This window comes from Takifugu rubripes, chromosome 18 (genome assembly GCF_901000725.2).
Source record: "Takifugu rubripes chromosome 18, fTakRub1.2, whole genome shotgun sequence".
Lineage (NCBI taxonomy): Eukaryota > Metazoa > Chordata > Actinopteri > Tetraodontiformes > Tetraodontidae > Takifugu > Takifugu rubripes.
Window position 1 is genome coordinate 1,448,567 of NC_042302.1, and position 57,371 is coordinate 1,505,937.

Sequence of the window (57,371 nt, forward strand, 5' to 3'; positions counted from 1 at the left end):
TTTCTGGTTCTTCCGCATACGGAATTCCACTATTTTTCCGGAACACATCTTTCATTCTCATGCTATAGTCTTCAAAACTTTCGTCAGTCTTTTGTCTCGTGGCCGTAATGGCGCTGTAGTCAGCTCGTCTAGTAAAAGTAGTTCGCATGCGCTCGTACAGTCTGTCAAGTCTGTCATTTAGTTCTTGGCTGCCAGGCTGCCATGGTTGTTGAGTGGCTGGATCCACTGGGACCCAATCTCCTCTAACAGTGCCCCATTTTTTGCCATTAACGCACATGAGGACTTGCTGGGTTTCAGTACCGTTAGTATGGTAACTTCTTAGTAACTGTCTTATGTCTTGGATGCACGACTCTACGTCCATTTGGGGCGAGGTTATGTCATCACAAGCTTTTTTACAGTCTTCTGGAGTCCAGGTTCTATACACCAAGATAGTAGGATCTTGACCCTGCACACCGGCTTGTGGATTTGCAACCTGGATCAATGGGTACATCTGCACAGTGTTGTCCTGCATGTGGTAATTTCTGTACTGGGCTCCCGATGGAGAGGGGCCCAAAAAAGGATTAGTGTTTGGAGCAAGGGGGGCTAAGGCTACGGGCGGGTCCAATGGGACCGCCTGAGGGGGAGCTAGTGGAACAGGAGGTGGAGGAATATACGGGGGAGGCACGTTTATCAATTGACTCCTGCATCCTGTTTCGTTGTCCTCCGCCCTCACTTACGCACTCAGCGATGGGTATAAGGAGTTCTTATTATTCTCTTCTTTCTCTATTTTTCGTTTCTCTTTTTCTCGATTTTGTTTTTCTCTTCTATATTTTGATTCAGTGAGCCAGAGATGACATTGTGTCAACCCAACATTTACTTTTGGATGTTTCTTTCCATATTCTATTAAATCTTCTTTTAATTTTATAATATTGCCTGGCCTGTCTAAGTTACCATCCCAATCGAACTTAGTCATCCACAGCTGAACATATGAGCATGAACCTGGATATTTGTCTTCCATGTGTTTACATGATGCTGGGATTTCGAATTCAGCACCTTTTGTGGAATGTTGGTTGCCCATGTTTGCACTTTATTTTATCAGTTTTTATGTATTTGAGTGGAGACGCCTGATCTCCCGACTGAACAACCCTCAATCCCTACAGGATATCTAGTTCAGTCCCTCCGCCGTGGCCTTATAACCCCTCTTTTTTAATCAGGAGAGTATACACCAAGCTTCTACCTCCGAGGAGGCGGGTGTATCTTGCCTCTGCTTCTCTCCCGATGACCAGGCAGGTAATACCGCGGTATTTTCTGTGTAGCGCTTTTCGTGTCTTATACTCACTCCGTTGTCTCTATGGTTTCTCTCTGAGTTGTTTTGGTGCCTTCTTCCCGTCACTGGAGATGGTCGCCCTGGGAGGGACGAAGACCGGCCTTCCGTCAACTCGTGATGAAAGGTCTTTCACTTCGGATGTCTTTTTGACTCCGGCTGCGCAGACTTCGGCGTTCGGTCGTCCCACGGCGCTCCTCTCCAGGTCTTGGGATCCGGCTCGAAGGACCAAATTTTGTGAGGGTGAAGTTTTGGTCACCCGCGCTGTTCGTTCACTAGACTCAGAGTAACCACGCAAACAACAGGAGTTCCTTGCAAGGGAGAGTCGAGCAGCAGTTCAAGCTTCCTCTGTCAACTCTGTTCGTCTGCTGCTCGCTCACCTCTTTTATTGGTGCAAACAGAATCTTGTCCAAACAAGATCTCATATCTCATTGCCTTCTGACATCTCCACCCATTTTAACGAACTTCTCTAATTTTGACCAACCATCTGGATGCTGGGCTTGGTTGTAAGCAGCATCAGTACTTTTGCATTCTCATGTTCTTCTTCTCCTGTCAACATTCCTCAACACTCAAAATCTACATACTATAGCATTTAAAGATAATACTAATAACAACAATAACAATAATTCTTCTCACAGTTCATAATATAGAAGGAAATGACCTTGGCAGATGTCTGTGCTCTCCATGTACATTTTATTCTGTAGTTTGACATTTTATCACTGAACATAAAAATATCAAAGCTTTCTTGGTCCTTAAAAGATAGAGCTACTGGCTGCTGGGTCAGTCAGGTTGACCATGTGACCAAATTTCTGTCATTAAAGAGACCTTAATAATAACCCCTCCTTAATAGTAAAATTGTTGTTTGATTTGGGTCGGTATCAACAGCTCCAGTTGTGGAATATGGACATATATACACATATGGGCATAGGAGCAACTTGTAAATGTATCCTTGTTGAATTATATGTTCATCCACTACGGACTTTTCACTGGCTCCGAGGGACTCACGGTTACGCCCACAGGACAACAGCGCTCACCAATTCAGTGATTTTAAAGCGTATCTTAATGCAGATGCTCTGATTTTTAGTTTTGTGAACACATCATATAACATTTGAATAGAATTAATGGAATGCGTTAGTGCATGTCGTATGTGTAGAGATCAAACGCAATCTGATTCATGGTGTTGCAAACCTTACAACATTAAAAATGTGTGAATTTTTAAGCACCAGAGAGAAAAAACCTCAGCGTTGATGATCAGGGGCAAACTTTTCATCCCTCGCTTCATCAGGTACTGGATGGTCCTCGTGTTGAGACACAATCTCATCCTTCTTTTTCCAAGCCACAGCCATTTATCGGCAAGGTATCACAGTCAATTACTGCATATCCACAATATGCAGTAATTGACCTCGAAATGTACCTCGAAATATTTTTGCATCTACTCATATATTATCTAAGAATAGGAAAGGATTATTCCTTTCCAGTTTTTCATTAACAGATGCATTCAAGTCTTCATTATAAACATGAAGCAGACACCATTGTTTAAACAAGGAGTGGTGCTCACACAACTGGAAACCAGATCATATGCAAACTAGCCACTCACCAGTTAGTGAGAATGGAACTGAGCATCTTCTCCGTCTGAGCGAGCCTTTGTTCCAGCTCGTTCAACTGGTTTTCTGCACACGAAGATGATAATTATTTGTCGCCCATATTCAAAAAAATATGTTTGAATACAGAAAGCACTGATATGCAAAGCACAAAACCAGAGGCGTGACTGACTGCCACACACACCTGCCTCCACGGACGTTTTGGCCTCTTTTACGAGTTTTACGTGTAGGAGGACAAAATGATTCCCTACGTTGATAATCTGTCAGAAACTCTCTTCATTGTCATGTTTTATACTTGCTTCACCTTTAAAAACTTGTATGCTGCAAACATGCCCACCCCGATGGCGTACAGAGGCATCAGAGTGAACACATAGCCTTTGTTACTGTTGGCTTTGTACTTGTCGCTCTTCAGCTCTTGCTCCATGAGCTTTTTCATCTGTTGCAGGTTCTCAGCGCTCTGAGATGGACCTGGTGTGTTCATGCTAACTGGCTGTCCTCTCATCGAACCTGGACCAGGTCCTGTTGTTTGTCACAAACCAGACGAGAACCCAAATGCTACACCAGAGTTTGACTGAACACAGCAGGAACAGACAATAGACCGGATTCACCAGCAGGATAGAATAGTCGGGTACAGGCAGAGTCGAGACTGGGCAGAAAGCAGACAGAATTTACTGGGGAGCAGACAGAATAGAATGGTTAGGAGCAGGCCAGGTCGGAACCGGGCAGGCAGGCAAACAGGAAAACGCTGGAAAGTCATCAGAAGCACAATCAACGATCTGACAGGGAGATGGCGTAACTCCGGGTACTAAGAAGGGAGCGCTCCAGTCAGTTAATAATCTCATACCCGCAATATGTATCTCAAAATATTTTTATTATCATTTCATATATTATCCCAGAATAAGAAAGGATTATTATAATGCTTTCATTAACCAATGTGCTCTTTTTTTTTTAATAAACACCCTGTCAGGCAGTAATCTACGTGAACAGCTAAACAAGCCATGTAAATAGAAAGGACAACCACTGTGCGCACATGCGGGCGAGCGTGTGTGTGGGAAGGGGGGGGGGGGGCAGTAGTAATACAAGGTTGCATAATATGTTACTGGTTGAAACAGTATTCTTCCTATTGAATTTCATGTTCACAATTGTGTTATCCTTATCTTCCATCTTTCGCATACCGCCATTAGGAGTCCATTATGTAATGATTTGATATTGGATGGAATTTGAGATTAGTGCAATTTTTGTGTCTTTAGGAAGTGATTAATTTCCAACAGAATCACGTAGACAAAATCCTGTCGCTATCAAGAAAATGGTGTTTTTGCTAGTTTTAAAAGCTGACTTTTTAAAATAGTTTTTTTTTTTTACTTTGTCATTAACTTCCAATATATTTAAAATAAGAAAATTACATTAAAAAAAAAATAAAACCACAGGAAGTTGGTTATTTTTCTGCCTTGACTGATAGCTAAAAAATCAGGATCCTTCAAATTTTCAATAGTTAACTAAGAGAATGAAAAAAATGCAGTATTATTGCAGTTATCAGTACCATTTATACTATTATAGTAACGTATCATATCTTTAACCATGAGCTCCAGGGACACTGCCAGGCTTTCGGTGGCCATAGGCATAATTGGTTAAACCCAAAATGCTTATTTTTACCACTTAGAAATGACAGATATTGTTGTGGTACTGTTTGTTTTAGGTGGCCAAACATTAAACTGTATTTGTGACTAATCGTGAGATTTGGTGAAAGACAAAGTGTAGGAGAACAGTGTTGAAAAGAGCTACAATTGTCACAGCCCCTTTTCCCCAGTTCCCTCCTGTCCCAGTACTTTTCCACTGCCCTGCTCACACCACACCCTCTGATCACCACACCTGCTCTCAGTCACTGATCACACACCTGCTCTCAGTCACTGATCACACACCTGCCCTCACTCATCAATCAGCTCACCTACCAGTATATATTCTCCAGCCTCACACTCACTCAGTGCCAGATTGTTCTTCTGCTTTCATGCGAGACTTTCCAGCGTTGTTTCCCTGCCGGATTACCCGTTACCGACGCTGCCTGTCTTCGTTCTGCCTGCCTTGCCTGTTCCCCAGACAACCTACCTGCTTTCTGACTACGACTTCTGCCTCAGCGTCTCTGGTTCCTGTCTGCTCACCTGGTTTTGACTTCTCTGCTCGTCCCACTCCCCGAGCCTGCAACCCATAGACTTTGTGTGGGCCCGGAGCCTGAAGAACGGACTATTTCCTGTGTTTCCTTGTCTGCCTGAGTTCCTGTTTGCCCGTGTGTTAATAAAAGGCATTACAGTACTACGGTCCAGCTTTCCAGAGTGCTGCATTTGGGTCCAAACTGCACCCGTCACAACAATACACTCAAACATATAAATGAGCTGCGCAGACCTAATCAAGCCTGTCTAATGTTTAATTTTCAATTTAAATACATAAAAATGAAAATCGAAATACTGAGTTAAATTTCATATTTTGGTTTGTTTGTAAGTGAAAGATTTATTTATTTTAAATCGATCGAGGAAACATATATACGTTGTCACGAATACTTGGCTCAAGGTAGCCATGACATAAAATGGGGAGACTAAAGATGAGGATTTCGAACCCAAAATAATATTTATTAAAGAACCAAGTGGAATATAAAACAGGAAAGTCCAAGTAATCACAAAGAGGGAAAACCCCAAACTCCTGCGGCCGTCAGGCTACGGAACGTGACAAGCTCCACTGCAGCACACCAGATAGGACGAGAGGCTCCTCTTTTGACGCTCTCCAGATAGGTGTTTATACCTGAACCCGTCAGGCAGCCAATCCCAGCAGATAAGCCACAGGTGAGCAGGTGAATATGCTGGGTCGACTGGAAACGCTTGGCACTCCCCCTGCAGGTCAGCCAGGAAATCGCCCCTCCAGCCAGCCAGTGAGGCACAACAGAGCCGTCACAAGGTACATATACCATACTATATATGTGTATATCCATTGAAGAGAATTGTGTTTATTTTATTATCATGTGTTGTACCATATGTTTCTGTTTTCTGTTAGAAGCACTTTAGAAGTTAGGAATGGTAGAATGTTTAGTAAGTGTAATAAAGGTCAGTTGACCCTTCCTTGACACAATTGTTGTTTAGATAGTTGCAATCAGCAGGAGACACTCAGACGGGCAGTGTTAAACCACATCCTAAAACTTGACAGCATAGTTTACTGGTGTTGATAAGTTCCTCTGGAAGAAGGTGAACTTTGAACTGGCCATTTGTTAGACAACGGAGAACAAGGACTGTGTCAGCATCCAATGGGACGGGAAGAAGAAGACGAGGTCATCCAAGAAGAAGGACTGGATTGGACTGAATGAGCATCAATAATTTACATATGTGTTTCTATAAAAGACTGGGTCAAGGGATAGTTAGGTTGTCAGACTTCATGCCCTGGCAATGGACTCTGTTATTGTAGGGTTATGAACTGGCCCGGAGCTCTGTAATATTTGTATCTTGAATTGGTTCTATTGCTAAATACATTTTGAAATTGGCATTTTTCTTCTTGAAGTCTTTATTCAAAGAACATGCGGATGAGCAGTGACACACGAGAGGTACTGCAATCCAACACTGTGGAGAAATATCATCGACCAATCATAGCTTCACCTGCACAGTTCTGCCTTCTGCTGAATCTATGTGCAGAATAACAGCCTTATTCTGCAATAAAACAATCCTTATGGTTGGTGTGTTTGTCATAGACTTGTGTATTTTGTGCTGTTTGTTTTCTTTGTTTCTCTCTAGGCAGTGTGGTGGATTCACTTTTGTGCCATGTTCGCTGATGACCTTTACACCTGCGGCTGGATACAAATCGCCAGTCTTTCATAAGCTGCTGCCTTCTGTTCTGATCATTTTGTCTGATTTGATCATAGTGGTAAACCTGGTTCGGTAGCGTCTTTTGTGACTTGAATCTTGTAGTATTTTTCTCACTCCCCTTTTGTTCTCAACTTCCCTTGCTAGGTCACCACATACCTCTCATTCAGAGAAACAACCTGCACTTTACGAACCTCACCTTTTCACCACACTGTAACTATTATCTTTCTTTTGCTTATTAAAGCCTAGTTTGAATTCCATCAGCTGTTGTTTGTTTTTGTTTTTTTTGGGTAGAGTCGGAAGTGCATGCGTAACATTACGATCAGACCATTATGGACCTGGTGGACAATGACACTGTTTGGCAAACTTAATTTGCACAGGTCATGCTTATGTGGCAGCACAAGAAGCTTTTCTCTGATTTATGGTGCTTCCCTCAGAGACTTTCGTGTCGTCACGTGAGTCTCCTAGGGTGTGAAAATCCAGCCCCTCCTGAGCAGCTTCCTGCCGCTTTAGCGCTGTCCGGAGCTTCCACCCTCTGCATTCGGCATCTCATTTTTGGCCTCACAGCGCGAGCCATATGTCTCCGTTCCTGTTACTCAGGTGAATAGGGCAGATGCTATAGTTTTTTGTTGCAATGCTCCTTCACTTACCCTACTGACAGGGCTAAAAAAGGTTTAATTATTAATTTAGCATGATGGAGGGCTGCGCAGTGGGCCACTGCAGTAATTAAGAACCAGACTCCCACCTCCATGCATTTTGACTCGTTTCAGGCGTGTGCTTGAGCACCCGGTCCAGGGCGGGGAGGCAGCGGCTAAGTTTCTCTCCTTACGTCATCAACTGCGGTCAGTCCGCTTGAACCTATGCCTACCCCATCACTGTCAGCTGCAGCAGATGACCCCATGCAGCTGGTCAGGGACAGACTCACCTGCTCTCAGAGGCAGATGAGATTTTCTGAGAGAAGCAGCTTGGATTGTGGGCAACCAGGCCATTTCATCGCCGGATGTCCAGTCTGGCTTAAAGACTAAACTTCTTGTTAAATGTCCTCTCACCTCACAGTTCTTGGTACATTCCTCTGCCTTCACATCTCCATCACTCTCTCTTTCTTAATTGATGCTGATGTCAATATAATCGACCAGGATAAGGCCGAGCAAGCCAACAACCCCGTCAAGACCCTATCCGAGACAAAGATCATCCTGGGTTTGGATGGTAAGGTAACCCATCGTACAGCACCCATGACCCATCACGTCAGGTAATCACAGGGAGACTATCCAATTTTTTTTTATTCATTTGTCTTCCTCCCCAGAAGTTCTGGGTGTCCCATGGCTAGCCCCATGGTCGACTGGGAGTCTCACTACCTGTCATTTAAACTGTCTCCCTTCAGCTCTCTCCTCCTCCCCGAGCAGCTCGGAGGCACTACCTGAGGTCCCAGATCTCTCCACTGTACCTGTCGAATACCACAACCTTGGTGATGTATTCAGCAAGCAGCATGCTATCTCTCTACCCCCTCATCGACCCTACAACCAGGCATCAACCTGCTTCTCTTGGCTCCCTTGCCATCCAGCCAACTGTACAACCTATCTCAACCGGGGTGGGAGTCCATGGAGAAATACATTGGAAAATCACTGGAGGCTTGGGTGATTGAACCAACTTCATCCCCGTGGGGGGCAAGTTTCTTCTTTGTCCAGAAGAAGAATGACCCTCTCATCTAGGCCTCAATGACATCACCTCCAAAAATAAATACCCTTCACCCCTTCTCGACTCGCTTTTGGTCCACTCCATCGAGCCCGGATCTTCTACAACCCGACCCTCCAAAAGCTTACCATCTGGTCCGGATTTGTCAAGGTGATGAGTGGAAGACCGCTTTCAACAACCCATTGGGGCATTATAAATATCTGGTTATATCCTTTGGTCTAACCAACACCCCTATGGTGTTCCAGTCATTGGAAAACTATATTCTTCTTGACATGATTAATCAGTTTGTCTTTGACATCCTCAACTTCTCTGTGACAAGGGAGGAACACGTTCAGTGTGTTTGCCTTCTTCAGAACAAGCTCTTTGTTATATGAAAGAGAAATCTGTCTGTTCGTCTCCTTATTGCTCTTTGGCTTCTTACAACATTCCGGATGTGAGTTCCCCACCTGTTGCAGGTGAGTACAATGGCTCCACTGTTTAGTGATTCACCTAGTCTTATGTCTGTTTGACACGCTTCTCGTTGTTTATAGGCTCCTGTGTGTGAGTTCCCCACCTGTTACAAGTGATTGTAGTGCTGCAGTGTTTGTGCTTCACTTAATGTGCACCCCGTTTGACAGGTTTATTGCTGTTTATAGGCTCAAAGCTGACTATTGGGCAATCCACTGTGTGCATGTTATTTTGGAGATGTAGCCATCCCCACCATTGAAAGTTTTCTTGAACTGGGCAAACCACTCATTTCTGTTTAGGAAGGCTTGCCAGCTAGGTGGCTAATGGGACTGGGTGGACGTTACCGATCCGATAGCAAAATGCCACCAGAATCAACAAAGTCTTGTGGGGCTAAAACAAGTCTTGATGAGACAAAGGAGTGAGATGACAAGCATAAAGGTGTGAGACGGGCAAAGGTTTTATAAGGATAAGGATAAAAGACTTTATTGATCCCACATCGGGGAAATTGCACGTTACAGCGGTAGCCCGTGGTGTACAATACAGAAACGTACTAAAGGAAAAAATAAAAACACTCTTATGTTATGTACATTGTACAGTATATACAGAATATTTTTTTTTAAATGACACATTTAATTAATCATTGCAGTAAATAGTTCTTATTTCTAAATCCTATATATAATAACTCTGGTCAGCCCCTCTCAGTATTGCCATAGAAGGTAAGAGGACCACTACATCAGCACCATCCACTTAGCTATTCTGGTTTTAGCAATCATAGTAACTGGACTGTTTCAGTTTCATGAAGACATCTCTCTTCTCATTCAAGAGGCTTGATTAGTTCTAGCTGACTGTTTGGGAGTTCCAGATAATTATATGCTTCTGAAGCCAATTACTTTTTTGAAGTTTCGGTCACCTGGTTGTTGGTTGCTCCACCACTCATTATGCAGGTCGTTCAAACTTCCCTTGAAAAAAAGACTTTACGAAAAAAGGTTTGTTGTCTCAGACTAAAACCAGAAGAGACCATGGTATGGCTATGACGTCAACTCACTCTTCACGTGCATCCCTACCACCGACGCAATAGACACCATCCATAAGCGCCTTCTATTCAACAAGAACAGTCCAGAAAGAACAGCCTTAACACTGGCCCAAATCTGCACAATGCTGGACCTGTGTTTGAACACCACCTATTTCCAGTCCAGAGAAGGCTTCTACAGGCAGAAACATGACTAAGTCATGGGTTCACCAGTATCCCCTATAGTTGCCAACTCCCATAGTTGTCTATATGTGGAGATCCCAGGCCCTTCACAGGAACCTCACAAAACCATTGGCTCAGATATGTGGATGACATCTATGTCAAAATTCGAACACAGGAATTGGAAGTGTTCTCAAATCACCTCAACAAAGCAGATGAGCATGTAAAATTCACATTGGAAGATGTATAAGGAAACAGTCTAGTCTTTCTGGACTGTGCAGTCAAGATCACTGAGGACAGAAACCTCACTATTGAAGTCTACAGAAAGCCAACACATACCAATCAGTACCTTCAGTATGACTCCCACCACCCACTGGAACACAATTTCAGAGTGATCAAAACCCTCCAACACTGGGCCAAAGAAATACCCACCACATCCCAAGGCAGGAAGAAGGAACAGGATCATACTAAGACAGCTCTCAAAATATGTGGTTACCCAGACTGGGCCTTCACCAGGACCTCAAAAAAACAAGACCCCAGCAAAGAAGAGGAGGAGAGAAACAAATGCTACATATAATACCATTCTCCATCAGGAAACCAGCCAATCTCCTTTTTTCCCAATATGTGGGCAAGACCCCATGCTCCCAGTTGACTTTCTGTTGGGTCAGGTTAAAAAAGCTATTGGAGGAGATTTCCATTAGTGGATTCAGAAGAATCAGCTCTGGTTGCAGATAGCTTTTTAGGGAGCTCGGGAGAAGGTTGCTGTAGAGCACAGAAGAAAAATTATGACCTATGTTCGAGGCGTTCCACTAAAGGATGGTCAGTTGTTGTTCTTGTAAAACTGTTGTGCTAAAGGGTGTCTTAAGATTCAACATCTATGGAGCTCAGTGGTATATCAGAATCTTAAAGCACCAAGGGATTGAGGTTAGTTTACACCATTGAACCCATTGATAATCGTACCGCTGTAGCTCGATTGACCCCACAACAGTTATTTCCAGAATCTATAGTTGCTTACGCTAGGTTAGACCTGTCACGGAGCCCATTGTTAGGGAGTTGACCATGGACATTGGCCCAAGGACCATCGTTACCATCGGTCCTCACCAATACCAGAGAAGACACCCTGTGATAAACAACAGGCAAACAAAGGTCAGGATTCCACATTCATTGAGCTTTGAGACCAGTGGTTGAACCTTCTCATAGGTCATGTTGTTGCTGACCTTTTTTGGCACTTGGACTAGTTTTGTACACCTATCATTAGGGTGATGATGTCAAAGATGGTGGTAGACTGTAGCTGGGAAAACAGTCTTCACTTTCCTATCATTATTGCAGTTTCTGGACTGGAGAGCATCTTATGGAAGAGAAATCTGTCTGTTTGTTTCCTTATTGCTCTTCGGCTTCTTGCCACATTCCGGATGTGAGTTCCCCACCTGTTGCAGGTGAGTACAATGGCTCCAGTGTTTAGTAATTCACCTAGTCTTATGTCTGTTTGACATGCTTCTCGTTGTTTATAGGCTCCTGTGTGTGAGTTCCCCACCTGTTACAAGTGATTGTAGTGGCTGCAGTGTTTGTGCTTCACTTAATGTGCACCCTATTTGACAGGTTTATTGCTGTTTATAGGCTCAAAGCTGACTATTGGGCAATCCACTGTGTGCATGTTATTTTGGAGATGTAGCCATTTTAGTTTGACCTTGTCCCTCACTCATGTCTTACTGTCTTCAGGTGACTCTGTGTAGTTTCTCTGGGCTACTACCCACCCCAGGTGGAGAGGAACAGTTTGACCACAAGAAGGGGCATGTATTGATTTCATGTGGTTCATTTACCTGATTTGGGATGAGATGCAAAACTCACTGAGGGTCAAAGGACACAAAATAAAAAAAGAAACAAGGACAGGAAGATAGAAGAGAGAGAGAAGGTGGATGTTAAGTTGGACAGAAAAATATAGATTGTATTAAACTAACAAGTTCAGTTAATTCACTGAAACTGGTAAAACAGAGCAGTGTAGATGTTAGCATTGAAAGTTTTCTTGAACTGGGCAAACCACTCATTTCTGTTTAGGAAGGCTTGCCAGCTAGGTGGCTAATGGGACTGGGTGGACGTTACCGATCCGATAGCAAAATGCCACCAGAATCAACAAAGTCTTGTGGAGCTAAAACAAGTCTTGATGAGACAAAGGAGTGAGATGACAAGCATAAAGGTGTGAGACGGGCAAAGGTTTTATAAGGATAAGGATAAAAGACTTTATTGATCCCACATCGGGGAAATTGCACGTTACAGCGGTAGCCCGTGGTGTACAATACAGAAACGTACTAAAGGAAAAAATAAAGAGACTCTTATGTTATGTACATTGCTATGTACGTTGTACAGTATATACAGAAATTTTATTTATTTTTAAAAAATGACACATTTAATTAATCATTGCAGTAAATAGTTCTTATTTCTAAATCCTATATATAATAACTCTGGTCAGCCCCTCCCAGTATTGCCACAGAAGGTAAGAGGACCACTACATCAGCACCATCCACCTAGCTATTCTGGTTTTAGCAATCATAGTAACTGGACTGTTTCAGTTTCATGAAGACATCTCTCTTCTCATTCAAGAGGCTTGATCAGTACTAGCTGACTGTTTGGGAGTTCCAGATAATTATACGCTTCTGAAGCCAATTACTTTTTTGAAGTTTCGGTCACCTGGTTGTTGGTTGCTCCACCACTCATTATGCAGGTCGTTCAAACTTTCCTTGAAAAAATCATGTTTAATCGTTGCCATGTGTGATTGGCCTCTTCTCCTCCAGAGTGTGGTTTTCAATACCATATTGTAAACAGGTGACAGGTAGTGTCTAAGACCCTTACCTCTGTTTAATGATGGTCTTTCCAGTTTGGCATAGATGGCTTCTTTCCCTCCTCTCTGAAACCACCTGGCTAAAACCTGTACATTATTATCCTCAAAGAAGTGATTTAGAATCACCAGAATTACCATGACCTGAGACCTGTGAACCTTCACAGACATTTCCATCTAGCTAGCACTAAGCTGCTGAGAAGATACACCAAAGGAGCAACCAGTTTACCTGATACCCCAGGACCACACACCAAAGACTGCTTTCGAACTGGAATTCCATTTTCTAGCTTGGCTCCTCCACCAGGATCACCAGTTAAAAGAGCAACACACCAGAGGAAGCCTCTTCCCCTACAGGACTGGTAACTCCAACAGGGTTGAGTCAAGCTAAGATCAGCATAAATTTGACTTCAATGTTGTATTTTTGTTGTAGAGAGTTGTGTCATGGAAGATTTTGACCAAAAAATGCTCTGGATGTGTTTTAAAATGAAAAGCCACAAAACACTGATCAGGAAGTAAGTTTATATTGTGTAATATGGAGACAACAAAACTCCAATACAGGTGTACTGTATATCAGAAAAGTGCCTCCCCGAAGGGAAAGTTCAGACAGCTTATATACTAGAGCAGAGGTGTCTAAACCTTTTGCAAAGGGGGCCAGATTTGGTGTGTTAAAAATGTAGGGGGGCCGACCTTGGCGGACGTTCTTTACATAGAACAGCAATAATTTCAAACAAATTTCAGCAAGCCATTCTGTGTTTCACATTTGCTTTTTTATTTTAATTTCAGCGATCTTAAGCATGTCTTTTGGTTGATTTAAAACATGCATATCATATGAAATTGAATATTCACTTAACTTCACTTTTTTAACACTTTTTTCAGAAGTAATTGTACTCTTGAGTGCAAATTACTTTTGAAACATAAAAAAATATCTCACCATGGCAGTTCAATATTCACAGAATTTTTAAATAAAATAACAGAGAAATGAACAAGTAAATGTTGATTGGATTTTTAAATGTTTATTATTCTGGAGTGAAAACTGAAAACTTATATAAGTTATAAACTGAATTTATAACTGATTTTGATCTTAAAAAAACAAAACTTATTCAGACTTATTGTAAATGACAAATGACTTGTCTGCATTAGTGTGATGGGTGATACTGAGATCTGGACTGCAGCACATAGGCCAGGTCTGGCTCAAAGGCAGTGGTATTGATGCGCAAGATGTCTTGTAAGTTAGAGTCCGTTAGCTGTGTCCTCACACGGCTCTTATTTAAGTTCATAACCGAGAATGTCTTCTCACACAAATACGTCGACCCAAACAAGCTTAGCATTTTCTTACCAAATGCTCGAATCTCTCGAAACCTGTCCTTATCCAGCTGTCGGTAAAAGTTGGCGAGAGAAAGCTGCTGGTGCCGACCGCGGCTCTCTGCGTCACACTGCAGCTCAATGAGCTCCAGCTGCAAATGGTCTGGAACATCATCCGTGTCCACGGAGAAAGGTGAGGGAAAAAAGTGCGATCTCCTTCTCGATGGCTGCAAAATCCTGAGAGCTTTGTTTAAACTCTTCAGCCAGAGATGACATGCTTTGTCATGTAAATATACTTGGCTTATGACTGCGTCTGGTCCCTGGAGACTGGTGTTGAGGACATTAAGGTGCTTTGTAATATCAACTAGAAACCCCAAATCAGCCAGCCACATAGGGCCACTTAGTTCTCCCATAGGTTGTCCTTTTTCAGCCAAAACTCACCGATTTCTTGCCTAAGTAAGTAGAAGCGTGACAGTGCAGAACCCCGACTGAGCCATCTCATGTCAGTGTGATAGACAACAAGAAAAGCCCAGAGGAATCTGGGAAACTGTTGGAACTGACGGTGGTATAGCGCTCTGGAGCGGATATAGTTAATCGCCTTTATCACCGGTCCCATAACATGTTCGTATCGAAGATGTTTAGCACACAGAACTTGCTGTGTTACCTGTCATCCACGGCAGCGCAGAAGAGAATAAATCTGTTCCTCTTGTTTCGTTTTTCTCTGAAGGTCAAGTAGTTCTTCAGTAACATTCATTTCGTTGTCCACTCCTCTCAAAAAAATAAGTAACTGAGCAGTGTCAGAGGCGTCTGTGCTTTCATCGCAAGCTAGCGAAAAAAAAGTCAAACAACTTTCCTCTGACTCCCAATTGTCTTTTGATGTCTGATGACACTTCTTCAATCCTGCGTGCCACAGTGTTACGTGCCAGGCAGACTTTGGCAAACTCCTGCTGCTTCTCAGGACAGATTTTCTTCACCAATCAGCGCTGCTACCTCATAACTAGCCTTTGTAGCATTCTCATTTGACTCTCGAGCTCTTGCAAAATATTGCTGCTGTGAGATTAAACTAGCTTCAAGTTGCTTCGGTTTCTCGCTGCGTTCCTTACCTGTGATCTTGTTGTATACGTCAGCATGTTTTGTTTGGTAATGTCGCTTCACATTGAACTCTTTAAAAACAGCCACTGTCTCTTTACAAATGAGGCAAACACAGTTGTTGCGCATTTCACTGAATAAATAGTCCAATTTCCACCCATCCTTGAACTGTCGGCCCTCGCAGTCAACTTTCCTTTTTTGTTGATTGTCGCCATTTTAGAAAATTGGGGGCTCATTTAGTCACTCACTCATTTACTCATTTGCGGTTCCTCATTTACCTACTAAATGGCAGCATTTAGTACGCGCAGGTAACTACTGCTGCCCAATGTATTAATTCTATGTGTTGAAGAGAATTCTTTTATCTTGTGTTATACTATATGTTTTTGTTTTCTGTTACAGTTAGTTTAGAAGTTAGGGATAATTCTGATATGTATATTGTATTCACCCTCTGTACTATGTACAAGTACACAGAGGCCGAGTATCCATTTATCTGGATTATTGTAAATATACATCCTCTTTGTATATTCCAAATCCTGTTCTATTTGATTTTATCTTATTTTTCTCTGCGTGCTCTTGCTGTTGTTGCACTGTAAATTTCCCCGTGTGGGACAATAAAGGATCTGAATCTGAATCTGAATCTAATATATAATCTTCAGTACGAATAAAGATAAGCAAGTCAGTTGACCCTTCCTTTATGAATGTACTTTAGGCAGTTGGAGGCAGGATGAGATAGTCAGACGGAAAGTGTTAAACCCCCATTATAAAATGCAATATAATAATTTATTGGTGTTGATAAGCATCCAATGGGACGGGAAGAAGAAGACGAGGTCATCCAAGAAGAAGGACTGGATTGGACTGAATTAGCATCAATAATTTACATATGTGTTTCTATAAAAGACTGGGTCAAGGGATAGTTAGGTTGTCAGACTTCATGCCCTGGCAATGGACTCTGTTATTGTAGGGTTATGAACTGGCCCGGAGCTCTGTAATATTTTATATCTTGAGTTGGTTCTATTGCTAAATACATTTTGAAATTGGCATAATTTGTCTTGAAGTCTTCATTTAAAGAACACGCGGATTGGCAGTGACAGACGAGAGGTATTGCAATCCAACAATTTGGTGACCCCGACGTGATGAAGACAGAAAAGTCATCTGAGGCAAAGAATTAAACAACGGTCACTTCGGAGGACAACTGACGACAAAGGGATCCCTAATAAAAAGGTAAGCATACACCTGTTTAATCAAAAGTTCTGCACATTGGCAATTTCTAAAAATTTGTCGTCACTGTCAAGTGTCCTAGTTATAAATTCCAGATACAAATATTGCAAATATTGAAACGACTGCAGGAATTACGCTTAGAGTCCGTAAGGACGTTTAGAGTCTATAAAGTTTAACGGTTAGAGGCCGGAAGTACTATTGAAAAACAAAAAAACAGGGAATAGACGGTTAGAGTAAACCGGAAATAATACAGTGCTGTATATGAAAAAGAATTGGGTTTGGACTGAGCGCAGTTGACGGGACGGACACTCCCGATGCCCGAGATTTGTGTTTGTGTGTGGGTTGGAAAAGTGACAGAGTGAACGTGAATTAAAAGGCTCCTTGGGAATTAACCCCCAGAGTGAAACCGGACCAACGAAGTTTGGTCTAGACCAGGCATGGGCAAACTAAGGCCACACGCGGCCCGTTAAATGTTTTAATCTGGCCCGCCAAACTTGAAAAATTAAATGAATAAACCTTGTTAATGTTAAATTTTCACTGCAATTCTGGTGTTTTCCCACTAGAAAAAAGACAGTCAGGAGGAGAGTGATGGTGATATCCTGAAGGATAACAGAACTTTCAGTGCTTTAAAATAGAAATGGTTATTAATTTTTTTTAAAAAGGCACATTTTATTCATTTGATTTTAAGTGTTTTAAGACTCATTCCAAAGTCAGATATTTTGTTGTAATGCTTCTCTTCATTTTCATTTCAAATTAAAGCACATGTTTTCTCCATATCCCAAGATGTGTATTTTTTCTCCAATGAGGTGAGGTTACCAAAGCACTCCATCCATCCATCTGCTCCTGGTCCGGCCCCTTTGTCAAATGTTAGAACCCATTGTGGCCCACGAATCAAAATGTTTGCCCACCCCTGGTCTAGAAGCTTGTTTCACTGAGGCATTGAGCTGACCGTTGGAGTCATTCACATTCAGTCTCACTTGGGAGCATAGTTAAAGATGGAACTAGAATGTGGCAAAGCGTGTTGGGATCAGGGAGAATGTTCTCCCTATCCTCGGTCTGTGGAAGAACAGTGGAAGTGGACTCTTGATCAGGTGGTGAGTGGCATGAAAGAAGAGGACAGGGAGAGAGAATTGGATGCAATAAAAAAGTTGTGGAAGAAAACTCGGAAGCAAAAGATACTTCCCCCTCCAGAGGTGAAGGTTAATTTAGCTGAAGCATTGTGTAAGTGGGAGTCAGAAATTCACACCATATTACAGGATCATTTGGATAATCCTAAGGTTTTATAGCAGGACTTTGGACATGTCTGTACTACAGTGTGCTAAAAAGGTGACATTCCCAGTCTGATTGGGAAACTATTCCTGTCTGGCTGCCAAACATGCAGTGTCCATTTTCAGATGTCGTCACAGGCTCTCAGCTCCTGCTGAACATTGCATGTTTCTCAGTAACTGAACCTTTGACATCAACAATCTTTTTAAATAGCTGGGCACTTGTTGTCTATATGGTAAACTCAACATGGTCCTGGAAGCCGGAGAATTCCTTATCAGTTGTCATGGTCAGTTGATAGATAGGTTCTGGTTTAGTTTGCTTTGCCACATTAAGTTGAAGTTAAGTATGGTTTAATGGAAGTACATACATGTGTACAAAGCTGATTTTTCGGCAGGAATTTAAGAGACATAGACATTTGCTAACAAAAATTTGGAAAATACTCCTTTGCTTATTAGCCTAATCAATCTATCAATCAATCTTTATTTATATAGCGTCTTTTACAATCAAAATTGTTTCTAGGCGCTTTACAGAATCCCAGGGCCTAACCCCAGACAAGCAACAGTGGCAAGGAAAAACTCCTCTTCAACAGGAAGAAACCTTGAGCAGGACCAGGCTCATGTAGGGGGACCCTCCTGCTGATGGCTGGCTGGGTAGAGAGAGCGGAGAAGGGGAGGACAGATAGAGGATATAATAGGGAGGAGAGGAGAGGTAGAGGAGAGAATAGGCATAGAAAATAATTAGTGGAGCAATAAATTAGTCAAGATGTCATCCATTACAATCTTTCCAGATTAGCCAATTCCAACAGCCTTTGCTAAATTAAAACTTTGACATTGTTCAATCTGCACTGAGCAGACAAAATGACAAATTACCAAATAACGCTGACCATTGGCTGAATTAGCTCGGTTTTCCGGCACAAGTAAATGGGCAATGACGTGTGCAATGACGAACTTCCCTCTCAGTGGGAGATACTGCTGGCAATATGAAAATGCCCAGTGAGCAAAGCTATGTCAACCCGCGGTACAAAATCCCCTATCAGCGCGCTAATGTCAGTGTTAAAGCAGTATTGGTTGACATTAATTCATCTTTATTCCCGCAGCCCTATTTACACATCTACACGCGCGCGCACACACACACGGCTCTATAGAAGTACACTAGATAGACTGTATGTGTACCTTTATTCTTGTTAGTGTCTTTAAAACATACCTGCTGTCTGTTTAATGTGAATTCTAGAGTGAATTATCCTAACCTTTACACTCAAATTGTAAATTCCTTCAACTTAAACTTTCTTTAATGTAGTTAATTTTGGTTCTAACTAATTATTATCAGAATGCTATATTGACAACTTTGTATATCAGAGACTGTTAGGAGCGGCAGACACACACAAAACTGAGTCTGTCTCTGTCCCATTAAAATGCGCAGCGCTTCAATTAATAATGGTAAATTTATCTTCATGACCAAAAAAATACACGCAGTTCTGCTCAGCAGGTTACACACTGCGCTTCCTCCTGGCGACGCCTCCTCGCTTTCGATGCATCGGAGAAAGTAAACATATCTTCATCTGCAGAGAAACCTCATCGACCGCTAAGAGTTTGTCTTGCAAAAGTCCGACGCCATTTTTTCAGGTAATTCGTTAGTAATTATTATTATTGTTGTCGTTGTTTGTGTTTTTATTGTTGTTATTATTATTATATGGTGTAATATAAAGGTTGATAGAAAAATGACTTGAGGAAACAGCTATTGATGTACTTTCGTTTATTTTGTTACACTCAAAGTTACTATTGATCTAATGTGCATGGCTTAATAAGTACAGTTAACATTTTGAGTCCCACAACAATCCTGTTTTGTGTTGGGTGATTCATGGTTTTTAAAACGGGCCAAATAATCTTTCCTTTAAAAAGACAAATTTACAGTTTAATTTCAAGGTGGAAATTAATCAAAGGAATTACTGGGAAAAAACAGGAGCTGGCAGATGCAACAAAGCATGCACAGAAACATATCTATAAATGATTAAACTACATAATTTCCCACTAGAAATCAATAGTCTTTCTGATTATTACCAGACTCCTATTATGTTTTAGAAAAGATTTATGTTTTACAGGCAAACACACGCACAAGGTCATCAAGATTAATAGCCTTAGCCCTTACATGCTTAAATGTATTTTATTTTATTTTTTCAAGTTCCTTGCATTTCATCTTAGGTAAATGACAAACCTCTTTTATGCCTATGTTGAGTTCAGTCTTTTTTTAATTAAAGCAATATGATCTGCATTTCTTACAGGAAAGGTGCTATACAAAAAATGTTAGTTACAATTCTAAAAACATATCTATTTAGATGCTTACCGCAATAAAAAGTAAATTAAAATGTCAGGTGTTATAACTCTGAAATTGGGTAAATCATTCATTGACTAAATTGATAAAATGATACCGTTCTAATGCTAACGAGTGCCAACCTGAGAAATCTTATATATATGCTGTCTTTATTGTGTTTTTATTCCACTCACCTGCAGGCTGAATAATTTCTAATTAAATATTCGGATGAAGAGGGTAGAGGTCTAAAGGTCAGATAGAATGCAATTAGAGAGGTGACTTAACGTAACTTGGTTTTAAATTCTGGTTTATATGCTGTTAAAAATAACAGAAATCGATGTATCTACTAGGGAGTGAGGTACAATATATGCATCTTATCTTTTCAACTGGTTGAGCCGTTTTGTAGTAACGGGGAGGGCACACAATGGGCACAGGTTGAGTATACAACAGGGTGAGTTGCCAGCTTATTGCAGGGCCATATATGAGCATTTGTCAGTTCAGTACCTTGCTCAAGGGTAACTGGGGAAGGCTCTGAAGGTGCTTTAGTGCCTCCCCCCCTTACTACCAGGATACCTTCCATGTATTGTCTGCCCTAGGGCTCAAACCAAGAACCCTTTGCTTCTCAACCTATTTCCCAACAGACTGAGCTACTACTTCCAATGCATCTACATCTAAAATATTGGACAGAGGGCATGAGTCGAGAAGATACAGCACAAAACCAAGCTGATGTAACCTGTCTGTCTGCTCTGTCTGTCTGTGAACATGTCTAAGACATTTGTATTTTGGCATAATAATTCAAAACTTTGATCTTTAATCTTTCAAGGATCTCAGTGTAATGGCCAAACAGCAACACTATGTGAGCAAATGAGCTGCTTGGCATAGGTTTGTTCTCTCCTAGGGTTCCTGTAAACTCTTGAACATAAGGCAAGCAATATACAGTGGCAGACTGAAAGTATTCCAAATACCGTATTTTTATAAATATAAGGTGCACCTAAAACACTGAGATTTTCTCAAAAATCAACAGTGCGCCTTATAATATGCTGTGCCTTGTGTGTAGACTGAGTTCCAAAATCTGCTGTGTGCCGTTGGTAGGTGCACTACAGTAAATGCTCCACCCATCGATTAGCGGCACACCTACGCGTAAGGACCCCCTAAAATTCCGCCGGTCAAGCGACACGCGTATGAGGCCTACTTTAAACTGCAGGATATCGAATATGCGGCTGAAAATGGCAATCGAGCAGCAGCAAGACATTTTAATGTAAATGAGTCCATGGTCAGAAAGTGGAGAAAACAAGAAAGTGAACGAAAGTGAGGAAGACGAAGCTGAGTTTCTGTGGGAACAAAGCAAGGTGGCCTGAGCTGGAAGACCGAGTGGAACAGTTGGTTGTGGAACAGCGAACAACTGGAAGGGGCGTCTCTACTGTCACCAAAGGCCAAAGCGATTGCTGAAGAAATGGACATTGAGCACTTCCAAGGAGGTCCGTCTTGGTGTTTTCGCTTTATGAGGAGGCGGCATCTCTCCATACACGCAAGGACAACTGTTGCACAGCGGCTGCTCGCGGATTATCAGGAGAGGGCAGCCATCTTCCGCACCTACTGCCGCGACAAGATAACCGCGCCCAGCCATATCTATGAGGCAGTGGCGGGCGAGTTATGCCACCATATGCTTCATTTTGTTCAATAAATGTGTCGAAACTCACTGTTTTACTTCCGTTGTCATTTTTTACTGTATGTTTTAACATGAGCCGAATAATACGGTGCACCTTATGTGTGTTTTAAATACAGAAATAGCACCCGTAACTGAGACTGCGCCTTTTATTACAGTGCACCTTATGGTCTTGAAAATACGGTAATTGGAGTGCATTTGAGTGTAACTCAAAATGTGGGGAATCCACCTGCTTGGCAGAGGTCTGCACTCTTCACGTGCTTTCTTTTTAGTTAGTATGGTTTCCTCCATCCTTTGACAGCCTCCATAGGTGGTGCAATAACCAGCGTTTGTTAGCAAATGATAATAGGCCAAGGAATGATTCAATTTAGAATTTTGGTGATGTTAAGCATTCCAGAGACTTTGAGCTTTGGTCGTCAAAGCTTCTAACCAACAGGCATTGATCAGGATATGTAATCTCGCAGTACTTCTGTCTATACCCCATATGTTTTATTTTATCAGGATACAGGAATTTTTTTTTTTAATTTGTTATCATCATACAGGTCTGCTCTCTTCAAGTGCTTCTCTCTTTTTTCTTTTCATTTAAATCTTTATAATTCTCAGGTTCAGGGGGAGGGTGCTGAAGCCTATCCCTGCTGCATATGGGAAAAGGAAGGGTACACCCTTGAATGAGTCTCATTACAGGTCCTTTAATGAGAATTTGGGGGTTCGGTACCTTTCTCAAGGGTACCTTGGCAGTGGGCACCCCCCCACTACCAGAACACCTCCCACATTTTGTCTGGCCTGAGGCATGAACTGAGAACCCTCTGCTTCTCAGTCCATTACACTACAGACTGAGATACCACTGAACCAAGAGTTCCTTTCTAGTTATTATTGTCAATATTATCATTAGGATAAAGTTTAAACACATGGTTACAATTATACAACAAAAGAACTCTGTCTACGTATTAAGTAAACGTTTTAACCATGACCAAAAAAACGAACATTCCCAACAGCAAAACTAGAACTGTGTTTCAAGTCAAGCGACAATTATAACAAACATTTTTTTTATATTTTATTTATAATAATAATAATATTTATTCATATAATGTAACACAAACAAGGCAATTTTAGATGCCAAACCCTTATTGTTGTAAACTGTTCTAATGCTTTAACTCCTCAATAAACTGAAGTTTAATTTGACCTTAATTCATTTTCAGAAAAATGATATCCCAGAAAGCACAGGTAGTACTTCTGCTGGATGCTGAAGTGGTGAACTCACTCCAAGTGGGAATCAATTTCAAGAAAAGCCCAGAGGATGGCAAAAGTTACATTTTATATAAGAGCAAGAGTGGCCTTAAAGCATGCAAAAACCAATGCAAACACCAGGGTGGCTTATTTATAAAAGATATTGAAGACCTTGATGGCAGGTAAGCAAGATAACATCAGTCAAGAGGAAATGTTTTCATCAGAACTGTGAGGCTTTCTCTTCTCACACAGGACAGTAAAATGCACTAAACACAACTGGAAGTTAAACATGTTAACAATGAAATATATGAATCCACCAGACAGCTTCATGCAGGATGAACTGGGTAAGTTCCTCTACATTGAGGAGTTTTTTTTTCAAGGCTGTCACTCGAGGCTGCCATTTACTCCAGGCTATCACTTGTAACTTGGCTTGTTAATTAACCAGCAAGATATCTCGTAGGCAAATAATTATGGCTGCTAATTATGGTGGCAGAGCTGTTCCAGAAGTTATTGTTATCCAGAGCGGGCAGCATCAATCGCAAAGTTGGCCAAATTCTTCTAAATGTTCATAGCATGCGTCACAGTATATTCACAAAATGTACCGTATTGTTTGGCAAGTTACCATGATTTTGTTTTTCTCAGTTTCTTAGGAATGAAAGCACTATTATGGAAGGATAACATTTGTAAAAAAAATAAATACATTTTTCTAATGTTCAAACACAGAGGTTGAGTACTTGGGCGATGGGGGACTTCAGTTGGTGGAGTTAAACCCCCCTGATCCCTGGTTGGCCAACCCTCGGGAACGTCTGGTGCTCAAAGAAGGAGAAGTCAAAGTATGTGCATTCTGCTGTCCTCAAAATATTTTTACACCGTAATCCCCAAATATACTGAAACATATACTAACTATTAACTAATTTTTTTCAATTTTAGCTATGGTATTGCAAGCGCCATTATAGATTATGTTGGCAAGAGTTGTCAAGTATAGAAAGGAAACTGCTTGTTGTGTGTAGATCTAGAAAATACCAAGTGATTAATGAAGACAGTAAAGATAAACAATAATCAGCTAAACTAAATAAAAACTGCCACTGCGCATTAGTTGGTGGAAAGCAGTAATGTGACCCGAGACACTACTGAAATTACATACATCCTTTTTAGGTGACTTACTTGACGCATGCCTGCATGGAGCTACAGCTTGGAGAGCGGCGGTTCATGTTTGACCCTTGGCTAAAAGGCCCTGCATTTGCTAGAGGCTGGTGGCTTCTCCATGAACCTCCAGCTGATGCTCTGGACAGACTTTGTGCGGCTGACCTAATTTACATTAGCCACATACACTCTGACCACCTGAGGTAAACATGCTGACAGGTTAAATCTTAATGCAAGAGATAGTGCTGGGTTAAAGGATTTAAATTTAGAGTACTATTGTGTTCAGTTCAAGACCAAAACTTGTGATTGGAAACACAACACATGCTGACATTTACATCTTGGTGACCAAGAACCCAAAGGTATGGAATAGGGCCATGATGTAGTTGGGAGAAGAGCCACTAAGTGTTTTAAGATTCAAGATTTGTAGCACATTCTGAGGAACAGAAAGAAGGATTGTAGGTATTTTGGCTTTGATGTGTTTTTGTCAATATTATCAGCTTGAAAATAAAACCCCCCAAAACCACACCCAACACACTTTCAGACTGTATCAAACAGGAACATAAGGGTTGTGAGAAGCATAGGGGAAAACACAAGAGGTCGCAGACAGAACAAAAGACCCAGGGAACGCCTCACGCCAGGATATCTGATCTTGAACATATGACATATGACGATCAGACTCAGATGAAAGCAGCAGAACATGTTTTTAATATGAGTGGGAGAGACAGGTAGAAACTGGTGTCAACAGTTAAAGCAAACACAGATAGAACACAATGAAAAAATAAACATGAAGATGCTACACAAAAAATTAATTGAATTTAATACAAAGAAACAGAAAACTGCATAAACGGACCCTCTACTCATTTTAGTACTGGGCAGTTGCGTTTCTGCTGTAAAAACTACCCTCTTTCGATCAATCAATCAATCAATCAATCAATCAACCTTTATTTATATTGCGTCTGTTACAATCAAATCAAAATTGTCTATAGGTGCTTTACAGAATCCCAGGGCCTGACCCCCAACATGCAACATTGGCAAGGAAAAACTCCCCTTTAACAGGACGAAACCTTGAGCAGGACCAGGCTCGTGTCAGGGGACCCTCCTGCTGATGGCTGGTTGGGCAGAGAGGGAGGAGAAGGGGGTAGGACAGGTAGAGGAGAGACTAGGCAGAGGAAATGCATTAATTATAATAAACTGCTGATGTAGGAGTTGATTGGGTCAGCAGGGTCGGAGGTCAGTAGGTCAGCATACAGCTATGAAGGCGGTGATACTTGTAGATGGATATGGGGGGACAGAGAAACTAAACAAGACACAACATCATCACTGATAGCATCCATCCATATATCCATTCATCCATTGCTCTATCTTTCTTTCTTTCTTTAGAATCTTTGGGTGCAATTTTTTAGACCACTTATCTAAACCATGTCATACTCCTTTCAGTTCAATCGTCATTACATGAATATGAAAATAACCTTTACTGAAACCAAACTCAAAGCCTGGGGAGATTTGACTTGAGTGATCACATGTCATTTTAGTTATCCCACTCTGAAGGTCCTCTCAGAGAGAAGGCCAGATGCCCCCATCTATGTTGGAGACACTTCAAGGCCCGTCTTTTGGTGAGCACAAGCACAGAAATAGTTGAAGAGGTTTTTATAAATGAGGTGAAAAATAAATAAGCTAGACTGTTATTTACCTCGGGTACATTGACATTTCAGGTACCTGGAACAAAGTCAGGTCAAGCTGACAAACATAAATGTGGTGCCTTTTGGTGTCTGGCAAAATGTAAGTCACTGCTGCTCCCATGGTAACAGTCATGATGTAAGTGTTGTACCTGTTAAAAGCTTAATTTGGTTTTCACTGTTAGGTTGACGAACACCTGAGATTCATGATCCTAATGGATGGCATACACCCTGAAATGGACACCTGCATCATTGTTGAGTATAAAGGTAATGCTCTTCAACGATTTTGACATTTCAGGTACCAGTTCTAAAGTGCCAATGTTTGCAGGTCACATGATCCTGAATACTGTGGATTGCACCAGACCAAATGGCGGCAGGTTACCACAGAGTGTGGATCTAATGATGAGTGACTTTGCTGGGGGTGCATCTGGGTTCCCAATGACCTTCTATGGAGGGAAATACAGTGGTAATTTTTGTTCTGTAGTTTTATCTGATTTTTTACCCAGCTGGCCATCAACAGGTTATAAATCCAGTCCTGCTCAAGGTTACTTCCTGATGCTATTGCTTGTTTGGCAGTCAGACTCTGGGTTTCTGTGGAGGCCTAGAGACAATTAAGATTGTAATAGATGCTGTAGGGTTGAAGGAACCTCGGGTCATCGTAAGTGCAGAAGTATCATTTTCATTATTTTAGTTTTGTTTTAATAGAACATAGAATGGTTTTAGTGAGTTGGAGAGGATAAATAGACTGGTTATTTTCTGCCTAATATACTTTTTTATATATATATAAATGTCGTTTTTAGGGTCTTGATAGTTGGAGTCTTAGAAATAAATCTCTTGTGATTTTTGTGAATGCATAAATATAGTCTGAAGATGACCTTCTAGTTATTGTCTGTACCAAGATTCATGGAAGGCTGACTTCATCAAGACCGAAAGGAAAAAGCTGCTGAATTACAAAGCTGAGCTGGTGAAGACTCTGGAGCCGAGAATCTTCTGCCCATTTGCCGGCTACTTTGTTGAGGCTCACCCATCGGACAGGTAGAAATTGTTCATCTAATGCGTCCATCTTATATTTGTTTTTTATCTTTCACATATTGCCTTCTGCCTGCAGATATATTAAAGACACCAATGTTAAAAACAGTGCCGAGTCCCTCAATGCACTCATCAATAAAATTAGACCAGACACCCTGACATGGACGCCTAAACCAGGCTCGGTTCTGGATCTTGGCCTTGCTCTAAGTGATCCCACCAACAGGTTGATGCCTCAAAATACAGTTTGTATGGCCTCCATTAATGAACAGTTTAGTGTACAGCACATTTTTCCTGCATATTTGTGGTTTACAAGACTTTTCAAGTCATTCTTGAATATATTTGAAAGCTTGATTCCTACTGAGATAATCCTGCATTCTGATGGTAGCCCATAAATTCGGATAGGTATGTACACTAATTTTATAAATGAGGGCCAACATGTGCTTGCATGAATGAGTCAGTGTTTCATACCGTGTCTGAGTGTGTGAAGTGCAAAGAATTTTTGCACATTACAATAAAATGAGATCAGATAACATAACATATACACTTAAGTCAAAAATTATTCATGCACCTGCCAAAGTATGGCAAAATATTTAACATATAAAGTGGGGGGAAACATCTTTAAAAGGGTGAAAACAAAAACAACTGTAATTCATACAAAAAATGATTCATACAATTTTTCAGTTGTCAATTTCAAATCCTTTAAGTGTTATCACAGCTTCCAAATTATATTTGCAGTTATTTCTACGTTTCCTGCAAGGAAACTTTCTGCAGGAAATTTAGATTTGGGCATTGCCACCTTCCTTCAGACTCGAGGCCTGGGAGTCTGAGGGTTCTGCGCAGGATCTTAGCTGTTCCTAGGACTGTGCTCTTCTGGACAGAGATCTCTGATGTTGTTCCTGCTATCTGTTGGAGCCATCTACTCAGCTTGGGTGTTGGGTGCAGTAGTTCGGACACTTACTAATCCTCGGGGCCCTTCCTTTCGCTTCCTGTACAGCCTCAGGACACTGGACTTAGGGTGAAACCCTCCGTGCATGGTGAGGAGCTTCCTTGTCTTGATGTCAGTGGCTTGTATCTCTTCCAGTGGCCAGGGTATTATGCCAGCAGGGTATCTGATTACTGGCAGGGCATAGGTGTTTATGGCCTGGATCTTATGCTTACGATTTAGTTGACTTTTCAGGACCTGCTTTAACCTCTGTAGGTATTTAGCTGTGGCTGAGCTCCTAGCTGCCTCCTTATGGTTACCATTTGGCTACGGGATCCCCTGGAATTTGTAGCTGTCCTGCACATCTGTGATGTTCCCTTCAGGTAGTTCAACCCCATAAGTTGCAATCACCTTTCCTCTTCTAGATATCATCTGCCCACATTTATCTAGTCCGAATGACATCCCGATGTCCTTGCTGTAGATCCTAGTGAGCTGAATCAGAGAGTCGATGTCACACACATTCTTGGCATACAGCTTGATGTCGTCCATGTAGAGGAGGTGGCTGACGGTTGTTCCACTTCGGAAATGGTACCCATAGCCACTCTTGGTGATCTGGCTGAGGGGATTTAGGCCTATGCAGAACAGCAGGGGGGACAGAGCATCTCCTTGATATCTGCCACATCTGATGCTCACCTGCGCAATTGGCTTTGAGTTGGCCTCCAGAGTCGTGTTCCACAGCTTCATTGAGTTCTGGATGAACTCTCTTAGTATCCTGTTGATGTTATACAGCTTTAGGCACTCCAGTATCCATGTGTACGGTATTGAGCCAATCCAGGCAGTGCACAGGTTGGTGTGCTGCGTCCTGCAGTCCTGGGCAATCGCCCTGTCGACCAGTAGCTGGTGCTTGGCACCTCTGGTGTTGTTCCCTATGCCTTTCTGTGCTCTGCTCATGTATTGATCCATGTGCCTGCTGATCTTAGCCGCTATGATGCCTGATAGAAGCTTCTATGTGGTGCTGAGGCAGGTTATGGACCGGTAGTTGGATGGTATTGTGCCCTTCTGTGGGTCCTTCATTATGAGGACTGTCCGGCCTTGGGTTAGCCACTCTGGGTGGTCCCCTGATGTTAGCAGCTGGTTCATCTGTGCTGCCAGGCGTTCATGGAGTGCAGTTAGCTTCTTAAGCCAGTAGGCATGGATCTTATCGGGCCCTGGTGCTGTCCAGCTCTTCATTATGGACACTGTTGTTTGATGTCTGCTAAGGTGATGACTACTGGGTCTTGTTCCGGAAGTTGTCTGTGCTCAGCTTGTAGGTCTTGACCCAGTAGTCATCACCTTAGCAGACATCAAGAGTTACCCAAGTCTGAAGGAAGGAGACACCGCCCAGGAGGGAGAGGAAGAGATTTTTTTTTTTTTTTAAGAATTTAGAATAGAATAGAAATAGAAAATAGATATAATTTATTTGTTATTAATTAATTAATTACTATCAGTATAAATTAGAATTTGCATTTTGCTTTTGTAAAATGATGCCAGACAAGGATGGTAAATTTACCAGATCCATCAAATCAAATCAAATCCATCTTTATTTATATAGCGTCTTTTACAATCAAAATAGTTTCAAGGCGCTTTACAGAATTCCAGGGCCTAACCCCAGACAAGCAACAGTGGCAAGGAAAAACTCCCCTTTAACAGGAAGAAACCTTGAGCAGGACCAGGCTCATGTAGGGGGACCCTCCTGCTGATGGGGGGGCGGGGTAGAGAGAGAGAAGGGGGAGAACAGGTAGAGGAGAGAATAGGTAGGAGAGGAGAGGAGAGGCCATAATATAATCACCATTTGTCTGCAAGTTCTAAATGTAATCTTAATTTTATGAATATTTCCTCCACTGCATTACCAAACATAGTGGGGCCATCGCATTTCCTCCAGCCAGCACACAAATATACAAGGTCAGCTGGGAGTTCGACTTGTATTTGGATGAGCTGCGCAGCGCCATCAGCTCTGAGATATTTAAACACCAGAACTGGATCCAGTTTTATTACACCTGGGCAGGTTTTCAAAACTACAACCTTGTAATACGGGTAAATATACTCAAGCAGCAACATCCTTTTCTTTGTCTGTGGCCCTGTCACCCTTTAACCTGACCTCTGCTACGTTAGGAACAGCCCTTAGATTGTCCTCATGTTGTTCTGTCTGGATTTGCTGCATGGTTTTCCCTTGGGTGTACATTTCCTGTCGGTCTTCTATTAAGGAGTGAAAATCTCTCACAGGTTATTCCACAAAGTGGTTAAAAACTGCTCTGGGAATCACTCAAGTAGAGTTTCTTTATGATAGAAACCTGGATTTAGAACGGCATCATTGATTAGTAAAACCTAAATTAGAGATGCTGAAAAGACTTAATGAAAAGGTGTGGTTTTAACTCTGGGCTTTTCTTTACTTTCTGCTTTAAATCATCACCTTCAGCTGTTCTTTCCCCCCCAAAAAATGGCAGCTTTGTTTCTTCATGCGTCACTCCACCAAAAAAAGGAATTTATTGAGGCAGTTGGCATTTTGATTTCAAGGTGATTGAGACGGACGACAAGTTTGTGCATGTGACTGATGGCTGGGACTACTTGGTGGACTTTCTGGATCTGTCCTTTCCCAAGAAGAGGCCTGAGAGAGAGCATTTCTACCTCGAGGTGAGTCATACAGCGCACCATGCTACCTGAGCTCAACACTGGGAGCCAAGTGATTGCGAAATGATTACATTCAGGAACTTACACACTTCCCACACACTTCCTCTGTAATAACGGACTCTCAATTCATTCATCCCCCGAGCCATCAGACTGTTCAACTCCTCACTGGGGGGGAGGAGGGCCAACAGAAGGACTGGAATAACATAATACTGTGACATCCATTCATTCAGTTCATTCATCCATCTATTCATTTATTTACATTTTTATAGTTTTATATTTTATATTTATATTCTATTTTTAATTTATTCTATTTTATTTCTTATTTTATTCTATTTTTATTATCTTTAATAGGTTTAATGGTGTGTAATGGTGGTGGGTAATTTTGTACAGTGCTGTATGTTTTTTGGAGATGCTAATTTCCCTGATGGACACCCCCTAAAGGGATCAATAAAGTACTCAATCAATCAATCAATCAATCAATGCATCTGATACATTGCTGCAAACATCGTGCACCATTTAGTCTGTTTTATTTTATGCTATCTGAAATATACTGCAAAGTGGTTTTCCTTGCATTTTCCTTGTTTCATTTGGTTTTTATGTATCCCCACAACATTCAGCTTCCCATTCTGTGTAAGTTACAAGTATTTGCACCACCTGGCGTCCCCAATCTCATCTAATCTTAATGCAGATATTAGCATGATTCAAAGATGGTGTTAGTTTCTGATAGGCTTTATATCTGTTTCTTTTTAAAGCTGAAGAACAGGCTTAGCGTGATGAGGTATGTGGTGCTGCATGGCCGCCTCTGGGATGACCTGTACATCGGTTTTCAGAATCGCATCAGCCGAGACCCAGACATCTATCACCACAGGTGTGTCCACAATTCTACCACTTTTCTCCCCTGACCTTAAATCTCCCTTAGATATGTAATAGGGATTTTTGACCTGAGAATTCCTGTTTGACCTGCTGGTTGCTGTATTCGCTTTGCAGAACCCTGCTCAAACAGAAGGGCTCAAATGTGAGGTCAATGATGGTTTTTTAGTGCTCTGCATGCCATGGCAACAAGACAAACCTCCTTTCCACTCATTAAAAATTGTATTTATTGAATCATTGATCAGGATTCTACACAATCAACTTTCCTTTCCATTGTGTGTTGCGCAATACAGATAGACCTAACCTCAATCTGTGCTGGCATTTTCTAGGTTCTGGAATCACTTCCAGACAGAGCTACCAGTTACAAGACCGGACTGGGACCAGTTTCTACAGCTGCAAGCCTCCACCAATGGGGTCAAGACAAGAGTAGAGGAGCGGCAGAGCCTTTGTGTTGTCTCCTGAGTGTCAATTAAAGGTGTTCTGCATACAGTGTCTCAAATAAAACAAAAATAATTACTCCAAAAAATTCTGCATTTTGTTAAAAAGGGCTGTTGGTTGCTACATTGATACTATCATAAGTGAATCTGCTTGTGAATCTGAATGTTTTCTTCTTTCATTCCATAAAGTGACCTTTCACAACGACGTCACAATATGATGTACACCTAAGCCAATACACGTCACAATATACTAATAGTTTATATTATATACATGCACAGTGTATGCTTGGTTGTTGTGGTGTATGACTGACAGCTTTGGTGGAGGGTCCATTAACACTAGGAAATCCAGGACCTGGAGTAATCAGGGTTAGCACAAGCAGACATGCTATGAGCGCTTTGACACTTATAGTATGAGTTTAACGTGACTGCACTTTTAGAAAATTGTACTACTGTTGATCTGCCTGAGCTAAACTGCATTTTCCTTGTTACTCTGGGATTGAAAGTGATTGAAATGAATTTCTCCCTGGTTTCTAAAACCTGAGACTGGGAATAAAAGAGAATTACCGGTATTCACCTTAAATACATTTTTTTGTTTGTTTTTATTTGCCATCGTCCTGCATGTTCTCAGAATATCTTGAAATCTAGAAATCTGTTTCATGACTGACTTATTCAACATAAAAGCACCCTTCATGTAGTGAAAGCTGTATGTGATACTGAGAACACAATGATGCAGTCATCTTTCCACAGCCCAAGATTATTTCAATTAGCAGCAAACTGCTGGAATCATATCGTCTATGGTGAATAATTTTGACCCCTCAATTTCAACAGTGACAGATGTTCTATTTTCAGTCCAAATGAGATAAAAACTGTCAGTTATTGCACTAAAGCTGGTTTTGGTAAAGAAAATGCAGTGTCACAATCTTGTGGGAAGGAAAAAGAAACCGCTAACTGAAGGAGAACAGACATGTTTGCACTATTAGCATCTCAATTCAAAACTCTTGACTCATATTTTGTCTGTTACAATCAAAATTGTTTCAAGGGGCTTTCCAGAATCCCAGGGCCTGACCCCCAACAAACAACAGTGGCAAGAAAAAACTCCCTTTTAACAGGCAGAAACCTTGAGCAGGACCAGGCTCATGTAGGGGGACCCTCCTGCTGATGGCTGATTGGGTAGAGAGAGAGGAGAAGGGGGAGGACAGGTAGAGGAGAGACTAAGCAGAGATCATGGCCTCTGGTACTGAATCAATAACATATTGATTGTAATGCAGATATATCATATCATCTGCTGATGTATCCTAATTAATGGCTGAGGCCATATTTAGGGAAGTTGGCCTCTCACTGGTTTCTCATGGACAAAGCCTCAATAGCTTCCCTGCTAATTTGGTTTGTTGTTTCTGATCTCTTTTACAGTTACTAAAGTTGAGAAAGTTGGTGTTTTACAATCCACAGGTGTTTAGAAACCAGCACACCCTTCTTGTTCCTGTTTGATGCGTCGTTTCCTTTTTTCTTTCTGAGTTTTTGTGTCATCAGCCCACAGTTTGATACCACGTAGCGAGCATGGCGAGTGCAGTGAAGACGTTACTGTGGGCCTGGGTTATCGGCAAGTCTGTCGTGTCTCTTGTAACCATACCTGAAATCACCGACGAGTCGTTCATAGACGAGTGTGTGAGGGGACATAACCGGGCGCGGTCGTCCGTCAGGCCAGCTGCCAGTGACATGCTCTACATGGTAGGCTTAACACACAGTTTCACATCTTCAACCACGAATGCAGACAGAAAAGCAAAATCGAAACTTTCACTTGCTGACTTTTGTGTTTGTGTTTGTGACATTTAGACAGGCCGTGCATAACTCTTTGGAAAAAGTTGTTAAAAAAAAAAAACTGTGTCAGCCATCATTGCAGTTCAAAATCAGAAGCAGATTTATTGCCATTGTTCATGTAATACACAGTATTACACAAACTAGGAATTTGTCTTGGTGAGACGCTGCGACATTCAACATAAAGAGGACCACACTAGAATAAGATAAATAAAATAAAAATAAGACATATATACAGTATATACATAAATAGTAAGTGGTAGGTGGTAAGAAATAGAAATGGTGCAGGTCAATGCAGAAGTAATGTGATGTATTGTTCGTGAGTCCGACTGGCTGCTGTTCATGGTGCTTAAGTGATAAGTCACTTGGTGTTCAGCAGCCTGATGGCAGAGGGGAAGAAGCTGTTCGTGTAGCGGGAGGTTTTGGTCCGAATGGTTCTCATTTAAATAGCCTCTTTTATGTTTCCTGTGTTGTCAACCATGATTTCCTATTTCGATCTAATCACATCAGGGTTTGGAATCTGAACATTAACCTGTTTGCTGATAAATGGACACCCTTTATAAGATCAAACAGAAGTGAGGCAACATAAGTGCAGTAAAACAATTACAGTGTGCTGATGATGTCAGTCTTCTATTGGGTTTAGTGTAAATATGAATAAGGTGCACTTTAGGATGCTTTTCCATCCATGCATTTGCCAGCATGAAGCAGCCCTATTATCTGCTCACGTGACTGCCGAAAAATCGCTAACGATAATCTATAACAACCTCCAAATGTAGGCAGCTGATGCTTATGCAGGGTGTGTTTCCAGCTAACCCAATTATAATGCTCCTTTTAAATTGAAAGTTTGGCCCCAAATTTTTACCACTCTTACCACTCTGTTTAAGAAGAGGTAGGTTGGGTTATTGTTATTGATGCCGTTGCTCTTATAAACAAGTCTTGCGAATTTGGGAGGACCAGTAAAAAATGGCCCTACTTTGCTCGTAGATCGCATATTGCGGTCATCACCAAGTAGCACAGGCACACGTAGATGCACACAGATAGACACACACACACACCCTTGTACTTAAAACTGTTTGAGGACGTTCGCCTCCCACCCCCACTGAGACCTCAACCTTACAACCAAATCAACCAGTCTCTCAAACACACCTTTGAAGGACCGCCAAATTTTTTTTTTCCTCAATGCATGACATGTGCAAGAGCACACACACACACACACACACACACACACACACACACACAGCCTAGTTTCCTTTTAATGCTTCACGCTCTCTCTGCTCCTTCAGACATGGGACAAGGATTTATCCGTGACTGCGAGGGAATGGGCCAGAAGGTGTTTGTTCGAGCACAACCCAGAACGGAATCTTGTTGGACCTACGCACCCTAATTTCTCATTTGTGGGTGAAAACCTATGGACGGTCTACCCACCAACACTGTTCAATGCATCTGCTGCCATTCAAAACTGGGTGGATGAGAACCGGAACTATGACTATGACAGTGACACCTGCACCGATGTCTGTGACCACTACAAGCAGGTCTGTGCAGAACCACAATCTGGCTTATCAAATCAAATCAATCTTTATTTATATAGCGTCTTATACAATCAAAATTGTTTCAAGGCGCTTTCCAGAATCCCAGGGCCTGACCCCAGACAAGCAACAGTGGCAAGGAAAAACTCCCCTTTAACAGGAAGAAACCTTGAGCAGGACCAGGCTCATGTAGGGGGACCCTCCTGCTGATGGCCGGCTGGGTAAAGAGAGAGGAGAGGAGGGAGGATAGGTAGGAGAGGAGAGGGGTAGAGGAGAGGAGAGGTAGAGTGAAGGGGAGGTAGAGGAGAGGAGAAGGAGGAGGAGGAGAAAGAGGAGAGGAAAGAAGAGGAGAGGGAGAGGAAAAGGAGAAGGAGAGGAGAGGAGAGGAGAGGAGAGGAGAGGAGAGGAGAGGAGAGGAGAGGAGAGGAGAGGCACAGAGCACAGAAACACACACAAAAAATATGCACAATCACTTCAACGGGGCCGGCGGTCATTATGCAGCTCCGATGGCAGTGATACCTGCAAATAGATAGAGGGGGGGGGGGGGGGGGGGAGAAGCAGAAAAACTACACAAGAATCAGCATAACTAGTCTGCTTGATGAGGAGAGGAAAGGAGAGGAAAGGAGAGGAAACCATGACCCAGTGGAGTGACAGAGGCCTGTCAGGTGATCATGTTTCCGGACCCCGGCAGCCTTGGCCTATAACAGCATAGCTAGAATGTGACCTAATGATTAGACGACCCCCTAAGTATGATAATTTGTCTGTCTATGATAGTAACTGGAACTACTGAATTAGTAACAGTAAGCTTTTTCAAAGAGGTAGGTTTTGAGTCTGATCTTAAAAGTAGCGATGGAGTCAGCCTCCCGTACCTGGACAGGGAGCTGGTTCCAAAGCAGGGGGGCCTGGTAGCTAAATGCTCGGCCCCCCATTCTACTCCTAGAAACTCTGGGAACCACAAGTAGACCAGCATTCTGAGAGCGGAGCGGTCTATTGGGCTGGTAAGGTGTCACTAGCTCCTCCAGGTAGGATGGAGCTAGGCCTCTGAGGACCTTGTAGGTCAGAAGAAGGGTTTTAAAAGTTATTCTAAATTTAACGGGCAGCCAATGAAGCGACGCCATTACAGGACTTATGTGATCTCTTTTGTCAATACCTGTCAGAACTCTGGCTGCAGCATTTTGGATCAACTGGAGGCTTCTTAAAGAGTTGTTTGGACACCCTGATAATAAGGAGTTACAGTAGTCCGGCCTGGAAGTAACAAATGCATGGACTAACTTTTCAGCATCAGGCTGCATCAGTAGCTTCCTGATCTTTGAGATGTTCCTCAAGTGAAAAAAGGCACTTCTAGAGACTAATTTAATGTGTGAGTTGAAGGAGAGATTTTGATCAAAAGTTACTCCTAGATTCCTCACAGAGAGACTAGATGTTAATGAGATACCATCTAGAGTGATCATGTGATCTAATCTATCCCTGAGAGGTTCAGGACCAAACACCATGACCTCAGTTTTTCCTGGGTTAAGGAGGAGGAAATTTGAAGACATCCAGGACTTTATGTCTTTAAGACAGGTCTGGAGCTTCACTAACTTCTCTGTCTCCTCGGGTTTCATGGATAAATAGAGCTGAGTGTCATCAGCATAACAATGAAAATTTATCCCATGCTGCCGAATAATGTTCCCTAAGGGAAGCATGTACAAGGTGAAGAGGATTGGTCCGAGTACGGAACCTTGAGGAACTCCATGGCTAACCCTACTGTATGAGGAGGGAACGCCGTGGACATGGGCAAACTGGTATCTATCAGATAAATATGATCTAAACCAGTCTAGTGCTGTCCCTTTAATCCCAATCACATGTTCCAGTCTCTGTAACAGGATGCTGTGATCAACTGTATCAAAAGCAGCACTGAGGTCCAGCAGAACCAGCATAGAGACCAGTCCATGATCGGAAGCTATGAGAAGATCATTAGTGACTGTAAGAAGTGCTGTTTCTGTGCTGTGGTGAGCTCTAAAGCCTGACTGAAACATCTCAAACAGGCTGTTCCTCTGCAGGTGCTCCAGTAACTGAGTCACCACCACCTTCTCTAGAACTTTAGAGATAAAAGGAAGGTTGGATATTGGCCTATAATTTGCCAAGACATCAGGATCCAGTGATGGTTTTTTAAGCAACGGCTTAATCACTGCCACCTTGTAGGACCGGGGTACATAACCTGACACTAAAGAACCATTGATCTGGTCCAGGATAGAACTGCCTATCAGTGGTAGAACATCCTTCAACAGGTGTGTTGGGATGGGATCTAAAAGACACGTAGTGGTCTTGGATTTCTGAATTAGCGATGACGCCTCAGAAAAATATATAGGGCTGAAGGAGCTTAAGGGCTCGTTGGAGACCCTGCATGTTCCCACAGTCGGCACATCTGGTGATGGTCCAGTTGTAGGGATGGCCTGGTTAGCTTTCTCTCTGATAGCTAGAACTTTATCAGTGAAGAAGCTCATGAAGTCTTCACCACTAAGGGAAGAAGGGATACGTGGATCTAAAACACTGTGACTCTTGGTTAATTTGGCCACAGTGCTGAAGAGAAACCTGGGGTTGTTCTTATTTTCCTCAATCAAAGAAGAAAAATAAGCTGTTCTAGCCTTGCGAAGGGCCTTTTTGTATACTAATAGACAGTCTTTCCAGGCTACATGGTAGCTGTCTATCTTACAGGAATGCCACTTCCTTTCCAGTCTTCGCACTTTCTGCTTGAGGGTCCTGATATGTGAATTATACCAGGGGGCACACCTCCTCTGATTTACTATTTTCTTTTTCAGGGGGGCAACAGAATCAAGCGTGATTCTCAGTGAGGTTGCTGCACCTTCAGCAATAGAGTCAACCTCAGCAGGGCTAAGATTATAATGATTGATCCCTGGGGAAACACATGGTGGTCCTGGGATCAGCACAGGGATCACTTCCTTAAACTTAGCTACAGCATTATCTGAAAGACATCTGCTATAGTAAGACTTTGTTCTGAGCATAGAAGAATCCTTAATCATAAATGTAAAAGTGATCAAAGAGTGGTCTGACAGGACTGGGTTCCGAGGGAACACTGACACATGTTCTACCTCAACACCATAAGTCAGGACTAGATCTAGGGTGTGGTTAAAGCTGTGAGTTGGTTGGTTTATCTGCTGGAGGAAACCAACTGACTCAAGTAATGAAATGAAGCCATTTCTAAAGCTGTCGTTTATAACGTCCATATGGATGTTAAAGTCTCCAATGATAATGACTTTTTCCGTTCTAAGGACCAAGTCAGATAAGAAGTCAGAGAACTCAGACAGGAACTCTGAATGTGGCCCAGCAGGGGGCCGATATACAACTGCAAACAGAAGTGGCTTTTCTGTCCTCCAGTTCAGATGAGTGATGCCAAGAGTCAGGCTTTCAAATGAACTGAAGCTATGTTTTGGTCTGGGATTAATTAATAACTTGGAGTGATAGATTGCTGCCACTCCCCCTCCTCGACCAGTAACCCGTGGAATATGATAATTAAGATGGGTAGGAGGAGTAGATTCATTTAAGCTCACATACTCCTCCTCCTGAAGCCAGGTCTCAGTAAGACAAAATAAATCAATGTGATGATCCGCTATCAGGTCGTGCACTAACAGGGATTTACACAAAAGAGATCTAATATTTAACAGTCCACACTTAATTGTGATATTAGTTTCTCCAACTTGTGCTTCAGTATTAATTTTAATAAGATTTTGGTGATTGACCGCTCCCCTGCTCTGTGCTTGGTGAACTTTTAACCGTGGAACAGAGACTACCTCTATAGTGTTAAATATGTTATTGTTGGTGGATGAGGGTTCTAAGGAAGCAGCAGAGAGGTGTGTAAGACCACAACTCTGCGTCCTGGTCTGGACCCTGGATTGTCAGGTCACTTTGGGTCTAATAAAATTAGCCAGATTACTAGAAATGAGAGAAGCGCCATCTCGAGTGGGATGGACACCGTCTCTCCTAATCAGACCAGGTTTTCCCCAGAAGGTGCTCCAATTGTCTATAAAGGCCACCTGGTTATCGGGGCACCACCGTGACAGCCAGCGACGAAGCGATGACATGCGGCTAAACATCTCATCGCTGGCCAGATTGGGGAGGGGACCAGAGAATGCTACGGAGTCCGACATCGTTTTTGCGTAGTTACACACCGACTCCAAGTTAATTTTAGTGACCTCCGACTGACGAAGCCGGGTGTCGTTGGCTCCGACGTGAATAATAACTTTACCAAATTTACGATTACGTCTCGCCAGCAGCCATAAATTTGCTTCTATGTCGCCCGCTCTGGCCCCCGGAATGCACCTAACTATGGTCGCTGGAGTCGGCTTCACGTAGCGCAAAACAGAGTCGCCAATTACCAGGGTCGGATTCTCGGCGGGTGTGTCGCCGAGTGGGGAAAAGCGGTTAGCCACGGGAAGCGGTTGGTGGTGCACCGTGGGCCTTTGTTTTGGGCTACGCTTCCTACGAACCATCACCCAGCCGCCCTGGCTAGCCGGCTGCTCGGCTGCTGCCGGGGGACCGCTAGCTGTAGCTACGCTAGGCGGCTCCGCAGCAGCTAGCTTACCCTGGCTACATGACGCAACTCCAGCTAACTCCAAACTGCGGAACCGCGTCTCAAGCTCGCTAAGTCTCGCCTCCATAGCCATAAATAAACTACACTTCTTGCACCTATTCCCTTCACTAAGGGAGGCAGAGGAGTAACTAAACATTTCACACTCTGAACAGACAAAGACACCGGGTGAAACAGACGGTGAGGCCATGCTAACGCTAGTGATCGGCGAAGCCCTGTATTTGTTTAATATGGGTTGTTTCTTACTGTTGATATCAGGTGACTAGAATGTCTCAAGTGTTCAAAATTTTAAGTAAAGTGAATACAACACACCAAGTGTTCAATATTAAGTGAATACAACACACCAAGTGTTCAATATTAAGTGAATACGGCACCCCGTGCACAATGCAACCAACGAACGATAGAAGAGACAGGAAGTGACGCAATACTCACCACTCTCAGTGGCAATAGAGTATTGAGTATGATCTGAAATCAGTGACAAGGTGGGAAATCTGAATAGGTTTTCTCTGCTTAATGCAGTAAAATAACCAGAGCATAGACTAAATACATGCTGTTCAAGGAGATCGTTGGGTTTTGTTTCTTTGTTTCTCAAGGTTGTCTGGGCAACCACAAACAAAGTTGGCTGCGCTGCCCACTTGTGCCCAAATGGAGTCCAAACCACCAACCTTGCTGATAAAGAAGGCGTCATTTTTGTGTGCAACTACGCTCCAGCGTGAGGAAAAATCTTTTACATTCAGGTTTTACAAGTTTTACATTCTTTGGTTTGTTGGAAATATTTCTATCCTGAAAAGGAGCTGGGGCCTCATGTACACAGGGTGTGTACGCACAAAAATGCTGAGTACGCTTCATGGGTGGCCTAGAGGTTAGCATACGCACTTTTCTAGTTCTTTGGAGCTGTTGGCGACCCTGAGTGGCGATACTGGGAAACTTAATAATGTCTAAAAGGGCATTCCTGAGAGTGATATTCACATTAGCGACAAACAGATGACGCGATTACATGATTGAGTATAAAGAAAATGTGCGTGAAATGGTGCTAAACCACCGTTAAGAGAAAATATTGCCAATGGAGCAGTGCGCAGGGAAAGAGGAGGGCTGGCTCGTAAGGCTCCCAAGGAAGGTCCTCATGGATCTGTGTCCGGAACTGCGGCCACACTTGGACCGTGACGCTCCCAGAACCATTTCCTGCGTGGGTACGGGTACCGACATGTGCCATCTCATCGAGAACTGGCTGTCGACATTGAGCCGAGTCATGCCAACTGAATTGAGTTACCCAAATGTCAGCTATGTATATCAAATCACCGATTACATTGCAGTTGGACAGGCCCACATTAAAGTGCTATTTGCAGTTTTCCTAATGTAATCGGAAGTCAAACGAATACTTTGCTATTCCACCCAAAATTATTGTTTATGTAACAGGAAGTGTTTGAATGTGGTCAGTGTACAGATCATTAGTAATGCGCAAGGAGGAGAGGAGAGGAGAGGAGAGGGGGGGAGTGGAGGAGAGGAGAGGAGAGGAGAGGAGAGGAGAGGAGAGGAGAGGAGAGGAGAGGAGAGGAGAGGAGAGGAGAGGAGAGGAGAGGAGACTCAGGGATGTGTTTAATAGTGAAAGTGAGAGTATTTCCATACATGCAATCCAAAAGGAACTCAAGGGATTTGGTCTGTTTTCATCAACTCTTTTCTTGTTTCTAGGGGGATCATAAATGGAGCACAACCATATAGAACTGAAGGAACGTTTTGTTCTGGATGTGAAGGCGTCTGCGAGGAGAAACTCTGTCGTATGTTAAGTTTCTGATTCTAAACTGAACTCGGCTTACTTTCATCCAGCCAATCCTCATTTGTATTGATAAATGCTTCACAAACTGTTTCTGAAGAGACTGATGTCAGGACTTGGCTAACACATTTAGCCTTCAACAAATGGCAATAAAAGTCTAACAATCGTTCACAATTTCATTGCAGGAAGACGCGAAAGAGATTCACTGCAAAGTGAGTAATGTTGCTTTACAGAAGAATTAAAATAAATTCACTTCATACATTAAGAAAAGTTTATGCAACAATTAGGAGTTTTGCGCCCTCTCGTGGCCATTCTTCAATCCTACGTTTCTACGGCACTAGTTTAAAAAAATAGATTAGATTCTCTATTATGGTTAGACAGATTAACAATACTGTTTCAGGTTTTTTTGGGGGGGGGGGGGGAATCACTATAGGTGATTCATAGAGTTGGAGCTTGTGAAAATTATTTCAAGCTTTCAACAACAATGTAACAAAAAAAAAAATCAATGTGTTTTCAGATGTTACTAAAACTATGAAAACATTGTGTTTCCAGGCTCTGATGTGGACATAGACTGGGATTCTTTTCAAAGCCCAACTGATTTTGACTATAGAAGGATTCTGATCATCCGGCCCCTCGGACTCGCCGCCACCTTGGCCGCTGCATATGGATTCCACCACTTATACCCCAACATCTTCTGCTATGAATAGACCATTGTTCTCTGACTAGACACATTTACTCACTTTATTACCCACAACATGATTCTAAACAGCCGTGTCCATTAGAACAACTGCATCGGCACTAGGTGACTTTTTCTGCAAATGTGAACATTAAGATTCAACCGAAAAAAGTACAATTAAATTCATCTGTATTCATTTCATACTAAAAAAAATATGTGTGATGAATTTTTTAGAACATCTTCATTTATTAGAACATCCTGTTGATAAAATTGGACCCATTGTAATTGGCTCATATTTAAATATTCTTTTTTAATCTTTAATCTCAACTGCATTGAGACCTTAATCCAGTGGGTCTGGACACATCTGGTTTAAACTATAATACTGAACATTTTTCAGGAAAATGGTCCTCATTAAGTAGATGTCAACGTATTGATATTTATTAGCTAAAATTAGCTGCTTTTAGTCCAATCCACTCCACAATAATGCAGCTAAGGAAAATTTTAGGACCCTTTTAAAGAAGGATCAAAATACAAAACATATTTTCCATTTTATTTTACCTGCCTCTACCCGAGAACAAAACATTCACCTAAGAAGAAAAAATACATAAATTATGAGCACAACATAGGGTAAAGGGTAGAAAACATGAAGTAGACAAGGTGGTGATTGGTTCCTTGGAGAGAAGAGTCTAAACACAGAAGCGGAGCTCTTCCCAACAAAATCTTGTGAGGATGAAGTTTTGATCACCCGCGCTGTTCGTTCACTAGACTCAGAGTAACCACGCAAACAACTGGAGTCCCTTGCAAGGGGGAGCCGAGCAGCAGTTCAAGCTTCCTCTGTCAACTCCGTTCGTCTGCTGCTCGCTCACCTCTTTTATTGGTGCAAACAGAATGTGTGTCCAAACAGGATCTCGTAATTCATTGTCTTCTGACATCTTTACAAACTTCTCTAATCCTGACCAACAGGATACATCTGGTTGCTGAGCTTGATTGTAAGCAGCTTCAGCACTTTTACGACACTCTCATGTTCTTCTTTTCCTATCAACATTCCTCAAACACTCAAAGTCTACATACAATAGCATTTAAAGATAATACTAATAACAACAATAACAATAATTCTTCTCACATTTCCCTCCTGTTTATCGTTAAATGCGTCTAGATTTTCATCATCAGTATTACATCTTTACATTTTCATGAAATTTCAATGCATTACGTCATTTTCCTAGAAACACATTTCTTACACTCAGGGTTCAACATGTGTACAGCTTAAGACATCTTGAACAGTTCTTTTACATCTTGTATTACATTGATCCATTCTTCTTCCGATTCCTCTTCATCGTCGTCCAGTAGAAATCCTTCTTCCACCTGCAGCAAAGTACTAGTAACAACTGATCCCACGAGCCGGCCAATGCAACCCCGAACAAGAGGTACTACACATTACCTCCCTCCTGTCGGAAATTCCAAAGGCCAAAACTCATGAGTCCCGCCGTCACAGCACTCACCACAATCAGGAAGAACAACTTCATTTCCTTTTTAACTCTTCTTCACAGGTTCCGACGGGGTTCAGCCGTTGCTGGACCTATACAGGCCGTCAGCCGTTTACGGAGAGTCTGCCACTGCTCCCTCGCCTTCACCTGGAAGAATTTTCTGTTTCTTACAATGGGAAAGGTGTATCCACGACAGTTTCCCGTCCACTCGAACTGCAGTCTTTGTGGTCAGCTGTACTTGATAAGGACCTTCCCATCTAGGCGTGTTCCACCTCTTTCGCACAAACTTCTTCACCCACACGTAGTCGCCCGGTCGAATGGGTTCCTGGGGGGTGGAATCTGTGGGAGACACAGGACTAGGCAGAACATTTACAGCGTTCACACATCGGTTGAGTAACACTTTTTTCAGATAATCTGCTATTGTTTCCTCAACATGTTCTAGCTCATTTGTTGTTGCAAAGTATGGTAGGCAATAAGGCCGCCCATATAATGCTTCAAAAGGTGTGATGCCTGTTTTCTTGTGTGGTGTTATGTGCATTCATAATTTCACCAGGTCGAGACAAAACATCCAGTTCTTTCCTGTCTCGTCCATACATTTCTTTAGTCTGTTCTTAATAGTACCATTGACTCTTTCAACTAATCCTGCACTCTGAGGGTGGTATGCGCAGTGATTCTTCAAATCAATGTCCAAAGTTACTCCTACAGTTTTCACTATCTCATTTACAAAATGGCTTCCATTGTCGCTCCAGATGACCTTCGGGATGCCAAACCTGGGAATGATCTCTCTACATAGGACTTTATAGTGTAATAATGTTCATTAACCATCTGTACCATCCCTCCGGTTGAGACATGGCATGGCCCATGGCTCACTAATGCTGCCCATTTATGCATAGTTTTCATCCCTCTCAAATTCCATTGTTGAGCAAACACAAACAGCGTGGAAAATGCATATTGACTATCTGTGTAAATGGTAACATCTTGTCCTTTGCTTAATTCACAAGCACGTGTGAGTGCGACGAGTTCTGCAGCTTGAGCAGAATAGGAGGAGGGAAGTGATTTCGCCTCCACCACCTCGGTTGCTGTAACTACTGCATAGGCAGTTCTAGTGCGTCCACAGTCATCCTTTCTTGATGATCCATCCACAAAGAGTGTCTGTCCTGTAGTCAACGCGACATCACTGAGATCTGGTCGCGGCAGGACCTTGGTGGAGACCTCATCCAGGCAGTTGTGCTGGTGTCCCTCTTCTGCGGTGGGAAGCAGCGTTGCTGGGTTTAAGGTTGTGCAGCGACGAATCGTCAGATTCGGCTGAGAGAGCAACACTGCCATGCAGGAAAGATGACGTGCTGGCGACAGGAACGCTATCTTACTTTGTAGCAGCAGTATTGACACTGCATGTGGCACTAGCAAAGTTAGCTCATGATATAGCACCACTCCTGCGGAGGCTTTTACTGCTTCAGATGCTGCCACTACTGCTTTAACGCATGGTGGGAGTGCACAAGCTATGGGATCTAGCTTGTGGGAGTAGTAGGCCACTGGCTGCCTCTTATCTCCGTGCTTCTGCAATAGAACTGAAGTCATAAAATCACCCTTGCAGTCAACAACCTGCTCAAAAGGCTTCTGATAGTCTGGCAGCTTTAACACTCCAGCACTTACAAGAGCCTGTTTTATGTACATAAATGTTTCTTCAGCTTCAGGGGTCCATGTTAACACATCAGTCATTGCTAAGGGATTATCATACATCAATGCTTGTAAAGGGGCAGTTATTTCCGCATAATCTAAGATCCATGATCTGCAAAAATTCACTAGTCCTAAGAATGACATCATCTGCTTCTTCGTTTTTGGTTTCGGAGCATCAAGTCCTGCTGTTTTCCTCGACTCAAGAATAGCTCTTCCATTGTGTGTCAGAACATGGCCCAGATAAACCACTTCCTGCTTCAACAGTTGCAGTTTGCTTTTGCTTAATTTATGGCCTTGTGAGGCTAGCCAGTGTAGCAATGCTAGCGTGTCTGACCAACAATCTGCCTCTGTTTTTGACGCCATGAGGATGTCATCCACGTAGACGAGGATTTGACTTCCACACGGAGGTTTAAACTTAGCTAATGATGACATCATTACCTGAGAGAAGATTGTGGGACTCTCACAGTAGCCCTGAGGTAACCTTGTCCAGGTGTACCTCCGTCCTTGAAACGTAAATGCAAACCAAAACTGGCTGTCTGGATGTACTGGTACAGAGAAAAATGCATTGGATACATCTATCACCGTGTACCACTGATGTTCAGGGTTTAAGTCATTCAGCAGAGTGTATGGATCTGCGACTAAGGGAGACCTAGGGACCACTGCAGCGTTTACAGCTTGCAGGTCTTGCACCATCCGCCAGCCGGTAGATGGTGGTGACTTCCTTACTGGAAATAGGGGTGTATTTACAGGTGATTCAGGACACTCTCTGATAACTCCTGCTTTAAGCAGTGAGTTAAATATCGGAACAATACCCTCCTGTGCGTCAGTTTTTTAAGGGGATATTGTCTCTGAAATGGTCTATAATCTGATTTAGGAATTATTTTTACAGGTTCTGCTCCTTTTATAAGACCTACATCTGCAGGTCCTTCCGACCATAATTCAGGGGGAAGCTCTTTCAGCTTCTCCTCTTCCTCCTGCGTGAGGAAGATGTTTTCTTCTCATGAACTCTGGTCTGTGAGGTGTGTTGCTGGATGTGTCAGCAACCATGTTTTAAGGGGAATACGCCACACCTGGAACTGATCATTAAAATCAACCTCACCCTTAGGCCTATAGGGCAGGCTGCTCCAGTGTTTTACGTCACATCCCAAGTCTTGCCATCTTTTCTTAAGCGGTTTAGCAATAGAAACATGTGGTACAGAACGTGACACTTTGAATAGCGCTGCTGCTTCGGCGGAAAAACTTCCTGCCGTGCAGACAGCTGTCTGACCACACACATATAGGTGCATAAATACAATCATTTATGGATATTTAAGTTTAGCAAACTGCTCTGCATAGCTTGGTGTGCCATGTGAGTCTGATTTACAGAATCCACCAGTGCGCTCCACGTGCATGGTTACATGCAAGTCAGCTTGATTGTGGAGCTGGGCTTCAGGCTGTAAGTATGACAGAGCTTTACCATATATCATAGTGATTGGCTCAGAGAATGGAGGGGGCTGTTTTTCGGGAATGTCGAGTGACCAATATTTACTGCACGTCCCTCCTTCTCTTACCCACAGATTAACCATTCTATCTACAGACCACATCCCTTGGGGTGTGGTACAAATCATCAACTGAAGCTGAGAGATAAGATCTCTTCCTAATAGATTTACGGGACATGTGGTGGAGATCACGAAAGGGGCTTTAAGTGTGATTCCACTTACAGGGTCACAAACATCTACAGGAACTGACATTCTTTCTTTAGTTACGAGACCATTTGCTGATCTCACAAAAATCTGTGTAGAAGTTGGCTTTAGAGCTATTGGATCTCTAATTACTGATTTACCTGCACCTGTATCTACTAAGAATGTTAAAGAATTGCCTAACACGGTCAGTTGTATTTCTGGTTTGCCTTCAGCAAACAGGAAGATGGTTTCTAAGTCTAAAACATCTTCTAGGTCATCTTTTTTAAATTGGTCAAATTTTGTGCCCTGATTTGTTTTAATTGTTGTGACTTCTTTTTCCGGTTCTAGTCATTGCTGGGGTGGATTAGAACCTTGCTGCTGTCCTCTATTGTATCTCTGGTCACGTTGTTTCTTTCTACAATCACGTTCCCAGTGTCCATAATTTTTACAATAATGACACCGATCATTTTCACGGGAATTGCCTCCTCCTCCCCTTCCGCCTCGGCCTCGCCCACGCCCTCGGCTTGGGAAAGGATTGGCATTGAAAAACATGCCTGTTAATTGGTTCTTACTTTTTTGGCATTGTCTTTCAGCATGCATAGCATGTTGTTCATAGCGGCTTAGGGTACAAGTTCCGAAATCAACTAATTGTCTCTCTACCCATGATTTTATCTCTGATTTTGATCCCCCATGTATAGCTTGCTTTAACTGCTGTTGGTAGGGACCTTCTGGTTTTTCCGCATACGGAATTCCACTATTTTTTCAGAACACATCTTTCATTCTCATACTATAGTCTTCAAAACTTTCGTCAGTCTTTTGTCTCGTGGCCGTAATGGCGCTGTAGTCAGCTCGTCTAGTAAAAGTAGTTCGCATGCGCTCGTACAGTCTGTCAAGTCTGTCATTTAGTTCTTGGCTGCCAGGCTGCCATGGTTGTTGAGTGGCTGGATCCACTGGGACCCAATCTCCTCTAACAGTGCCCCATTTTTTGCCATTAACGCACATGAGGACTTGCTGGGTTTCAGTACCGTTAGTATGGTAACTTCTTAGTAACTGTCTTATGTCTTGGATGCACGACTCTACGTCCATTTGGGGCGAGGTTATGTCATCACAAGCTTTTTTACAGTCTTCTGGAGTCCAGGTTCTATACACCAAGATAGTAGGATCTTGACCCTGCACACCGGCTTGTGGATTTGCAACCTGGATCAATGGGTACATCTGCACAGTGTTGTCCTGCATGTGATAATTTCTGTACTGGGCTCCCGATGGAGAGGGGCCCAAAAAAGGATTAGTGTTTGGAGCAAGGGGGGCTAAGGCTACGGGCGGATCCAATGGGACCGCCTGAGGGGGAGCTAGTGGAACAGGAGGTGGAGGAATATACGGGGGAGGCACGTTTATCAATTGACTCCTGCATCCTGTTTCGTTGTCCTCCGCCCTCACGTACGCACTCAGCGATGGGTATAAGGAGTTCTTATTTTTCTCTTCTTTCTCTATTTTTCGTTTCTCTTTTTCTCTTTTTCTCGATTTCGTTTTTCTCTTCTATATTTTGATTCAGTGAGCCAGAGATGACATTGTGTCAACCCAACATTTACTTTTGGATGTTTCTTTCCATATTCTATTAAATCTTCTTTTAATTTTATAATATTGCCTGGCCTGTCTAAGTTACCATCCCAATCGAACTTAGTCATCCACAGCTGAACATATGAGCATGAACCTGGATATTTGTCTTCCATGTGTTTACATGATGCTGGGATTTCGAATTCAGCACCTTTTGTGGAATGTTGGTTGCCCATGTTTGTACTTTATTTTATCAGTTTTTATGTATTTGAGTGGAGACGCCTGATCTCCCGACTGAACAACCCTCAATCCCTACAGGATATCTAGTTCAGTCCCTCCGCCGTGGCCTTATAACCCCTCTTTTTTAATCAGGAGAGTATACACCAAGCTTCTACCGCCGAGGAGGCGGGTGTATCTTGCCTCTGCTTCTCTCCCGATGACCAGGCAGGTAATACCGCGGTATATTCCGTGTAGCGCTTTTTGTGTCTTATACTCACTCCGTTGCTTCTATGGTTTCTCTCTGAGTTGTTTTGGTGCCTTCTTCCCGTCACTGGAGATGGTCGCCCTGGGAGGGACGAAGACTGGCCTTCCGTCAACTCGTGATGAAAGGTCTTTCACTTCGGATGTCTTTTTGACTCCGGCTGCGCAGACTTCGGCGTTCGGTCGTCCCACGGCGCTCCTCTCCAGGTCTTGGGATCCGGCTCGAAGGACCAAATTTTGTGAGGGTGAAGTTTTGGTCACCCGCGCTGTTCGTTCACTAGACTCAGAGTAACCACGCAAACAACAGGAGTTCCTTGCAAGGGAGAGCTGACGAGCAGTTCAAGCTTCCTCTGTCAACTCTGTTCGTCTGCTGCTCGCTCACCTCTTTTATTGGTGCAAACAGAATCTTGTCCAAACAAGATCTCATATCTCATTGCCTTCTGACATCTCCACCCATTTTAACGAACTTCTCTAATTTTGACCAACCATCTGGATGCTGGGCTTGGTTGTAAGCAGCATCAGTACTTTTGCATTCTCATGTTCTTCTTATCCTGTCAACATTCCTCAACACTCAAAATCTACATACAATAGCATTTAAAGATAATACTAATAACAACAATAACAATAATTCTTCTCACAGTTCATAATATAGAAGGAAATGACCTTGGCAGATGTCTGTGCTCTCCATGTACATTTTATTCTGTAGTTTGACATTTTATCACTGAAAATAAAAATATCAAAGCTTTCTTGGTCCTTAAAAGATAGAGCTACTGGCTGCTGGGTCATTCAGGTTGACCATGTGACCACATTTCTGTCATTAAAGAGACCTTAATAATAACCCCTCCTTAATAGTAAAATTGTTGTTTGATTTGGGTCGGTATCAACAGCTCCAGTTGTGGAATATGGACATATATACACATATTGGGCATAGGAGCAACTTGTAAATGTATCCTTGTTGAATTATATGTTCATCCACTACGGACTTTTCACTGGCTCCGAGGGACTCACGGTTACGCCCACAGGACAACAGCGCTCACCAATTCAGTGATTTTAAAGCGTATCTTAATGCAGATGCTCTGATTTTTAGTTTTGTGAACACATCATATAACATTTGAATAGAATTAATGGAATGCGTTAGTGCATGTCGTATGTGTAGAGATCAAACGCAATCTGATTCATGGTGTTGCAAACCTTACAACATTAAAAATGTGTGAATTTTTAAGCACCAGAGAGAAAAAACCTCAGCGTTGATGATCAGGGGCAAACTTTTCATCCCTCGCTTCATCAGGTACTGGATGGTCTGGAGTTGAGACACAATCTCATCCTTCTTTTTCCAAGCCACAGCCATTTATCAGCCAGGTACCACAGTCAATTACTGCATATCCACAATATGCAGTAATTGACCTCGAAATGTACCTCGAAATATTTTTGCATCTACTCATATATTATCTAAGAATAGGAAAGGATTATTCTAACGTTTTTCATTAACAGATGCATTCAAGTCTTCATTATAAACATGAAGCAGACACCATTGTTTAAACAAGGAGTGGTGCTCACACAACTGGAAACCAGATCATATGCAAACTAGCCACTCACCAGTTAGTGAGAATGGAACTGAGCATCTTCTCCGTCTGAGCGAGCCTTTGTTCCAGCTCGTTCAACTGGTTTTCTGCACACGAAGATGATAATTATTTGTCGCCCATATTCGCCCATAAAAAAATATGTTTGAATACAGAAAGCACTGATATGTAAAGCACAAAACCAGAGGCGTAACTGACTGCCACACACACCTGCCTCCACGGACTTTTTGGCCTCTTTTACGAGTTTTACGTGTAGGAGGACAAAATGATTCCCTACGTTGATAATCTGTCAGAAACTCTCTTCGTTGTCATGTTTTATACTTGCTTCACCTTTAAAAACTTGTATGCTGCAAACACGCCCACCCCGATGGCGTACAGAGTGTACAGTCATGGCCAAACGTTTTGAGAATGACACAACTATTAATTTATACAAAGTCTGCAGTTTCAATTTTTATAATGGAAATTTGTATATACACTCCAGAATGTTATGAGGACTGATCCACTCAACTGCAATTATTTGCATAGTCCCTATTTGCCTTGAAAATGAACTTTATCACTAAAACCACATTTCCACTGCATTTCAGCCCTGCCACAAAAGGACCAGCTAACATAATTTCAATGAAACACAGGTGTCACACACATTAACACAGGTGTGGGTGTTCATGAGGACAAGGCTGGAGATCAATCTCTCAGGATTGAGTGACTTGACACTTGTTCCTCATCTGTTAGTCATGGTTACCAGTAAGGAAACACGTACAGCCATCATTGCATTGCACAAAAAGTTTATTGCAGCGAGTAAGATTGCACCTCAGTCAACCGTCTATAGGATTATCAAGAACTTCAAGGAGAGAGGTTCAATTGATGCCAAACAGGCTCCAGGGCGCCCAAGAAAGTCCAGCAAGCGGCAGGACCGTCTCCTGAAGTTGTTTCAGCTACGGGATCGGGCCACCACCAGTACAGAGCTTGCTCAGAAATAGCAGCAGGCAGGTGTGAGTGCATCTGCACGCACAGTAAGGCGAAGACTTTTGGAGGAAGGCCTGGTGTCAAGGAGGGCAGCAAAGAAGCCACTTCTCTCCAGCAAAAACATCAGGGACAGACTGATATTCAGCAGAAGTTACAAGGACTGGATTGCTGAGGACTGGGGTAAAGTCATTTTCTCTGATGAATCTCCTTTCCGATTGTTTGGGGCATCTGGAAGAAGGCTTGTTCGGAGAAGACGAGGTGAGCGCTACCATCGGTCTTGTCTCATGCCAACAGTGAAGCATCCTGAGACCATTCATGTGTGGGGTTGCTTTTCGGTCAAGGGAGTGGGCTCTCTCACAGTCTTGCCTAAAAACACAGCGATGAACAAAGAATGGTACCAGAACGTCCTCCGAGAGCAACTTCTCCCAACCATCCAGGGGCAATTTGGTGATAAATCAAACGGTCAATAAAAGCTTTTGATACTTCTAATTGCTTCTAATTGTATGTCATTATACCATAGAAACATCTGGCAAACACCTAAAAACCCTGAAGGAACAGACTTTGTGAAAATGTAATATTTCATTCTCAAAACTTTTGGCCATGACTGTACACATAGCCTTTGTTACTGTTGGCTTTGTACTTGTCGTACTTCAGCTCTTGCTCCATGAGCTTTTTCATCTGTTGCAGGTTCTCAGCGCTCTGAGATGGACCTGGTGTGTTCATGCTAACTGGCTGTCCTCTCATCGAACCTGGACCAGGTCCTGTTGTTTGTCACAAACCAGACGAGAACCCAAATGCTACACCAGAGTTTGACTGAACACAGCAGGAACAGACAATAGACCGGATTCACCAGCAGGATAGAATAGTCGGGTACAGGCAGAGTCGAGACTGGGCAGAAAGCAGACAGAATTTACTGGGGAGCAGACAGAATAGAATGGTTAGGAGCAGGCCAGGTCGGAACCGGGCAGGCAGGCAAACAGGAAAACGCTGGAAAGTCATCAGAAGCACAATCAACGATCTGACAGGGAGATGGCGTAACTCCGGGAACTAAGAAGGGAGCGCTCCAGTCAGTTAATAATCTCATACCCGCAATATGTATCTCAAAATATTTTTATTATCATTTCATATATTATCCCAGAATAAGAAAGGATTATTATAATGCTTTCATTAACCAATGTGCTCTTTTTTTCTTTTTTTTTTAATAAACACCCTGTCAGGCAGTAATCTACGTGAACAGCTAAACAAGCCATGTAACTAGAAAGGACAACCACTGTGCGCACATGCAGGCAAGCGTGTGTGTGGGGGGGGGGGGGGGGGGGGGGGGGGGGGCAGTAGTCATACAAGGTTGCATAATATGTTACTGGTTGAAACAGTATTCTTCCTATTGAATTTCATGTTCACAATTGTGTTATCCTTATCTTCCATCTTTCGCATACCGCCATTAGGAGTCCATTATGTAATGATTTGATATTGGATGGCATTTGAGATTAGTGCAATTTTTGTGTCTTTAGGAAGTGATTAATTTCCAACAGAATCACGTAGACAAAATCCTGTCGCTATCAAGAAAATGGTGTTTTTGCTAGTTTTAAAAGCTGACTTTTTAAAATAGTTTTTTTTACTTTGTCATTAACTTCCAATATATTTAAAATGAGAAAATTACATTTAAAAAAATAATAAAACCACAGGAAGTTGGTTATTTTTCTGCCTTGACTGATAGCTAAAAAATCAGGATCCTTCAAATTTTCAATAGTTAACTAAGAGAATGAAAAAAATGCAGTATTATTGCAGTTATCAGTACCATTTATACTATTATAGTAACGTATCATATCTTTAACCATGAGCTCCAGGGACACTGCCAGGCTTTCGGTGGCCACAGGCATAATTGGTTAAACCCAAAATGCTTATTTTTACCACTTAGAAATGACAGATATTGTTGTGGTACTGCTTGTTTTAGGTGGCCAAACATTAAACTGTATTTGTGTGACTAATCGTGAGATTTGGTGAAAGACAAAGTGTAGGAGAACAGTGTTGAAAAGAGCTACAATTGTCACAGCCCCTTTTCCCCAGTTCCCTCCTGTCCCAATACTTTTCCACTGCCCTGCTCACACCACACCCTCTGATCACCACACCTGCCCTCACTCATCAATCAGCTCACCTACCAGTATATATTCTCCAGCCTCACACTCACTCAGTGCCAGATTGTTCTTCTGCTTTCATGCGAGACTTTCCAGCGTTGTTTCCCTGCCGGATTACCTGTTACCGACCCTGCCTGTCTTCGTTCTGCCTGCCTTGCCTGTTCCCCGGACAACCTACCTGCTTTCTGCCCCTGACTACGACTTCTGCCTCAGCGTCTCTGGTTCCTGTCTGCTCACCTGGTTTTGACTTCTCCGCTCGTCCCACTCCCCGAGCCTGCAACCCATAGACTTTGTGTGGGCCCGGAGCCTGAAGAACGGACTATTTCCTGTGTTTCCTTGTCTGCCTGAGTTCCTGTTTGCCCGTGTGTTAATAAAAGGCATTACTACGGTCCAGCTTTCCAGAGTGCTGCATTTGGGTCCAAACTGCACCCGTCACAACAATACACTCAAACACATAAATGAGCTGCGCAGACCTAATCAATCCTGTCTAATGTTTAATTTTCAATTTAAATACATAAAAATGAAAATCAAAGTACTGAGTTAAATTTCATATTTTGGTTTGTTTGTAAGTGAAAGATTTATTTATTTTAAATCGATCGAGGAAACATATATACGTTGTCACGAATACTTGGCTCAAGGTAGCCATGACATAAAATGGGGAGACTAAAGATGAGGATTTCAAACCCAAAATAATATTTATTAAAGAACCAAGTGGAATATAAAACAGGAAAGTCCAAGTAATCACAAAGAGGGAAAACCCCAAACTCCTGCGGCCGTCAGGCTACGGAACGTGACAAGCTCAGGGCTCAGCTGACAAACTCCACTGCAGCACACCAGATAGGATGAGAGGCTCCTCTTTAGACGCTCTCCAGATAGGTCTTTATACCTGAACCCGTCAGGCAGCCAATCCCAGCAGATAAACCACAGGTGAGCAGGTGAATATGCTGGGTCGACTGGAAACGCTTGGCACTCCCCCTGCAGGTCAGCCAGGAAATCGCCCCTCCAGCCAGCCCGTGTGAGGCACGACAGAGCCGTCACAAGGTACATATACCATACTATATATGTGTATATCCGTTGAAGAGAATTGTGTTTATTTTATTATCATGTGTTGTACCGTATGTTTCTGTTTTCTGTTAGAAGCACTTTAGAAGTTAGGAATGGTAGAATGTTTAGTAAGTGTAATAAAGGTCAGTTGACCCTTCCTTGACACAATTGTTGTTTAGATGGTTGTAATCAGCAGGAGACACTCAGACGGGAAGTGTTAAACCCCCATCATAAGATGTGACAGAATAGTTTACTGGTGTTGATAAGTTCCTCTGCAAGAAGGTGAACTTTGAACTGGCCATTTGTTAGACAACGGAGAACAAGGACTGTGTCAGCATCCAATGGGACGGGAAGAAGAAGACGAGGTCATCCAAGAAGAAGGACTGGATTGGACTGAATTAGCATCAATAATTTACATATGTGTTTCTATAAAAGACTGGGTCAAGGGATAGTTAGGTTGTCAGACTTCATGCCCTGGCAATGGACTCTGTTATTGTAGGGTTATGAACTGGCCCGGAGCTCTGTAATATTTGTATCTTGAATTGGTTCTATTGCTAAATACATTTTGAAATTGGCATTTTTCTTCTTGAAGTCTTTATTCAAAGAACATGCGGATGAGCAGTGACACACGAGAGGTACTGCAATCCAACACTGTGGAGAAATATCATCGACCAATCATAGCTTCACCTGCACAGTTCTGCCTTCTGCTGACTCTATGTGCAGAATAACATCCTTATTCTGCAATAAAACAATCCTTATGGTTGGTGTGTTTGTCATAGACTTGTGTATTTTGTGCTGTTTGTTTTCTTTGTTTCTCTCTAGGCAGTATGGTGGATTCACTTTTGTGCCATGTTCGCTGATGACCTTTACACCTGCGGCTGGATACAAATCGCCAGTTTTTCATAAGCTGCTGCCTTCTGTTCTGATCATTTTGTCTGATTTGATCATAGTGGTAAACCTGGTTCGGTAGCGTCTTTTGTGACTTGAATCTTGTAGTATTTTTCTCACTCCCCTTTTGTTCTCAACTTCCCTTGCTAGGTCACCACATACCCCTCATTCAGAGAAACAACCTGCACTTTACGAACCTCACCTTTTCACCACACTGTAACTATTATCTTTCTTTTGCTTATTAAAGCCTAGTTTGAATTCCATCAGCTGTTGGGTTTTTTTTTTTTGGGTAGAGTCGGAAGTGCATGCGTAACATTACGATCAGACCATTATGGACCTGGTGGACAATGACACTGTTTGGCAAACTTAATTTACACAGGTCATGCTTATGTGGCAGCACAAGAAGCTTTTCTCTGATTTATGGTGCTTCCCTCAGAGACTTTCGTGTCGTCACGTGAGTCTCCTTGGGTGTGAAAATCCAGCCCCTCCTGAGCAGCTTCCTGCCGCTTTAGCGCTGTCCGGAGCTTCCACCCTCTGCATTCGGCATCTCATTTTTGGCCTCACAGCGCGAGCCATATGTCTCCGTTCCTGTTACTCAGGTGAATAGGGCAGATGCTATAGTTTTTTGTTGCAATGCTCCTTCACTTACCCTACTGACAGGGCTAAGAAAGGTTTAATTATTAATTTAGCATGATGGAGGGCTGCGCAGTGGGCCACTGCAGTAATTAAGAACCAGACTCCCACCTCCATGCATTTTGACTCATTTCAGGCGTGTGCTTGAGCACCCGGTCCAGGGCGGGGAGGCAGCGGCTAAGTTTCTCTCCTTACGTCATCAACTGCGGTCAGTCCGCTTGAACCTATGCCTACCCCATCACTGTCAGCTGCAGCAGATGACCCCATGCAGCTGGTCAGGGACAGACTCACCTGCTCTCAGAGGCAGATGAGATTTTCTGAGAGAAGCAGCTTGGATTGTGGGCAACCAGGCCATTTCATCGCCGGATGTCCAGTCTGGCTTAAAGACTAAACTTCTTGTTAAATGTCCTCTCACCTCACAGTTCCTGGTACATTCCTCTGCCTTCACATCTCCATCACTCTCTCTTTCTTAATTGATGCTGATGTCAATATAATCGACCAGGATAAGGCCGAGCAAGCCAACAACCCCGTCAAGACCCTATCCGAGACAAAGATCATCCTGGGTTTGGATGGTAAGGTAACCCATCGTACAGCACCCATGACCCATCACGTCAGGTAATCACAGGGAGACTATCCAATTTTTTTTTATTCATTTGTCTTCCTCCCCAGAAGTTCTGGGTGTCCCATGGCTAGCCCCATGGTCGACTGGGAGTCTCACTACCTGTCATTTAAACTGTCTCCCTTCAGCTCTCTCCTCCTCCCCGAGCAGCTCGGAGGCACTACCTGAGGTCCCAGATCTCTCCACTGTACCTGTCGAATACCACAACCTTGGTGATGTATTCAGCAAGCAGCATGCTATCTCTCTACCCCCTCATCGACCCTACAACCAGGCATCAACCTGCTTCTCTTGGCTCCCTTGCCATCCAGCCAACTGTACAACCTATCTCAACCGGGGTGGGAGTCCATGGAGAAATACATTGGAAAATCACTGGAGGCTTGGGTGATTGAACCAACTTCATCCCCGTGGGGGGCAAGTTTCTTCTTTGTCCAGAAGAAGAATGACCCTCTCATCTAGGCCTCAATGACATCACCTCCAAAAATAAATACCCTTCACCCCTTCTCGACTCGCTTTTGGTCCACTCCATCGAGCCCGGATCTTCTACAACCCGACCCTCC

The 57,371-nt window shown here is 42.7% G+C and overlaps 2 protein-coding genes across 2 annotated transcripts; both read left to right on the top strand.

The window, feature by feature from the left end:
- Positions 1-19,247: 19,247 nt before the first annotated feature.
- On the top strand, positions 19,248-32,304 carry LOC777967 (cytidine monophosphate-N-acetylneuraminic acid hydroxylase). Its single transcript, XM_029825718.1, has 15 exons — positions 19,248-19,398; positions 22,949-23,158; positions 23,229-23,320; positions 23,700-23,809; positions 24,132-24,322; positions 25,652-25,732; positions 25,832-25,898; positions 25,981-26,062; positions 26,124-26,261; positions 26,695-26,830; positions 26,904-27,047; positions 29,645-29,819; positions 30,300-30,416; positions 31,166-31,281; positions 31,613-32,304. The coding sequence occupies exons 2-15, from the start codon at positions 22,953-22,955 to the stop codon at positions 31,743-31,745; spliced, it is 1,788 nt and encodes a 595-aa protein (XP_029681578.1). The 5' UTR covers positions 19,248-19,398; positions 22,949-22,952; the 3' UTR covers positions 31,746-32,304.
- Positions 32,305-33,188: 884 nt separating this feature from the next.
- Positions 33,189-42,381, top strand: LOC115246696 (GLIPR1-like protein 1). Its single transcript, XM_029825871.1, has 6 exons — positions 33,189-33,448; positions 34,819-35,067; positions 40,243-40,361; positions 41,339-41,424; positions 41,606-41,632; positions 41,973-42,381. The coding sequence occupies exons 1-6, from the start codon at positions 33,278-33,280 to the stop codon at positions 42,125-42,127; spliced, it is 807 nt and encodes a 268-aa protein (XP_029681731.1). The 5' UTR covers positions 33,189-33,277; the 3' UTR covers positions 42,128-42,381.
- The last annotated feature ends 14,990 nt before the right edge of the window (positions 42,382-57,371 follow it).

What these genes read in the sequence shown, in the direction of transcription:
- LOC115246696 (XM_029825871.1), top strand. Translation starts at nt 33,278, where the DNA reads ATGGCGAGTGCAGTGAAGACGTTACTGTGGGCCTGGGTTATCGGCAAG. An exon ending in CTGCGAGGAGAAACTCTGTC is followed by an intron (nt 41,425 to 41,605) that starts GTATGTTAAGTT and finishes ATTTCATTGCAG; the next exon opens with GAAGACGCGAAAGAGATTCA. An exon ending in CGAAAGAGATTCACTGCAAA is followed by an intron (nt 41,633 to 41,972) that starts GTGAGTAATGTT and finishes TTGTGTTTCCAG; the next exon opens with GCTCTGATGTGGACATAGAC.
- LOC777967 (XM_029825718.1), top strand. Translation starts at nt 22,953, where the DNA reads ATGATATCCCAGAAAGCACAGGTAGTACTTCTGCTGGATGCTGAAGTG. An exon ending in CTTTTGGTGTCTGGCAAAAT is followed by an intron (nt 25,899 to 25,980) that starts GTAAGTCACTGC and finishes TTTCACTGTTAG; the next exon opens with GTTGACGAACACCTGAGATT. An exon ending in ACTACAACCTTGTAATACGG is followed by an intron (nt 29,820 to 30,299) that starts GTAAATATACTC and finishes TTTGATTTCAAG; the next exon opens with GTGATTGAGACGGACGACAA.